At 42.1% G+C, this 62,086-nt stretch overlaps 2 protein-coding genes and 3 pseudogenes across 2 annotated transcripts; 3 read left to right on the top strand and 2 right to left on the bottom strand.

Moving 5' to 3' along the window:
• Positions 1 to 11,388: 11,388 nt before the first annotated feature.
• LOC123489214 lies at positions 11,389 to 13,922 on the bottom strand (annotated as a pseudogene).
• An 11,015-nt stretch (positions 13,923 to 24,937) lies between these two features.
• LOC123489213 (apolipoprotein D-like) lies at positions 24,938 to 27,562 on the top strand (the record flags this gene model as incomplete). Its single annotated transcript, XM_045219895.1, has 2 exons — positions 24,938 to 25,064; positions 27,143 to 27,562. Coding segments are annotated over 2 exons (363 nt in total), but the record flags the coding sequence as incomplete, so codon positions are not given.
• Positions 27,563 to 27,630: 68 nt separating this feature from the next.
• LOC123489212 lies at positions 27,631 to 38,031 on the top strand (annotated as a pseudogene).
• A 7,338-nt stretch (positions 38,032 to 45,369) lies between these two features.
• On the top strand, positions 45,370 to 54,050 carry LOC121580657 (annotated as a pseudogene).
• A 5,001-nt stretch (positions 54,051 to 59,051) lies between these two features.
• Positions 59,052 to 61,288, bottom strand: LOC121581667 (golgin subfamily A member 6-like protein 22). The gene is made up of 2 exons (XM_041897151.2): positions 60,882 to 61,288; positions 59,052 to 60,733 (listed from the first exon to the last, which is right to left on the bottom strand). The coding sequence occupies exons 1-2, from the start codon at positions 61,177 to 61,179 to the stop codon at positions 59,052 to 59,054; spliced, it is 1,980 nt and encodes a 659-aa protein (XP_041753085.2). The 5' UTR covers positions 61,180 to 61,288.
• Between the last annotated feature and the right edge of the window lie 798 nt (positions 61,289 to 62,086).

The raw sequence follows: 62,086 nt of genomic DNA, 5'->3' as shown, positions 1-62,086 counted from the left end.
ATATATATATATGCACACGTCAGGAAGAAGGGTACGAAGTCTGAATTCCGCCACAGTCATAGTGCCATCTAGTGTTTCGCAGGAAATCAGTATAGAAAAATATATACTGTACTGAGTATGGGAATTCACAGTAGGACACTAGCTGTAAATACCCGACTTCCTTGTGAGAGAGAATACAACTGGCATGGTATCAATATGGTCATATATAGACGGAGAATGTTTTTATGCCTTTGTTCCTCGCCGGACCGCCTTGCTTTTTTAATCGTACATTTGCTTCAGCATGTGATAAATGCTTCCTTTTTTAAAATCTTTTCCATTTTCCATTTTGTATACAGTTAGCTATCCCATTCCAGTCAGTATGAACAGTATGCGGGATTGGGAATCATTGATAAATACTAGGCCAGAAAAGTACAACATTTACACCAGACACATTTTCCTTCATAATTTTATTGCATTTGTAAGATAACATGTACAGCCCAAACATTGAAACAATCACGTGCAGTGGCATCCATGTGGATGCCATGTTATGAATGCAAATCATAATGTCTGTTGTGTGACTGAATCAGGAGCTCTTAGGCCCACAGAGGCATGTCAGCGCACAGCTCTTGGCTCTGGTCGGTGACGTCAATACGGCCAATGTTGATGCTGAAGGAAATACGTTGTGGCCAGCTCTCCAGTTTCTCCTCGAGAGGGTGGCCTCTGCCTGGGTGATCCAGCCAAAGTCTGCGTGGCTGCAAGCCCAGCAGGACGGTCCAGGCAGCCGCAGACCACGGAGTAACCTCGAGTCGGGTGGACAGCACCCAGTAGTTGCCGGGGGAGAGTCTGCAAGAGATGAGAACATATATTCAAGACATTTACAGCTCTTGTTAACGCAGAATAATTTAAAAAAAGATATACGGTCCATCCTCCCTTTCCTATAAACATTGTTACGAAACCCAGAACTAGCCTATGATAAAGTGTTGGCACCTTCTTTGTCTAGGGTCCTAGCTCAGTTAGCTGGTTCTGTAAATTCCGAATGAATGTGTGCATTTCCCATGTGTCAAGCAAAGAGGCACTGAGTTTGAAGGTAGGCCTTAGAAATACATCCACAGGTACACCTCCAATTGAGAAGCTTCAAAGCCATGACATCATTTTCTGGAATTTTACAAGCTATTTAAAGGCACAGTCAACTTAGTATGTAAACTTCTGACCCCCTGAAATTATGATACAGTGAATTATATGTGAAATAATCTGTCTGTAAACAATTGTTGGAAATTACTTGTGTCAAGCACAAAGTAGATGTCCTAACCGACTTGCCAAAACGATGGTTTGTTAACATGAATGTGGAGTGGTTGAAAACGAATTCTTAATGACTCCAACCTAGTGATTATAAACTTCCGACTTCAACTAACGTACATGTGCCCAGGGGAGACAGCAACCTTACCTTGGTTCAAGTGGGGCCAGCTCAGTCTTCTTGACGATCTTGGTCGTCCAAGCAGATTGTTGTTCTGTTCAGATGGTGACGAAACATGAATATGCTTACAAGAAAAATACCAAAGGCCCAAACTAAACAAACCCATCAGCCTCACAGCTCTATCTGCTTGCTTCTCCTGACTGACCATCACCTTCATTGGAAAGAACCTGACATGTGCTTATCAACCAAGGCTCAGCATTTGGACAAGGTTGCTGCTGCCCCCTGGGGGGATGGAGTGTGGGAGTGTATCCTGTCAATGTGTTTGCCTAACTGTGTGCTAACACTACACCACCTACTACAACACTACTACATATACATACACATACAGCCTCAGATCAGACATGAGTCAGAAACAGACAACATAAGAAGTCAAATGGACTTATATAGGTCTACCTCACAAGAATGTTGAGGACAAATATATTAGACTTGAGGTGTGTTTACCCTCGAAGAAGGTGACTTCCCAGCTTGGCAGGCTCAGAGGGGTCCTTGGCCTTCAGCATAGCCGAGTGATAGCACATGACCGTGTTATCAGCACTGAGGAGAAAAATGGAGAGAGAGGTTAGAGGGTAAACACATTCAACAATGGCGTTTTCTAAGGCCTACTAACTCGTTTTGGCCCCTTTACTCAATCAATGGCAGTTACAGGAAAACGCACTTGCGTTCACTGGGAATGTTTTACGCTATATCTGAGGTGATAACCTTGTTAACCGACTCACCCCCCACGTAAGCTGTGGGCATTTTCATTGGATAATGACATCACATCCCACCTGTCCTTCCGTTATCTCCATTCTGAGTAAACCCACAGTGCGGTTTTCCTTTAACTGTATTTGATTGAATAGAAGCTTCAGACTTGGGTTTTTATAAAGGATAGCCTGGTCTTATGGAATGAGATACGATTTTACATTTACATTTGAGTCATTTAGCAGACGCTCTTATCCAGGCGACTTACGTTAGTTAGTGCATACATTATTTTTTCCATACTGGCCCCCCGTGGGAATCGAACCCACAACCCTGGCGTTGCAAACGCCATGCTCTACCAACTGAGCTACATCCCTGCCGGCCATTCCTCCCCTACCCTGGCGACGGCTGGGCCATGTGCGCCGCCCCATGCGTCTCCTGGTCGCGGCGCAACGACAGAGCCTGGATGCAAACTTTTAATTTGAAAAGGTGAAGTCAGAGATGCATGAAGTAAACAGCAATATCGGCTCGATGTCCAACAATAACTAACACATTGAAGCACGAGCCAAAAACTTCTCTGTTGTTTCAGATCCGCAGCTATCACGTCGTAGCTATGGGCCTTCCCCTCATGTGGCAGTCATATCGCTGAAGTCTCAGTTTTAATGTACAAAAATGTACTTAAAAAAAAAACGTTTTAACCTGATCTCTTTTAATGTACATACAGCAGCTCCTGTTGAGCACACCAACGACTCCGGGGCTCTTCAGGGAGTAGGTAGCAGTGGTGCACTCGCTTCCCTTCTGGAAGACGGCACTTCTGGATCTCGTACCACTTGCCCAGATACTGTACCAAAGACAAAAGGTCAAAGGTTATATGACAATGTTATGTCTATGGTACGGCTTAGAGCTCCGGGTGTTCGGTTTCCCCTATGTACTGATCTAGGCTCAGCTTCCCCTCCCCCAATCATAACCTTAACCATGGGGAACTGACCCAAGATCAACATCTTTTTATTAAAAGTGGAAATAGGAACAATCTCTCTTCCACTTGTGTAATAACACAAATGCTGCTCAAACGCATTACTATGTAATGACAAAACAATTACTAAATGAATAGGTAACAATTGATGAATACAACACAGGAGGTTGGTGACACCTTTAATTGGGGAGGACGGGCTCGTGTTTAATTGGCTGGAGCTGAACAGGTGGAATGGTATCAAATACATCAAAACACATGGTTTCTATGTATTTGATGCCATTCCATTTGCTTCCGTTCCGGACATTATTATGAGCCTTTCTCCACTCAGTAGCCTCCTGTGGAATACAGTGTTACTCGAGTAATGACAACTGTTACTACAATGCTACTGCACATGCATAAGAGCAACTTCATATACAGTAATAAAAGTTGTGGTATAGTCACCTTGGCGGCATCGAAGTTAAGCTTTGGACGGGGGTTGGGGACATTTTCCAGGGCGTAAGGTCTGGGCGTTAGCTGCCAGAACCGACAGCGAAAAAGGTCAGAGAGAGAGTAACCTGTAGAGCCTGCATCTTAGATCCTGGGCAGGAACAGACACAAACACACACAGAAAAGCAGAGACATTTTTCTCAACTCCATTGGAGGACAATGCAAATTGACTTCGGAAATACAGTACTTTAATTAATATCAAAACCTTTTAGGGGAACAGAAAAACATGTTGTATAATTAATTATCCTAGACTCTTGGTAACAAGAAGTTACATTTTACATCAGAGTATGTTAGAATGTAATGCATTGTGGTTACACAACTACAGGCCTACAGAGTGCTTCATTCATAAGGCAATGTGAAATGGCAGATCTTAGAGCATCAGAGAGAGAGATGGGGAATGGGTCCTACTTACCTGTACTTCAACTCGTTTCCAGTGATGTTCGGTGGCTTATAGACGCCTATTTATACGTCAAACTGCATTCATTATACGCTGACCATCTCCCTCTTTGCTTTCATGTCGGGTTTTCTCAGAACTCAGAATTGAGAGTGTGTGTGTTAGTGTTTGTATTGGGGTGGCGGGGTGTGTGGGAGTGGTTGGGGAATATGGCACCTGTTCAAATTAGTTAGAAACAAACTACTGGCTGACTCTGCTAGGGACTGACATGTTAGTGGTTTCGGTTGTTACACAATTGGAACAACACGCCACCTTGCAGGGTCCATGCCCCCAACGAATTTAGACTGTTCTCGAGGGCAAAATGCAACTCAATATTAGGGGGGTGTTCCTAATGTTTTGCACTCAGTGTATGTCCTTATGGGAAACTTGTTGCTCGAGTTACACGCCCGCGTTAGAAATAGTGCATTTGCTCCATTCTCAACCTTGAGAGAATGACATGTATGTCCTCCATTTTGGAAGTGGAGTGGAAATGACGGAAAATGGCTGGTTCATGTATGGCTGTTTAACCAAGAGTAACAAGGCAACAGTAAACATGTCATCCCCCACAGATGCAGCACCCACACTCTTGGGCCAATTAGTCTTTGTTGGGTGAATTAATGAGAGAGAAAAAACCAGATCAAGTCTTCTTAATTGTCAACTGTATCTGTATGGAATTACAGCCTAGATAGTCTACACATCATTTCAAAATGTTCACCTTTTGTGGAATGGGCGGATTATAGATCCTTATGGAAAACCTGTTTCTCATGAGGAGATGCATATATGTACAAAATGTCATGACTGTAGCTCAAAGGGGCCAGGAGATATGCTTGGTCAAAAGTTTGGTTGGGGCCAAAAAGTCTAATTTGCGGAAAATGTAACTGGGCTGAGCTTATGGTCCTTATGGGAAACTTATTGGGGACAGGAGATATGCTTGTTCAAAGTTTGTAATTTCAGTTGATTACTATAGTGCCCCCTGGGGCCAATCAGTCAATTTTGTAAATGGCAGATCTATATGACAAGACGCATCATTCACCCAAGTTTCGTAAAATCGGGCCAGAGGCAGGGCGGTGTGTTCAATAGGCGATATGGGCGACGCACTGCCAAACGGGAAAAGGAAGGGATTTTTTTTCTAATCAATTATCACGGCAACAGTAGTTATCAGTGTTGTAATCTAGACGTCTGGTCTGATCTGCCACTAAATGTCCAATCAGGCTAAAGTCATGCTTCAAATGCCCCCCTTTTGGGGCGATTTCAGTCAGGTTGAAAATCGCCCAGAAGTCTGTCATAGACTCCCATGTAAAATCTATTTTCAAATATCTGAGCTTTCAATACAATCTCTATGGGTTTCTGAGGGCTTGCATTTACGCAAGCTTTCGTCATTATGTAACGTAACCATGAACGTAACTAAGAAGAGCGGGTAGCAGCGTCAATCAATTCACTACTACTATCAAAATGGCTAGGCTTCAGTCCAACTCGATTGTGTCTTTGAAAGAAGTTCCTTTTTGTCGAACGAACAAATGAAGATAAATTGGCAACGGAAACAATTAGGACCTCCCCGAACAAATTTGCAAAATTCAACAGGTTTTCTCACTGGGAAGTCCTACACCCGAGGATTTTCCAAAAATTGGTATGAACAGGAAAACCTGGCCTAGCAGCTGCGATGTAGCTAATGCAGTTTTCTGCTACCCCTGCTTACTGTTTCACCCTGAAGGCGGCACGGCAGACAGCACCAAGGCGTGGACAGCGACCTGGTGTAACTGACATGCACCATCTTTCAGAAAAGATTAAGAACAGTGAGCTGTCAAAGACCCACATGGATAGCTGTTTGAGACTGTCTGCTTTAGGAAGAGTGAATATTGCCACTCAACTGGATGAGGGATACAGGCTAGCTGTCCGCCACAACGATGAGGTTAGCAGAACCGCCATATCCTCAGCCGGGCTAATCCAGTGTGTTAAGTTTCGGAGTATTTGAGTTAACTAGCAGGCAAAGATGAAACTGAGGGCTCCCAACCCTGGTATTTTTCTTGGACTTGTCAACTTTGTGGCACAATTAGATGAGGTGTTTGATGACCATCTTAAAAATGCTAAAGTTTTCAAGGGCACATCAAAGACCATTCAAAACGAGCTACTGGAGTGTATGCTAACGGTCACGAGGAACATATTGTGGAGGAGGTGAAGTCTGCGAACTTCATAGCTATCCAAGCTGATGAAGACCACGGATGTTTCTACACAGACACAGCTGGTGCTTGTGCTGAGGTACATAGATCAATGCGCATAGTGAGGAGCGCTTTGAGTTCCTTCCCATCTCGGAATCAACCTCAGTCTCAATCAGTGTACTTTTGGAGACTGAACGGTCTTTTTGCCAGATGACGAAAGTCAAACTCATTGCGCAAGCTTACATGGAGCCAGTGTGATGAGGGGAGAGGAAGGCAGTGTGCAGCAGAATGTGCGTGAGCATTTCAAGAATGCCCATTACGTGCATTGCTATGCGTATCAACTGAATTTGATCATGCATCAAGCTACTTCTCGCATCAAAAAAGTGAACATTTTCTTTTCCGATCTGAGCGGGATTACAACTTTTTTTCCCGGTCACCCAAACGCACCAGCATTCTTGACCAGACTGTTGCCACGAAGACTGCCCAGACCTTCATCCACCCGGTGGAACTTCAACAAAGCAGAGTCGTGAACACTGTCTCTACGAGAATCGAGACGACCTCATAGAATTTTTGAAGCCATCCGGCGGTTCATTGGGTTCATTTGACCAGCTTACTGTGAGAGAGGCATCTGGTTACGTGAGGATGCTACATGATGAAGATTAAATTTTTTTCCTGCGGCTTTTTCACAAAATCATGCCCCACATCGACATTCTGTACCAGAAGCTACAGAAGAAGGACATCGATGCTGTCTTTATCAAACGTGCCCTCGACAGCTTCACAAGCAGTATCAAGGCCATAGGTGATTAAACAATATCGTTGATCTTTCTCAAAGCAGAGCTTTATTTGAAAATGTATGCATGAAAGGAGACTGCATTTGTGTTTTGAAATCACATTATTCTCATTATATATGGCCAGTGGTGTAATCTATCTTATTTTATATGTACTATGTGTACTGTGCAGTGGTGCTCATAAGCTTAAATGATCCCCATGCTAAGGTTGACTAAAAAGAGGAATACAAAAATAAAAAAATCAATCTTTTGGAAATTGATCTTAATGACTTAATTAAAAAAGTTGGAAAATCCAACCTTTAAGGACACCAATTTTCTTTTTTTTTATTCCTCTTTTTAGTCAACTTTAGCATGGGATCACGTATGAGCACCACTGTATCTGTGCTGAACATCCAGGCTATGTGAGACACAAGGCTAACTTAAACACTAAAGACTTTATGCAATCCCTGCCCATTTTAAGTGGAACTTAAGTATTTGTACTATACATGGATACATTGCATATACCTGTGCATCACATAGACAACAATACTGTACAAAGCCAACAAACACATTGGTCTGTTTTGCCTTCAGGGACTCCTCTCAACAGCAGCTGCAAGAAGCAACAGGAGCCAAAAGACCCAGAACAGCTTTGAGAGAAGAGGAGAAGCAGAGGCTGTCTGAAGAGGTCTGCAACACCATCCTGATCACACCAAAGAAAGGTTCTCTTTCTCCATGGCCACCCTTGAGTGCTACCTTACTGCAAGCAGACATGTTTGGGAAGGTACTGCCATTCATTTCCTGATGAGGCTCTGAATGCCACTGTGAATGCATACCCCATGCTGAGCAAGGCAAAAGCTCAAGACAGAACTATCTCTGATCTATGAGAATCCTGAATTCAGGAGGCTGTAGTGCACTGGCACTGTACCAGGTTCTCATGAGCTACAACCTCCAGGAGACGTTCTCTGAGACTGTGACTCTAAGTTTGAACATCCTCATAACTACTCCCACTGACAACAGCTGAAGCTGAGAGATGTTTCTCGACACACGAAGTTTAAGACATTCCCGCTGAAATTCAATGGGCCGGGAACGTCTGAATGCACTGGCCATGCTTTTTCCATGGAGAGGGAACTAGTCCTCAGCATGCCTGATTTCAATGAGAAAGTCATTGAACGCTTTGCTTGTATTGAAACAGAGAAGAGAACAGTTTCAGTACAAGTAATGTAGCCTCTCTCTCTTTGTCCCTCCCCTGTCTGTCTCTTTAACACACACGCCCAAATCAGTTCACAGTTGATGTTATTTAAAATAGTTTTTTTCATTTTAAAAAAAAAAAAAAAAAAATCTGTTCATGTTCATTTTACAATCTATACAATTGTGGCCAGAATATGGTTGTTCATATTTACAAATCTATACAATTGGCCAGAATATGGTTGTTCATTTTTACAAAGCCATACAGATAGCTGTGTTTACCTTTTCTAGAAATTACTTCAAATTCTGTTTTCATTCTTATTTCATTTGTTTATGGAAATGCATATTGTTTATGCAGTGTTGAGGAATGTGAAAGAACACCTTGATTATTTTACTGTGATAACTTATTTTGATTTTGTAAGCCAACACTTTTGGAGATCAGTCAATAAATGCTTCTGGTATTGACTTATATGCGCCCCTGTCTTCATGTTGTTGCTGGACATATCTTTTTAAAAATGTGTGTAGGTCACCTAAATCATCAGAAAAATTGCCCCCCTGAGAATTTTTTCAGGAGCCGCCACTGGCCAGAGGTGTCCTGAGATATCGTGTGTGACTACACGAACAGACGGAGACAGATCCATATTCCCCCTCTGATTTCATCGTGGGGGACAATGAGATCAGTGGAATGCTGAACGTGGGGGAAAGAACAAGGACGCTGGCATTGGCGCAAATTCAAAAATCTGATCTCACAAAGTGAGACAACCATATTAATGAGGGGAATGCTCACTTCATCCCCCCAAAAATAAGAGAGGAATTCACTAACAAAGGACTTGGAATTAAGTAAACAAAGTATTAAGATACTTAGCTAAACCGCTAATTTAAGAAGCCTCTATAACGCTTCAAAGGTAAACAATAATAAATTACAATTATTACATATTTTTTACTTTTACAACAGAATAAATACAGCACACACAATCTCTTATATATTTAGAAGCCTAATCCTGGAGTAACAGGTCACGGTTACGTAACCACTCATATTACTGTACTTGCCCCTAATATTACCATAAAATAAATATATCATTATATTACTGTAATAGAAAATCTGGATCAATTTGTGATAAATACATATACAGTGAGGGAAAATTTTTTTGGATCCCCTGCTGATTTTGTATGTTTGCCCACTGACAAAGAAATTATCAGTTTATAATTTTAATGGTAGTTTATTTGAACAGTGAGAGACAGAATAACAACAAAGAAATCCAGAAAAAGCATGTCAAAAAATGTTATAAATTGATTTGCAATTTAATGAGGGAAATAAGTATTTGACCTCTCTGCAAAATATGACTTAGTACTTGGTGGCAAAACCCTTGTTGGCAATCACAGAGGTCAGACGTTTCTTGTAGTTGTCCACCAGGTTTGCACACGTCTCAGGAGGATTTTGTCCCACTCTTCTTTGCAGATCTTCTCCAAGTCATTAAGGTTTCGAGGCTGACGTTTGGCAACTCGAACCTTCAGCTCCCTCCACAGATTTTCTATGGGATTAAGGTCTGGAGACTGGCTAGGCCACTCCAGGACCTTAATGTGCTTCTTCTTGAGCCACTTCTTTGTTGCCTTAGCCGTGTGTTTTGGGTCTGTCATGCTGGAATTACCCATCACAACCATTTTCAATGCCCTGGCTGAGGGAAGGAGGTTCTCACCCAAGATTTGGTACATGGCCCCGTCCATCGTCCCTTTGATGCGGTGAAGTTGTCCTGTCCCCCCCCACCCCAAAGCATAATGTTTCCCACCTCCATGTTTGACGGTGGGGATGGTGTTCTTGGGGTCATAGGTGAGAATTCCTCCTCCTCCAAACACTCTGAGTTGAGTTGATGCCAAAGAACTCGATTTTGGTCTCATCTGACCACAACTCTTTCACCCAGTTGTCCTCTGAATCATTCAGATGTTCATTGGCAAACTTCAGACGGGCATGTATATGTGCTTTCTTGAGCAGGGGAACTTGCAGGCGCTGCAGGATTTCAGTCCTTCACGGTAGTCTGTTACCAATTGTTTTCTTGGTGACTATGGTCCCAGCTGCCTTGAGATCATTGACAAGATCCTCCTGTGTAGTTCTGGGCTGATTCCTCACCATTCTCATGATCATTGCAACTCCACGAGGTGAGATCTTGCATGGAGCCCCAGGCCGAGGGAGATTGACAGTTATTTTGTGTTTCTTCCATTTGCGAATAATCGCACTAACTGTTGTCACCTTCTCACCAAGCTGCTTGGCGATGGTCTTGTAGCCAATTCCAACCTTGTGTAGGTCTACAACCTTGTCCCTGCCATCCTTGGAGAGCTCTTTGGTCTTGGCCATGGTGGAGGGGTTTGAATCTGATTGATTGATTGCTTCTATAGACAGGTGTCTTTTATACAGGTAACAAGCTGAGATTAGGAGCACTCCCTTTAAGAGTGTGATCCTAATTCCAGCTCGTTAACTGTATAAAAAGACACCTGGGAAACTCAGAAATCTTTCTGATCGAGAGGGGTCAAGACTTATTTCCCTCATTAAATGCAATTCAATTTATAACATTTTTGACATGCGTTTTTCTGGATTTTTGTTGTTATTCTGTCTCTCACTGTTCAAATAAACCTACCATTAAAATTATAGACTGATCATTTCTTTGTCAGTAGGCAACGTACAAAATCAGCAGGATCAAATACTTTTTTTTCCCCTCACTGTATATAAATATATATATATATATATATGTATATTTTGTGCCCGTCAGGTAGATCGAAGTCTGAATTCCGCCACAGTCATAGTGCCATCTAGTGTTTCACAGAAATCAGTTTAGAAAATATATATATACTGTACTGAGCATGTGAATTCACAGCAGACACTCAGCTGTAAACACCGACACCTTGTGAGAGAATATGGAATGTATATGGTATCAATATGGTCATATATGGTGACGGAGAATGTTTTTTTATGCCTTTGTTCCTTTATTGGACTGCTTTCTTGCTTTTTTAAATCGTCATTAGTTTGGTGCATGTGATAAAAGCTTCCTTTTAAAATCATTTCCATTTTACATTTTATACAGTTGGCTATCCCATTCTGAGCCAATGAACAGCAAGGTGATTGGGAATCATTATAAATACTAGTCAGAAAAAGTACACATTTACACCAGACACATTTTTCTTCTATAATTGTATTGCATTTCCTGTAAGATAACATGTACAGCCCAAACACAAACAACCATGCAGGCATCCATGGGATGCCATGTTATGAATGCAAATCATACGTCTGTTGTGGACTGAATCAGGGGAGTCTCTTAGGCCCACAGAGGCATGTCAGCGCACGCTCTTGGCTCTGGTCGGTGACGGTCATCACGTCGATGTTGATGCCGTTGGAGGTGAACACGTTGTAGCAGCTCCTCCAGTTTCTCCCTCAGAGAGGGTGGCTCTCTGCTCAAGATCCAGGCAAAGTCGGCGTGGAAGGTGCCCAGGATGTCCGTGCAGCCGTAGACAACGAGTAACCCTCGTAGTCGGTGGACAGCACCCAGTAGTTGCCGGGGGGAGAGTCTGCAAGAGATGAGAACATATATTCAAATACATTTAGTAGTTTGTTAACGAGAACTAATTTAAAAAAATATATATGGTCCATCCTCCCTTTCCTATAAATATTGTTACTGAAACCCAGAACTAGCCTAAGGATAGTGTTGCACTCTCTTTGTCTAGGGGTCCTAGGCCTAGTTAGCTGGTCTGTAACCTGAATGAATGTGTGCATTTATGTGAAAGATCTGCAGACCCTTTTAATCATTGAAGTCGGAAGTTTACATACACCTTAGCCAAATACATTTAAACTCAGTTTTCACAATTCCTGACATTTAATCCTAGTAAAGATTCCCTGTTTTAGGTCAGTTAGGATCACCACTTTATTTTAAGAATGTGAAATGTCAGAATAATAGTAGAGAGAATGATTTATTTCAGCTTTTATTTATTTCCATTCCCAGTGGGTCAGAAGTTTACATACACTCAATTAGTATTTGGTAGCATTGCCTTTAAATTGTTTAACTGATCCGTTTCTACCTTCCACAAGCTTCCCACATTAAGTTGGGTGAATTTTGGCCCATTCCTCCTGACAAGCTGGAGTAACTGAGTCAGGTTTGTAGGCCTCCTTGCTCCACACCTTCAGTTCTGCCCACAAATTCTCTATGGATTGAGGTCAGGGCTTTGTGATCCACTCCAATATTCTTTGTTGTCCTTAGCCATTTGCGACAACTTTTTTCCCATTTAAACCCATTTACCAATTTAACTTCCTGACTATGTCTTGAGATTTTCTTCAATATATCCACATCATTTTCCTTCCTCATGATCTACTCTATTTTGTGAGTCTCCCTCCTGCACCAAGCACCCCCACAGCATGGTGCTGCCCCCCGTGCTTCCGGTTGGGATGGTGTTCTTCGCTTGCAAGCAACCCCCTTTTTCCTCCAAACATTTATTATGCCCAAAGTTCTATTTTTGTTTCATCCATTTCTCCAAAAATTACAATCTTTGTCCCATTTTGCAAACGTAGTCTCTTTTTTTGGCTTTTGGAGCGTGGCTTCTTCCTTGCTGACTGTCCTTTCAGGTTATTATTCTTTTCTGCCATTTTTGTTTTCCTGTTTCCTCCACATCTTCACAATCCTTTGCTGTTTTCTGGGATTGATTTCACTTTTAAGCACCAAAATATGTTCATCTCTAGGAGACAGAACCGTATCCTTCCTGTATGATGCTCGTGGTCCCATGTGTTTATACTTCGTACTATTGTTTGTACAGATGAACATTACCTTCAGGCGTTTGGAAATTGCTCCCAAGGATAACCAGACTTGTGGGTCTAAATTTTTTCCTGGGGTCTTGGCTGATTTCTGTTGATTTTCCCATGATGTCAAGCAAAGAGGCACTGAGTTTGAGGGTAGGCCTTGAAATCCATCCACAGTACACCTCCAATTAGACTTCTAGCCATACATCATTTTCTGGGATTTTACAAGCTGTTTAAAAGGCACAGTCAACTTAGTGTATATACACTTCTTACCCACTGATTGTATACAGTAATTATTGTGAAATAATCTGTTGTAAATTGTTGGAAAATTACTTGTGTCAACCACAAGTAGATGTCTCACTTCCGCGATGGTTTGTTAACAAAAAATGTGTGGAGTGGTTGAAAAGCATTTTAATGACTCCACCTAGTGTGTGTAACTTCCCTTCCTTCTGTCCCAAACCAACTTTGTCCGCTCAGTCTTTCTTGGCGTCTTGTCGTCCAAGCAGATTGTTATTTGTTCAGATGGTGACGATCATTTTACAAAAGGAAAAATAAAAGCCCAAACTAAACAAACCCATCAGCCTCACAGCTCTATCTGCTGCTTCTCTACTCCATCCCCTTCATTGGCAAACCTGATGTGTTATCACCAAGCTCAGCATTTGACCAGGTTGCTGCTGCCCCCCTGGGGGATGGAGTGTGGAAGTGTATCCTGTCAATGTGTTTGCCTAACTGTGTGCTAACTCCTACACCACCTACTACATAACACTATACATATCCATACACATACAGGCCTCAGATCAACATAGTCAAAACAGACAACATAAAGTCAAATGACTTTATAGTCTACCTCACAAGAATGTTAGACAAATATATTAGACTTGAGGTGTGTTTACCCTCGAAGAAGGTGACTTCCAGCTTGGCAGGCTCAGAGGGGTCCTTGGCCTTAGCATAGCCAGTGATAGCACTGACCGTGTTATCAGCACTGAGAGAAAAATGGAGGGGGGGTTGGTAACACATTCACAATGGCGTTTTCTAAGCCCTACTAACTCATGCCCCTACTCAATCAATGGCTTACAGAAACCATTCCTTCACTGGGGATGTTTTACGCTATATCTGAGGTATAACCTTGTTAACCACTCACCCCCACTAAGCTGTGGGCATTTTCGTTGGATAATACATCACGTCCCACCTTCCTTCTTACCATTCTTACCCCGTGCGGTTTTCCTTTAACTGTATTTGATTAATAACTTCAGACTTGGGTTTATAAAGATGCCTGGTCTTATGGAATAGATACATTTTACATTTACATTTGATCATTTTTTCAGCTTACAGTTATTAGTGCATACATTATTTTTTTCATACTGGCCCCCGTGGGAATCGAACCCACAACCCTGGCGTTGCCACGCGCTCATCCTCTACCAACTGGGCTACATCCCTCCGGCCATTCCCTCCCCTACCCTGGCGCTGGCCAATTGTGCGCCCCCCCATGCGTCTCCTGGTCGCGGCCCTCGCAGAGCCTGGATGCAAACATTTTAATTTAAGGTGAAGTCAAGATGCATGAAGTAAACAGCAATATCGTTTCGATTTCCAACAATAACTAACAGCATTGAGGCACGACAAAACTTCTCTGTTGTTTCCAGATCCGCCTATCACGTCTCTATGCTTCGTCTCACTCTATTGTCTCGTTTAATGTACAAAAATGTGCTTAAAAAAAAATTTTAGTCTCTTTAATGTACCTCCACTCCCTGTGCCCCCAACGCTCCGGGGCTTTCGGGTAGGTCAGTGGTGCACTCGCCCTTCTGGAAGGCGGCAGGAAGCTTCTGGATCTCGTGCCACTTGCCCAGATACTGTACCAAAGACAAAAGGTCAAAGGTTATATACATGTTATGCTATGGTACCTTTCGTTGTTTCCCCCTATTCATCTACTCAGCTTCCCCTCCCCCAATCATCTTCTTTTGTTCAATACCCATCATGTCTTTTTATTAAAGTGAAATAGGAACAATCTCTCTTCCACTTTGTAATAACCCAATGCTGCTCAAGCCATTACTATGTAATGACAAAACAATTACTACAATGAATTACAATTATAATACAACACAGGAGGTTGTTGACACCTTTGGTTGGGGAGGCGGGCTGCGTGTTTAATGGCTGGACTAACAGGTGGAATGGTATCAAATACATCAAACACATGGTTTCTATTATTTATCATTCCATTTGTCCGTTCCCTTATTATAACCTTTCTCCACTCAGTAGCCTCCTGTGGAGGACAGTGTTATCAAGTAATCACACTGTTACTACAATGTACTGACATGCATAACAACTTCCTATACATAATAAAAGTTAGGTATATCACCTTGTCGGCATCGAATTAGCTTGACGGGGGTTGGACATTTTCCGCGTAAGGTCTGCGTTAGCTGCCAGACCACAAGGGTCAGAGAGAGAACCAGTAGAGCCTGCATCCTAGATCCTGGGCAGGAACAGACACAAACACACACAGAAAAGCAGAGACATTTTCACCAACTCCATTAAATCAAATTACTTCAAATCAGTCTTTAATTATATCCTTTTAGGAACGAAAAAACATGTTGTATAAGTAATTCTCCTGACTCTGGTAAAGCACCTTACATTTTACATCAGAAGTATTTAGGAATGTAATGCATTGTAGTTAACAACTACAGCCTACAGTGCTTCATTCATAGGCAATGTGAAATGGTAGAGCTTAGAGCATCAGAGAGAGATGGGGGGAATGGGTCCTATTCCTTCTTCAACTCGTTTCAGTGATTTCGGTGGCTTATAGGCCTGTTTATACGTCAAACTCATTATCTCCCGACCATCTCCCTCTTTGCTTTCATGTCGGGTTTTCTCAAACTCAGAATTGAGAGTGTGTGTGTTAGTGTTTTATTGGGGTGGCGGGTGTGTGGGGTGGTTGGGAATATGCCTGTTCAAATTAGTTAAACACTACTGTCTCTGGATTTATTTTCTTGTTACTCAAGTGAACCACGCCATTACAGATACTTTTATTCAAACCGACTTACAGTTGTGAGTGCATACATTTTGTGTTGGTACCCTAGCGGGAATCAAACCCACGATCCTGCCGTTGCAAGCGCCATGCTCCTACCAAAGTACTAAGTAATAACATGTTAATACATGTCGTTACTAGTGTAATCACGTGTGTTTCTACACGCAAGTGTAACTTATTCTACTACTTTCTTAGATGTTGTACCATTTCAAAACATTGCCAGCATTCAAGCTATACTTGCGAAAAATATGCAGCGAATTCTAGATTATCCCCTCTCAATTTGACTACCCTTTTTTAAAAACTTTTTCTGTTCGATGGACTTATATTGGGTTGATTTTGAGACCATTTTACGATACCTTTATTGTTTTTATACATCCCTAAGGCGGCAGTAGCCTAGTGTTAAGAGTGCTGGGCCAGTTTAAGGTTGCTGATCATCCACTAGATACTCTATAACGACTTCTAATTAACTGTAGTGGATATTCCATGGATTTATTGTACATTTTGAGTTGTTTTCAACATCAAGCAAAGAAAGACATGGAGAGAAATAAACAAAGGTCTACATACTCAACAGCACTCTTTAGGGTAGCACCATGGTGTGCCGAGGACATCTAGCTTCCGTCCTCCTCTTGGATGATCTTGACTCTTTAAAGATCTTATAGAATATTGATTAATGTCTTGTCAGAGTTCCTGAAAGATCTTGAAAGATCTCCGTTAGATCATTATAAATCTTGAACTGTTACAGATCCTCAGATATCTTGTCATCCATTTAAGCACTTTGTTTTAATCTTCCTCTCAAAGATCTTGTCAATTCCCTGTGTCTTATTTTATCTGTTTGTTTATCTCATTTTGCTTATCATACATGGAGTTGTGGCTTATATTCATTTTTTTGATGTACCACCTTTACAAACCCTACAAATCTTATTTATCATAAAACAACACATTGGTCACTACTTGCCTTCAAATTCCAATAGTCCTCTTTCAATAATCCAAAAAGTCATGTTTATTGTGTAATTACTATTTTATCATGCAATATCATATCTTTTATTTATCAGTATACAAACTAATTGCAGTTAATAGCATCTTATATTTAGAAATTGCATGGAATATGTAAACAATTATAAACCATTCATTCTTTATTTCTTTATTGCCTCTAAGCACAATGTCAAATATGCGGAGGAATAGCGGTTTGTCAGGTTGTTCATGTTAAAGATTTGTTCTCAATTCTTTGTTAAACAGTGGGTGAAACCATTATTTCTATTCATTAAGCGGTAAGTATGTACCCCCGAGCCTCAACAGGAGGTAGCGTCCCGGGAGGGGGTGTACCTTCACCCCTTCATCAAACACGTTCACCCGGGCCCCCCACCCCTCCTCCTTGCTCTGTGTTTTCTAATCATACTTATCAGTTCTCATGTAACTGACATCTGTTTAACTTCTTGGCTTCTTCGTTGGCATCATTTATGTTTTTTTGGTACAATTATTGGTCAGATTAGTCATTTTATCATAACTTGTCTGAATACTTGTATATTTTATTTTATGTCTCAACAAATTCTTTATTTAAATTTTTTTAGTTAGCTCATAAAAATTAATGATTATGACAAATCTTAAACCACATCCTGCATTATAATGCATTATACATATCTATGTCTATTTTTATCCTACATTTATACCCTTTTTACATCAACATTTCGTAAAGTGTCATCAATACCTTTATACTATTATACAGTGCATTCAGAAATATTCAGACCCTTGCCTTTTTCCACATTTTGTTATGCTTACACCTTATTCTAAAATTGATTAAATTATTTTTTTCCTCATCAATCTACATAGACCCCATAATACAAAGCAAAAACAGTTTTTAGACCTTTTAAAATAAATAACAATTTACATTTACATTGTATTCCCCTTTGCTCAGTCCTTTGTTAGCACCTTTGCTATTACAGCCTCTAGTCTTCTTGAGTATATCTACAACGCTTGCCACACCTTAAGTGCCTTGCTAAATATTCTCTTTCTTTTTTGTTGCATTACAACATGTCATTTAAATTATTTTTATTTGGATTTCAATAATGACATCAATGAAATTACTTTTTCAAAAATTCAAAATAAATAAATATCGGAAAAGTGGTTGTGTGCATATTATTCCCTCCCCTTTGCTCTAAAGCCCCTAAAAGATCTGGTCAACCAATTACCTTCAGAAGTCACATAATTAGTTAAATGAGTCCACCTTGTGCAATCTTTCATTCTCTTTTTTCGTATCAACACCACTACCACCACCAACCAAGCTGCACCATGAAGACCAGGGAGCTCTCCAAACAGGTCAGGGACAAGTTGTGCAGAAGTACAGATCGGGTTGGGTTATAAAAAATATCAAACTTTCAACATCCCACGGACACCATTATTCATTATTAAAAAATGGAAAAATGTGGCACCACAACAACCTGCCAAGAGAGGCCTCCCACCAAAACTCACCGACCAGGCAAGGAGCGCATTAATCAGAGAGGCACAAAAACCAAATATAATCCCTGAAGGAGCTGCAAGCTCCACAGTGGAGATCGGGTATCTGTCCATAGGCCCTTTAATACACTCCACACTCTTTCTGAGAGTGCCAAAAAAAACCTTTAAAGACAAAAATACAAACACGTTTTGTTTCCAAAAGCATGTGGGAGACTCCCCAAACATATGGAAGGTCTCTTGTCAGATGAGACAAAAATTTGCTTTTTGGCCTTCAAAACACTATGTCTGGCGCAAACCCACACCTCTCATCACCCCGGATCACCATCCCTACGTGGCATGTGGTGGCAGCATCATGCTGTGGGGATGTTTTTCATCGGCAGGGACTGGGAAACTGGTCAGGGTTGAAGGAACTGATCATGCGTAACTACAAAATTCTTGTCGTTAACCTGTTTCATCTTCCGGATTTTGGGACAGAGGTTCCCTTCCAGCGGACATCTAAGCATACTACTAAAAGCAACCCTCGAGTGGTTGAGGGAAACATTTAAATGTCTTGGAATGGCCTTCAAGCCCAGACTCATCCTTGAGAATCTGTTTATACTTATTGCTTACACCAGCGATACCCATCCTAAATGAGCATTTTCTTTAATGGTCTCTTTTGAATTTATGCACCTCAAGTTCTGTTTTTGTCTTATTTCTTGTTTGTTTCACAATTTTTTTATTTTGCATCTTCAAAGTGGTAGGCATGTTGACCTGTAAATCAAATGATCCAACCCCCACAAATCCATTTTAATTCCAGGTTGTAGGCAACAATGGGAAGGGGGTTAATCTTTTCTCAACCCTGTATTTGGGTTTCTCTCATTCCTCTCTGCAGATCCTCTCGCTCTGTCAGGTTGATGCATTTCTCCACTATTTTTCTCTCTTATGTTCTCGGATCAGTCCCGGCTCTGGCTCCACTCAAGGACATTCAGAGACTTGTCCCCAAGTCACTCCTCCGTTGTCTTGTCTGTGTGCTTGGTCGTTACCCTTCCCCTTGCTTGAGCGGTTTTAATCACGGATCTCTCTTATTTCTCCGTTCATCTTTCCCTCATCCTGCTCTCCCCCTCCTAAAACCTCCCCACAGATATGCTGCACCACCATCTTCACATATTTCGTTTCCCTCGTGGCTTGGCATTCAGGTCAGAGAGTTATCTTGTTTCATCACCAGAGAATTTGTTTCTCATGGTCTGAGTCTTTCCTTTTGGCACTCCAAGCTTATTTTTTTATTTCTTCCTCTCCACTTTCCATACTTGATTTAGTGCTCAATTTTGTCCTTCAGGAAGGTTCTCCCATCTCCACAGAGGACTCTGATCTGTCAATACCGGGTTCTTGGTCACCTCCTGTCCACCCTTCTCCCCCAAAGTCTCAGTTTGGCCGGGCAGCCAGCTCTAGGAAGAGTCTTGGTGGTTCCAAACTTCTTCCATTTAAGAATGATGGGAGGCCACTGTGTTCTTGAGACCTTTAATGCTGCAAATGTTTTGGTACATTTCCCGGATCTGTGCTCGACACAATCCTGTCTCGTGGTCTTTGTTCCTTCACCTATCTTTTTTTTCTCTGACATTACTATCAATGTGACTTCTTCGAGGTGTGTGCCTTTCGAAATTCCAATGAATTATTTCCCAGTGACTCCAATCAAGTTGTAAAACATCTCCAGGATGATCAATGACAGGATGCACCTAGCTCAATTTCAGAGTCTCTTAGCAAAGGTCTATACTATTTTGTTTTTTTATTTTTTAATATATTTGAAATCTTCAAAAACCACTGTTTTTGCTTGTCATTATGTTATTGTGTGTAGAGTTGCTAATAATTTTTATATTCACATTTTAATTTATAACAAAATGTGGAAAAAAGTGTCTATCTTTCCCAAGGCACTGAATCCCCTTCAAGTTAAGTGTTACTGAATCCCCCTTCAGTTAGTTTTACTAAATGCCCTTCGTTAAGTTTACTGAATACCCCCTTCGAGTTAAGTGTTACTAATACCCCCCTTCATTAAGTTTACTATCTTCTTAGTGTTATGTTCATTTTTTTCTAATACCCCCTTCATTATTTCTATCCCCTTCAGTTAAGTGTTACTGAATCCCCCTTCCGTACAGTTTACTATTCCCTTTTAATGTTCCACTGAATTTTCCTCTGAGTGGCTGTTAATATTTCTTTTGTTGCTTTTCCTTCTGCGGTGGTTCAAACACCACCATCACTATTACAATTCTTGGCAGCACCTTTGGAAAATTGTGTTTGATCAAATATTATTTACAAAACAATTCCTTTTTATAGGCACTATTTCTTTATTACTCTCCTCTCAAAGTTGAGGGAGTTCGCTACATCACTACTGTTCTTTGTACGGGTGTTATGTGTTATTGTCTGTTCAAGCAGTTGGCACACAATTGTACACTCATCGGTACAACTAACATCAACCTCTCTTTACTCCCTCCGGTTATATTTTTAAAGCCATCATTTCTCTTCTGCCACCCCATAACTCACTAGCAATAAAACCAGTTTTAAAAAAACTGATAAAACAACACCTCCCACTAAAACCATTTTTTATTTTATTTAATTTGTACTTACTATGTTATTAGACTTATATTGTTTTATGTACTGCGTAATGTCTATTTTTTAAATGTATTATTTCATCCTTGTGAGCTATTAACGTTCTGTACTATGTCTATGTCATGTTTCATGTGGACCCCAAAGTAGCTGATGCTTTTACAGCGGCTAATGAGATCCTAATTCCATATAGTAATTAGTATATGTGTTTATTAGTAGTGGTTATATATAGTGGTTAGTTTTATGTATGGTTTAGTATAGTTATTATGTTTGTGTTTTTTTGTTTAGTGTAGTTATATTTGTTATTTTTTTGTTTTTTTAGTTTATATGTTTTATGTGTAGTTAGTTTATATTGTTGTTTTTATTTATTATTATTTTTTTTTGTATTTTTTTTTTATTTGTTTGTTTTTTTTTTGTTATTTTTTTTGTTTATGTTTTTTTGTTTATTTTTATTTTTTTTTTATGTATAGTTAGTAGTTTTAGTGTGTTATGTGTGTAGTAGTAGTTATAGTATATTTATTTTTTTTTATTTTTTTTTATTTTTTTTTGTTTTTATTATTTTTTTTTTTTTTATGTTATTTTTTTGGTTTTATTATATAGTTTTTAGTAGTTGTAGTAGTTGTTAGGTAGTAGTAGCTATCGTATTTTATTATTTGTCTATATAATTACTAATGTGACAATAATTTATCAGAATAATCAAACATCATTGTTTTTTAGAGGGATCCTCTCTTCTCTCTTCGTTCTCACCCTATCTACTGTCTCCCTTCCTTTCTCCTGCACTAACTTTGCCCTTTCCATTGACTTTCTTGGATCCTGAGCAGCGTTCCGTCCCAGACACTGCTCCAGCCATCTCACCTCCGCATCAATCAAGATACCATCATCGACCCCCCCTGCTGTCATTCCTGAGTACAACTATATTTACTACTAATTGGCATCCATGTTGGATCCCTATTTCGCAAACTTTTGTCAGTCACTTTGGTCCAAAAAAAAGTTTTTTCTTTCAAATATTTTGGAGCTATTGATTGAGCCTGTCTGAGCCAAATTGTTTATCTTTTAGGACAATTCCATTGGTTAATTAGAGCCAGGCAAGAAGCTCAATCAAGGCTTAAAACATACATATTATTTTCTCTCAACGATTTTATTCTTCACGGGGTGTGTGTGGTTGTCATTCATAATTCGTGGAGGAGTTGGAATGATGCTTTAAGTCATTTAACCTCTTATTATCTGCATGCAAAAACTTGTATGTTTGTTACTGAAAATCATATACGTCTTATATTCAAGTTTACATCCTCCAAACTGTTGTTTAAATTACAAAATATACTGTGTGGAATACCTTTTACAACAAATTGTTTAGTAAATATATAGGTCTGCACTGCAAAATAGAGTGCTACTCAAAAATGTCCCATACTTACTAAAAAAACAGACAATACAATGTCTGTGGAGTAAACAATGAATACCGGCGCCGTTAAGTCATGAAATCCCCCAAGTGTGACATGAACATTTCCGACAATGTCCCCAGGGCTGTCCGTCTCAGTCCTCCTATTCCATCCCTCCATTGGTTAATACATTTATCCTGTATTCCCCCCATACTCCAATTTGCTAATTGTTTACTTTCTGTCAGAAATAAGCCTCGGGATGCTACAAAGACATTCATTCATGACAGAGACTTCCAGTGTGGCATGACCCAGGAGAGAGAAGGGTTATCTTATAAATACACATCCTGAGTTGACCAGATATCCTACCAAGAACAGGTAAATTCTTTTCGCTGTTGTATGGATTTCTTATAAAGATAAATGTTTCGAATAATGATCCTATCAATGTCCAAATAAAAACTTGTTTGGGGAGTTCAATGATGAATTTGGTTTGTCGATGAAACAAAATTAGTTCGCTGAATATCTTTCTCATGTAGACGAAGAGACTAACACCAGGGACTGGGAAATGAAACAAATATGATCTCTATATAGCTGTATATTTACAAATAGCATAAACTTAAAATTATATTGATTTTTACATGTTGATGCTAAACACATTTTATTGATTTTCTTTTTGTTGTTGTTGTTGATAATCTTTTTTTTCTGTCTTGAAAATGTACTAATTAGGGGAAAGTGTAGTACATTTTCCATTTTAAAGATATCAATCTGTATGTTTTGCGTTTATGACAGATAGAGATATTTATGTTTATATTTTGCATTAAATTATAAATATGCCTATGGTCATCTGTCCTCCATTTCTCCATTTCCCATTTTATTCATAAAATTGTCTTTCCTGTGGTTTCTCTCTTTTACCATCTTTCTATTTGTAAGGGTGGATCACAAAGCCTACAACAACTAAGCCCAGTTTCCCAGACCCCAATTATACCTATTCCTACTAACCTCCCCAATTTTTATATTACAAGATAGTCAAGTGGCCGCCCTAACAATGGAAATACATGTCCTCAAAGATGGAAGGCAGGCGGGGGCGAGATCAGGTGACCATTCTAGCCAATGAGAGGGCAGATACACGTGTGAACAACAGGCCCTAGAATATGTGGATGAGGATTCATCTTTGTCCTGTGTCGTTATATCTGTGACGCATGGCCCATTAACATCTCATTTAAGTAGTCCATTTTCTTCTTCTTCTTTGACTGATTCTCCAAACTCATGTATCCCCAGTTACTACTTTAAAATGAGTGAAGCCCTCAGCTAAATTTCCATGCTAAAAATATCTCTATAAAACAGGCACAATCCATAGTTGCCACAACCAATCGTCCCTTATATCAGTGCATTTGTACCACAGGAGACTGCTGAGAACGGCTCATTGTAATTTGGATTTGCCACCTCTTGATTTTAACAACGCAACCATTACCAAACTTATATTCATCAAATAAGCCTCCTATAGCAAATTTGCAATTAGCATTATTTTGTGAACAGATTTTGGGTGATAAAATCTGTTGTCCCTCAGATTTTTATTTTTTGTAAGCTTTGTTTTCTCTGTTGATTGATTGTCATTATTTCCAGGTGCCTGCCCTGTAACCCTACCCATTGTTTCCCTCATCTTGCCTCTCCTCCTCCTCCTCCCCCTCGTCGTACCCCGGTACCCCACTGGGACCTTTCCCACCAGCCGTCCAGCCCCCTTCAGCATAAAAATACCAACCCCCTGCCTACCAATCGGCCAATATTACCTGCAATCATATGCCAGCCAATCATATAAATGATTATTATCATCATAACATATCACAGTAATTCCATACTAATCTTGTCCTACCAGTAACTAAACACTACACTATTCATTCTCTTAATTTTCTCGGCTTGTCTATCACTTTTCATTACAAAGAAAATCCTCAACGTGTAAAAGCAAAACAAACACGCACAACAACATGTTAAGATGGGAGATTGAATGTTTTAGTGCTGTATGTGTTTATTTCTGTGGTTCTTTCATTATTTAAATCCAAATCAGTTTGAAGGGAGGTGCATCGGCCCACTTCTCCTCTGATCAGACCTTAGGTGGTCAGCTCTGAATGTTGTGATAAATTACGTACACCTAGGATTGCAAAATTCCGGTAATTTACATTTCCCAGTTTTCCAAAAATCCTGAAATTCCGTTTCCTTCTTATTTCCTCCTAATTCTGGAAAACTTCCACCAGAATTTCTGGAAAAAACAGGCAATATTGGGGAAGTTACTGGCATTTTTCAACCCTAGATACACCTCGTTACCTTTTATCCTGAACAATGTTGTTGTTTGAAAATTCATAGTAGTGGGCCCATACATTGGGCGGCAGGTAGCTTAGTGGTTAAGAGCGTTGTGCCCAGTAACCGAAAGGTCACTGGTTCTAATCCCCGAGCCGACTAGGTGAAAAATCTGTCGATGTGCCCTTGAGCAAGGCACTTAACCCTAATTGCTCTGGATAAGAGCGTCTGCTAAATGACTAAAATGTAATGCAGTTTATTTCAGTTGAAAATCAGCTCATTTCAGTTGCCATACAGTTCTTTCTGTTTAAATCCTTTGATATGAATCTAATGCTTTTGACCTTTTGGTGACCTTTGACAGAAAGGGAGAGCTAAGGACTATCGAGGGGACAGGAGTCACGGAGGACTTGAAGAACCCAGCCAAGTTAGGCATCAGCTACTCTTATGGTGAGCATTATGATAAGCTGTTACGACGTAACTACAGTAGAGTAGGGCAACCAGGGTTGTGTTCAGTAGGGAGAAACTGTATTAAATAGGGAGGTGCTGCATTAAACAGGGAGAAGCTGTATTAAATAGGGAGGTACTGCATTAAACAGGGAGAAACTCCATTAAATAGGGAGGTACTGCATTAAACAGGGAGAAACTGTATTGGGTAGGGAGGTACTGCATTAAACAGGGAGAAACTCCATTAAATAGGAAGGTACTGCATTAAACAGGGAGAAACTCCATTAAATAGGAAGTTACTGCAATAAACAGGGAGAAACTGTATTAAATAGGAGGTGCTGCATTAAACAGGGAGAAACTCCATTAAATAGGAAGGTGCTGCATTAAACAGGGAGAAACTGTATTAAATAGAGGTGCTGCATTAAACAGGGAGAAACTGTATTAAATAGGGAGGTACTGCATTAAACAGGGAGAAACTGTATTAAATAGGGAGGTACTGCATTAAACAGGGAGAAACTATATTAAATAGGGATGTACTGCCTGCACTTGTCCTACACCTCATTACATTTACATTCACGTCATTTAGCAGACGCTCTTATCCAGAGCGACTTACAGATAGTGAATACATATTTTTTTATACTGGCCCCCCGTGGGAATCGAACCCACAACCCTGGCGTTGCAAACGCCATGCTCTATCAACTGAGCTACATCCCTGCCGGCCATTCCCTCCCCTACCCTGGACGACGCTGGGCCAATTGTGCGCCGCCAATGAGTCTCCCGGTCACGGCCGGCTGCGACAGAGCCTGGATTCGAACCAGGATCTCTAGTGGCACACTGCGATGCAGTGCCTTAGACCACTGCGCCACTCAGGAGTAGGAGTATAACCTCATCTAGGGCAGGAGTGTCACTGCCCAGCTCCAGTCCTCAAGGGAAACATAATATAATTAAAAAATATGCGTTAAGGTGTCTGTAATAGAATAATGTGACTAAAACAAATGTAGACATTAATAAATGCATTTCTATAGCTTCCTAAATATTTTGACAATGGTGGGGGAGTGCCAAGGGTGGAGGGGCGCTTTGCTTCAGAAAAAGCAGCCCCTGTCCGTCATCTAGTGTACATGTAAATCATTGAATAAAACAGGGAGGTGGCTACTACCTGAACTTGTCCTATGAGATTTTGTTTTCTTTTCGGTTGCAAAATCTTTGCTAGTGTGCCCTACTGAACATGTGTGTGGACTTCCCAGCTAACAAATGACATTCATTGGTCAACATCGTACCAGAATAATAAACAAAAACTAGAAAAGATGGCAGCCTTTAAGAACAAACTGAGCAGTAGAGATCACTCACCACAGAGTTCTAATGAGAGGGGTTGTTTTTGAAAATCAGGAGATGTCATGAGTCGGACCCGTTAGCCCATATAAACAGAACAATATCAAATAACAACCAAAGGCCATCTCATCCCACTTTGTTGATCTTGAGCATCATTTGAGAGAGGTAATTCAATTTTCTGCAGTTTGAAGGAGTCATCACGACTGTAATCACGTTATAATCTGTGGAATAAAGGTAATCAAATCAAATCAAATCAAATTTTATTGGTCACATGCGCCGAATACAACAGGTGCAGACATTACAGTGAAATGCTTACTTACAGCCCTTAACCAACAGTGCATTTATTTTTTAACAAAAAAAGTAAAAATAAAACAACAACAAAAAAGTGTTGAGAAAAAAAGAGCAGAAGTAAAATAAAGTAACAGTAGGGGAGGCTATATATACAGGGGGTACCGTTGCAGAGTCAATGTGCGGGGCACCGCTAGTTGAGGTAGTTGAGGTAATATGTACATGTGGGTAGAGTTAAAGTGACTATGCATAATGTGATCCTGTGGTTGTTTCCCATCTCTGTCCGATCCTGTGGTTGTTTCCCCATCTCTGTCGATCCTGTGGTTGTTTCCCATCTCTGTCGATCCTGTGGTTGTTTCCCATCTCTGTCGATCCTGTGGTTGTTTCCCATCTCTGTCGATCCTGTGGTTGTTTCCCATCTCTGTCGATCCTGTGGTTGTTTCCCATCTCTGTCTCTCTAACAGTCCTCCCCTACTCGCCTTACTGGGTCATCTCCACCGACTATGAGAACTCAGCTCTAGTCTATTCCTGCACCGATGTCCTGCGTCTGTTCCACATGGACTTTGCCTGGATCCTGGGGCGCACACGCACCCTCCCTGCCGCCACCGTCGACAAAGCCAGGGAGATCTTCACAAGCAGCAACATTGACGTTAGCCGGATGGTCGCCAGCAGGCAGCAGGGCTGTGATAAGACCCTCTGAGAGATTGAATACAATTGGATAGAGTAGAACTTCATAGAATTTTCCCACAGGGACATTTGGTTTGCAACAACATAGTATGCAAAAGAGATGTTGATGGAAAAAAGTAATATAGTTTCCCTCATCTGTATAATAACATGTTAGCTCGGCAAACTTCAGTGACATTCCATTCATTATTCAGAGGAATTGTTAGAGGAAAATAATGTACAGTAATATTTTTGTCCGAGTTTTTTAATGCTTTTTTCTTTTTATCATAACAAAAAAAAATGAGATATATATTCCAGCTACATTACGTTATTTTAAATCATATGACTGGAAATTAATTGTTGTGACCTAATTTTAAATGTTTGTCACAAACTGAAAACATGAGTATTCTCATTAGAGGCAATAAAAGTATAAGGAAATCAATATCATGTGAGTTTGATTGATCTTGGACAGATGTCTACTGCCACCTTGTGGCTCCTGTAAAAAGAGAACGCCTGATAAATGCACGAGTCTTAATATGTTCCTAACATATTAACATTGTTTTAATCCATCATATGGTCTCATTCAACATAGTCTTAAACTAAGCTAAATACAAAGTCAGTGTAAATGTGCCTTAGAAGGCAGTTCTATAGCTCCTATGCACTGTAAGGTCTCCGGCCCCTTTATTATTTTGCATGCGCGTTCCTTGTCTCCCCATCGGATATATTTTTATTTGACACTGCATCAACCCGGCGACGGCAGCTAGCTAGCAGCTAATTTGCTAAACATTCAAGCGTTCAATTATTTAATTCATTTATGACAATTAAAGGCCTATCAAACTCAGCCGTGATGAAGCCAGCAGTCGACGAGATGTTCCCTGAAGGAGCTGGGCCATACGTGGATCTTGATGAGGTTTGCAAACATTTATGCTTCAGAATTGCTAGTTAGCTTGCTATGATAGCTAACGTTAACGTTACGTATTAGCGAGCTACTGTAACTAGTTACATTTACTCTGAATGAACTCACACGAGAAGTAACCAAGCTCTATTTGGTGGTTGTAGGACGTTTAAGTTAGCTGGAGATTCGATTAATAATCACTTTTATTGAATTTAGCCAGCACAGCCTGGTAGCTAAATAGCTAGCGCACCGTTGTCGTCTTTATCGGCGGTTGGCATCCAACGTTATGGTGCATTATCGCCACCTACCGTACTGGAGTGTGGGCCAGAGACAGGGAGAAACTAAATCCTACCTGCCAGCCCCGTTGTTCTTCAAAAAGATAACAAAATATTGTAGACTATATCTAATGACGTTCTACTAAATATACTCTTTAAACTAATTTCCTGTATCACCTTCACCCTCATACTAGATCTCAGCCTCTCTCTTTCCCTCTGATACTGCCCACCACACTGTAGCAATACATGCTCCACAGTCTCTGTTTCCTGGCAATAATCACACGTTGCTGTTGGATGCTTTCCTATGACATTTAAGGTCTTATTCAACTGGCTGTGTCCCACCCTTAATCTTGTAAAAATAGCCTCCTCCTTTCTGTCCCTTCCTGCCGTCCTCCCCTCCCGACTTTCCTCTGTACTTAAAATAAATGCCTGCCCTTTAGTATCTCTATTCCACTGCTCCAGCCATCTCTGCACCATCACTGTCCATATCAGGCTTTCTGCCTTGCTCATTGAAACTACAATATCAACATCCCCACTACTAAGTGCTTGTTTAGCCAGTACATCCAACTGCCTCGTTCCACTCCACCCCCACATGGGCTTGGACCCAAGTAAATCGTATCTGTATACCCATCTGTCTAATCCTGCCATGGGTTTGTAGCACCTCATAAAACAGGTCTTGTCTTCTACGTGAGCTATAGGACTGGAGACTCATCAACACTGCACATTAATCAGGAGCAAATAACTACTCTGTCTGGCTTGACTTCCTCCACCCACTGCAAGGCCAACAGTATGGCCATGGTGGATTTACAGGAATAGCTACCGTTGGACTAAACTCCCCTTCCATACAGTCCCATCTCCTTTGCCTAGGTATTACCCACCCACCCAAAGCTCGTGTTCTGTCTTCGCTCATGTTCCCAGCATGCCTGTAAAATCACTTTCGCAGGATGAGACACCCCATGTCCCTGTAGGTTGACCCAATAAATCAATGCCAGCTGCTGTCGCCTAATCTGCAATGGCATATCCCCCATCTCCACCTGTAATGCAGCCACTGGGGATGTCCGAAACACCTCACTACATCAGTCTAGTGTCAAAGTATACCCCAAGGAACCTGAAGGCCCCCCACCCTCTCCAAGTTTCTCCCCCTATAACCTCAAGCGTACCTCATCTCCCACCTTCCTCCAGGTAAAGAACACTGAGTTTTCTCTACAGAGAACCTGAATCCCCACATTAATGTCCACTACTCTACCTCATCAATTGCTTCCTGTACCTTCCTGACTATGAATGGCATATTTCTTCCCCTCTTCCATAAGGCCCCATCATCTGCAAATTACGACCTCCCTATATCCGCCATAACTGAAAGTAAACATCATTGATCATGATTGAGAACAACAGAGGACTAATCACGCTCCCCTGCGGTGTACCGTTATCCACCAGGTAGCTGCCTGATAAAGACTTCCCCACCCTCACCTGGATAGACCTTCCAAACAGGAAATCCTTTATCCAGTTGTACGTTCTTCCTCCTACCCCCATAATATCAAACTTGATTAACAACCCCTCCTTCCACATCATATACCTTCACATCAAAAAGACAGCTACGACAGTCTCCTTCTCATAAAAACCATACGTTCCATAATCTTACATACATGTGATGTTAAAGCTATTGGCGATAGCTTGTTGGCCTCGTTGGGTCCTTCCTGGCTTCCGATTGGTACCATTACTGCCTCCATCCAGCTGCCTTGTAGTTTCCTCCCCCACACAAAACCTTATCCAGTGCCTCATCACTAAGATGGGCCAACATAACATAGCACACCTCATCTTTCGCAGGTGAAGGTAAATGGTGTATTCAACGCATCATTTACATCCTCCTTCCTATCCAGCACTCCAGGATTCTCCTCTCTTATTCTCTCTCTGCCCCTGCTCTGACAGATTTGCAGAGCTATGCACTTGGACAAATACTTTGGCCATCATCTCTGCCTTCTCCTCATCTGTTACTGCCACATCCTCCCACTTTCGTCAACACTGGATAATCCCACTCCCTTCTTTCTGATCCCACTCATCCTCTTAATCATCCCCCACACTTCTCCCACAGGTGTCGCCCTTCCAATGGTGTCACAGAACCGATGCCAACATGACCTCTTTGCCTGATGGATAGTTCTCCTCACCATGGCCTGGGCCTGTTTATACTGAATCAGATGTTGGAAGTTATGCGTCCTTTTCAGTACTCTAAATGCCCTTTTCCTACTCCTCACCATTGCCCCACATTCCTCCGTCCACCATGGGACTGCTTTCCTCCTCCTCCTCCCTGAACTCTTAGGTATAGCCTCAGTAGCTGCCCCCACTAACGCTGTTCTCACCCAGTTATTCATACTATCCACATCCCCTCTCATATCCACCCGAACCATCACCTGCTCACTCAGCTCCTGAAACTGATCCCACTATGCCCTTCCAAACACCCACCTGCCTGCTCCATCCACTAACACCTCCTCCTCCCTCCGGCCTACTGTGCATACAATGGGGTAATGATCACTCCCTACTGTACATACAATGGGGTAATGATCACTCCCTACTGTACATACAATGGGGTAATGATCACTCCCTACTGTACATACAATGGGGTAATGATCACTCCCTACTGTACATACAATGGGGTAATGATCACTCCCTACTGTACATACAATGGGGTAATGATCACTCCCTACTGTACATACAATGGGGTAATGATCACTCCCTACTGTACATACAATGGGGTAATGATCACTCCCTACTGTCGACTCCTCCCATACCTCCCACTCACAGACAGATTCCTGCCATCGCACTAGATACTAGAGTGAGGTCCAAGGCAGACCCTTTCCCCGTGGCTACATCAATCCTGGTCCCTCTGCCATCATTCAAACACACTAGATCTTTCATTTCTATCAGATTTTCCATCACATGGCCATTTCCATCCATCCGTTTCCCCCCCAGAGCGTGTTGTGGGAATTAATATCCCCACACCACATGACCTTATTTCTATCCTGGCCCTCCACCCTCTCCAGCACTTCCAGGTCCAATATCTGACAAGGATTATAGTAGTTCACTCCCACTATCACCCCTCCTCTCAACCACACCTCCACTACCACGTACTCCTGTTCAATACCTTTGCCTAGCAACCTGTAAGGAAGTTCTTGCTTTATGAAGGTGGCACCCTTTTTTTTTTCTATGTATACCATATCGCGGCCCACCTGCCCCATAATCCCTGGTCTAGATGCTCCTACCCATCTCTCCCTTGAACTTGTAGCTCCCTGGACCTGGACCACCCCCACTGCCTCAGCACATGGCAACCTTCTCTCCTGGACCACCCTCACTGCCTCAGCATATGACACCCTTCTCTCCTGGACCACCCTCACTGCCTCAGCATATGACACCCTTCTCTCCTGGACCACCCTCACTGCCTCAGCATATGGCAACCTTCTCTCCACTCTCACTTGTTGCACCTCCACTGCCTTCTTCATAACCTCACACCCACTATATGCCACACTATGAGCACCCCCACAGTTGCAGCACTTTGGTTGTACACCATCTCCACACTTCCCATACTCATGCTCTCCTCCACACCTGGCACACCTCTTTTTCTCTTTACAGACTGTTGCCACATGCCCAAACCTCTGGCATTTATAACATCTTAAAGGCTTCGGCACATAAGCCCTCACATAATAACTCATATATCCTATGGTTACTTTATTTGGCAGTACCCGGTCCTTGAAGTGTAACAGAATAGACAGGCTATCTACCCTAACTCCACCCCTTGTTGCCTACAATCTTTGAACATTCACAAGAACGCCTCCTCTCAAATTGTCGTTTACCTCTTTTAGTGCGAACGCTCACAGGCACTCCTGTTATCACCCCCTTTATTCCACTGCTTCCCTGCTTGATCTGTCCAGCTGCTCGACACTGGAGAACTGCTGATGGAACTGGCCGCAATGATGAGGCAGTTCATGTAGACATTTTCAATGGTAAGATTAAGAACGCCTGTTAGGGTGAAATGATAACTCTAAATCTCCCATAGTAAATATGGAACTATCTATCCTGTCAGAGACCGAGGTGCTGCTACATTCTTGGGCTTTGGTGGTCAGGTATTGGATCAGGGCCATGTCCACTTGGCATCCTAAAGACCAGGGTTTCTCAAACTCGGTTTCTCAAACTTTGTTTTTTTGCCCTGGCACTACACAGCTGATTCAAATAACCAACTCATCATCAAGCTTAGATGAAACAGCTGTGTAGTGCTTGTACAAAAAAACAAACCGTGCACCCAAGGGAGAGGGGGTGGGGCCCAGGACTGAGTTTGGGAAACCCTGCTATAGGCTGCAACTCTTTTGAAGACACTCATTATTCATAAAGGTACACTCCATACCCAGTACACAAAGCTGGTTGCCATGACGTCATTCTGACATCTGTTGTGACGCGTTGGTCAGGTTGTGTACTGATTTATATAAAAGTAAAAAAGTTTGTTTTCTAGACGTATTTTTTAGTGATCAGGAAAAGGTGTCTTTTAACTGACAAGATAACAAACAAAATATGAAGTTCGAGAAAGGCATCAAGGCTAACTGGCCAGATTTCCAAGACATCTTGATGTTGTCCTTCAAAAAAACATGTTTTTACCTGGTTGTAATCTGGTAATATGATGTCTCTACAAGCAGGAAATGACATTATGACGTACCATGCCAAATTCTGCATCCGTGGATAGACATGGCTGACCAGAATAGTCCAATTAAACTTTGTAATGTTGTAGTGTGGTTAACTGCAACGTTACTGACTCCAAATATATAATAGCAATGATCTTTATTTGGTTTTCAAACATTTAAGAGTCAAACTGCTAAAATTACTAAAACATCACTGAACAGTATCAAATATATGCATAGTTTTGATATTGTGCGATCTGTTTGGGAACATAACAGTGTAAGGCCCTTTGCGAGTCTGAAACCGGGTCTCCCAGCCTGTAGGCAGACTAGCTAACCACTGCTTCAATAAGGGTTCATCCTTTCATAGTTTACCTACAGATCGTTTGTTACAATATCAATCCTGAGACTCCTATCATGTTAACACTCATAGCATCAATTAAACTGTAATTCAAGCACATTGACTTGGTAGGGCATTGGAATTTTGAATGGGTTGAGGTTGTTGCCTTTAACCAGCGCAGCTGATCTGTATTCCATATGAGCCAAGTGGTCAGGGCAGATTGAATCCATTAGTGCATGCCTTTCTCCAGCTGCTCACCTCCATTCTGTTGCTTCGAGAACTCTGTTGGCTTCTGGAGCAGCAGGAAGCGTCTTTACTGGCCTCAAACCAGCACTCCTGTTTTTCTTTTACAAAGTTCGTTTTATAATGTAGTGTGATCCTTGTCCTGAGGCAAAATAACATCAAACATGACTTTTAGAACTAACGATGAAGGAAATGATCACTAAGAGCCATTTGCCTTTTAGAACAGAACTGTCAGATTCTTACGAGAGCCTCCTACAGGGTTTGAGTAAAAGAGTATTAGACTTACTATATGTCTTTTAAAATCTGCAATGCCGAGAACGCGCACAGAATCACGGAATCCAGACATTAAAAACGGAATTCAACAATATTCAACAATGTATTGAAATTGGTAGGGAATCAACTAAAATATATTGAAAATAAATACATTTGGCCAAGTTTGTCATAATGAACAGAATGCAAAAGTATTTTCGTATTTCCTGCTACTCTCTGAAGAGGCAACGATAATGCCCCAGTCTGTGTGTGTGGTGCGGGCGTCTACCACTTTGTGTAGCCGTAGCGATGATGTTTTGAAAACAGCCTTCAGGGCCCAGTTTTCAAAAGTTATCTATCTGGATTTCGCCTATCAGGTAGGATTAAATGCATAGAAATATAATAAATAAAAAAGATAAATCATTGACTTGAATGGGGACTCTCAATCTATTTCAATGCATTTAATCCTATTCCGATAGCTGAAATCCAGATAACTTTGGAAAGACTGGGCCCTGGTAGATGGAAAGGCTTTCACAAAAACCTTCTCAATTAAATACTACAGTACCTTCCTGGCAGAATGATATCATTATTATTTTCATCAATCCAGTGGGTATTTGTTTGCAAACTCTACCATTAAATGTGTGCTACAAAAAACACAGCTAAACAACAGCCTCTTGTTAGGTACACACTTGAATTAAAGGGTAACTACACCCCAAAAATCCAAATTTCTCACATTTTTTCCAGACCCCAAAAATTGTATCCTGGATGTGGTTCTAAGCATTAGGACTTAGAACATCCACATTTGTTTTCTATAAAATGTTTTTCATTTTGATAGTGAAAACCAGATAATATTTTTTTTTTTTATACGGAAACCTGGAAAAACAAAACAGCGAAAACTGAATGAAATAAATAATGGAGTCAGGCAAAAATCGGATTCACTTAGCCTACCTAGAGCTCCTCTTCTGGAACATTCAGGGTTGTTATGCAAGACGTTTGTTTTTGGAGACAGAATGTATGTATTTATTTCCTCTTTGTTGCAATAGCTAGCTATGTGACTGTGTCTAGTTGAAGAGGCTTCCTCCAAACCTGAAGTGGATTGTTTGGATCGATCAAGTAGCTCACAAATTATTTGTGATTTTTTGTATTTTGATTAATCAAAGTCTTTCCTGAGTACGTCCAGCCAGTCCACATCTTTGATGTATTCCATAACTAGCAGTAGCTGATTTATTTTTATTTTATTTTATTTTATTTAACCTTTATTTAACTAGGCAAGTCAATTAAGAACAAATTCTTATTTACAATGACGGCCTACCCAACCAAACCCTTTCCTAACTCGGACGATGATGGACCAATTGTGCGCGCGCCTATGGGACTCCCGATCAGGCGGTTGTGATACAGCCCGGGGATCGAACCTGGGTCTGTAGTGACCGCCTCTAGCAGTGCGATGCAGCCACTCAGGATTATAAATTGACCATTTGAATCAGCTGGCTGGGGGTGCTCCAGGAGAGCTCTGTGAATCACTGGGTTAGAGGTTGATTTAGAAGACCATTCTTACATTTGTTTACAGACAGTACTGTAGAACACAACATTTGTGTACACAGTAGGCTGCATATCAGACCTGGGTTCAAATAGTATTTTTAGTTTCTCTACAGTCTTAATCTGTGCTTGATCTTGCATGGCACAATGGAACCAAGTGCAAACCCCACCCATCTGGCACACCAGGCAGGCTCAATCAAATGGCCAAAGTTTCTTAAAGATTTAAAATACTAGGATAATTGAACCCAGGTCTGGTACACTAAGTAAGTGGCTACACATTTCCCAATTGAGTTCAAAGGAGATGCACAAAGAGAGATCCACAGTGTCTTGAAATGTGGCTCCTAAAAGAAAAAGATATGTCCCTGGAACATGCCTCCCTATAAACATGTAACACCAAATAGATACTTGATTAAGATATGTCCCTGGAACATGCCTCCCTATAAACATGTAACACCAAATAGATACTTGATTAAGATATGTCCCTGGAACATTCCTCCCTATAAACATGTAACACCAGATAGATAATATGATTAAGATATGTCCCTGAAACATTCCTCCCTATAAACATGTAACACCAGATAGATACTTGATTAAGATATGTCCCTGGAACATTCCTCCCTATAAACATGTAACACCAGATAGATACTTGATTAAGATATGTCCCTGGAACATTCCTCCCTATAAACATGTAACACCAGATAGATAATTGATTAAGATATGTCCCTGAAACATTCCTCCCTATAAACATGTAACACCAGATAGATACTTGATTAAGATATGTCCCTGGAACATTCCTCCCTATAAACATGTAACACCAGATAGATACTTGATTAAGATATGTCCCTGAAACATTCCTCACTATAAACATGTAACACCAGATAGATACTTGATTAAGATATGTCCCTGGAACATTCCTCCCTATAAACATGTAACACCAGATAGATACTTGATTAAGATATGCTTTTCCCTGGAACATTCCTCCCTATAAACATGTAACACCAGATAGATAATTGATTAAGATATGTCCCTGAAACATTCCTCCCTATAAACATGTAACACCAGATAGATACTTGATTAAGATATGTCCCTGAACATTCCTCCCTATAAACATGTAACACCAGATAGATAATTGATTAAGATATGTCCCTGGAACATGCCTCCCTATAAACATGTAACACCAGATAGATACTTGATAAAGATATGTCCCTGGAACATTCCTCCCTATAAACATGTAACACCAGATAGATACTTGATTAAGATATGTCTCTGAAACATTCCTCCCTATAAACATGTAACACCAGATAGATACTTGATAAAGATATGTCCCTGAAACATTCCTCCCTATAAACATGTAACACCAGATAGATAATTGTGTCTATTTTAACTGCCCGTCTTAGAGTGCAGGTAATGTACAAGTGGTTGGTTTGGTAAAGTCTTTCATTTGGCTTAAAGTATTGTTTTCCTGTTTGTGTCTTTTCCTTTTCCTTCCACAGACAATGACTTGTGAAGATCACAGGTTGGGACATCAGTATGCCCATACAGTCTGCATACTGTAGACATGACTGCATGCACAGACGTCAGTTCATCATCTAGTTTGAATTAATATATTTGTATTCCATTGTCAACTACCTTTTATTCAAAGTGAGATCTACAATAGTCAAGTGAAATTTTACTTGAAATTTGAGTGAAAATAAAAAGACAATCCCTCAAAAATGTGTGTACATTGATGAATTTGTGCAAATCTAATTGATTTTCCACATTGTTTCAACGGCGTTGTTCCCTGTTGAAACAACGTTGATACAACCTGTTGTTGTTTGCTCCAAATGGGAATATACACAATCTATGTCTCGAGACTTAAAAATCCTTCTTTAACCTGTCTCCTCCCCCTTCATCTGCACTGATTTGAAGACGATTTAACAAGTGACATCAATAAGGGATCATAGGGATATTGTCAGTCTATATCATGGAAAGAGGTGTTCTTAATATTTTGTATACTCAGTGTATTTGCATACAAGGAGATTTGCATTGGCGAAAAAAGGCTTCTCGAGACACTTGTAGCGGCAGAAAATGTTTTATGGATTGATACTCTGTATGTTTGTACAGAGCTCTACGATCAAACATCTGACCTCAAAGACCGCCCACAGACGCACAGGAAGGGCATGCAGACATCCCAGAATGGCCCTCACTTCTACCAGGGTGCATCTCTCTGACCCACTACTCTCACACCGGGGTTTATGAGAGATACGGCCGTCCTTGTCTGCTTGTGTTAAAACTGATAATATGAGTCAAAACAACCGACAACGGATTATTCTAAATTCATGCATCTTTTTTTCTTCACAGATTTTGAAGACCTTTTTGATGACGATGATATCCGGTGAGGAAGATTGAGTTTCTTTTTTTTTTTTACTTTTGAAAAGGAATTGATTGAATGAACGAGTGGATGAGCTAATATACGTATCATGTACATCTTTTTTCTTCTTCATTTTTTCAGGACTACACGGCAAACTAACTATTTAAACTCTAATGACATACCATTTACATTCAGGCAAATATGCGTTCTAGTTCTAGGTTTAAAAATACATTCTTACTAAATCGCCACTGCTGCCACCAGATGTTGCAAGGTTCCGAACAAATCCCAGGCATTCCACCATATGTTGGGATGTTCCAATTATGAGTTGCTATCATACTCATGTACCTTCAACAGACTTCCAAGTTGGATTGTAGGTTTGTGTGTGTCTGAGAACACCTGTTAGTTAGGCATTTGGAGCATAATTATATATGGATGATCCCAGAGCCTCCGATGCAGTCGGACTGCAGATGGCAGATGATGAATGGGGCTCCACAAGAATCACTTACATTAGTTGTAATGACAAATTAAAGCCTGATAATAATGATAATTCATGGGTTTTATATATGGGCACAGTGAGGCTTGATGAATATAGAGTTTTAGATTAATATCCTGTTTTATTTGGTCTCTATTGGTTACATAAACGTTAAGGAGTAAGATGAGAAAATATATATACGCTTGTCCATGCATTTGGTTACCTTGAGACACTTGAGCAGGACACAGTACATTATAAAGCGGCAATCAAAGACTATATACAGTACCAGTCAAAAGTCTGGACACACCTACTCATTCCAGGGTTTTTCTTTATTTTTACTATTTTCTACATTGTAGAATAATAGTGAATACATCAAACTATGAAATAACACATATGGAATCATGTAGTAACCAAAAAAGTGTTAAACAAATAAAACTATATTTTATATTTGAGATTCTTCAAAGTAGCCACGCTTTGCCTGTCACGGTTCAGACAGACGACAAGAGGACCACAATTGCGTCACACCAGAAAGTTTATTTAAACTTAAGGGGAAAGGGATGTAGGGAGTGAGTGAAGGCTCCAGGGGTTATCCCGTCCGATGTGCTGGGTCTGTGCCTCCCCCAGTGGCAGCGATGCGTCCGATGACGCCGGTGGTTGGTGGTCCAGAAGTCCTGGGGGAGGAAACACAGACACAACGGGGCGGATGAAAACAGGCAGAAGTACAGTTCAAGGGAAATCCAAATACGTTGTAGCAAGGCAGAAGGCTGGTCAGAGTTACCGGGGTCGAAGAGTAGTCAGGAGTCGTAATGTGCAGAAAGCAGGTCTGGTTCTCCTGGGGCAGAAGAGTATCCAGGAATCAGGCAGGTCCGGGGTCACAAAACAGGGGTGAACCAGAAGCGCGAGCACACAGGTTCCGGGGGTGAGCTTTGCAGACGATCTGACAAAGGAGAGCTGAAAGACAGGGCTATAAATACTGGGAGAGGTTAGTGGGTAATGCAGCGCAGCTGGCAGAGTAATTAGAGCCGAGCAGAGCAGGGACAGGTGGAGCTAGTTAGGCTGAGTAGAGAGAGTGGTGAGCAGAGTGAAACAACTTAAGGTGGTAACCCAGTGGGAGTGAGAGGGCTCATGACAGAACCCCCAAGGGACGGCCCCAGAAGTCCCAAGAGCAACACCACGCCGGGCGGGAGGAGGAGCCGAGGAGGGCTAGAACTCCTCCGAACGGTCCGAACGTAACGTCCTCATCCTCGGAGGAAGCCGGAGGGCCGTGGGTCGGGAGATGGGACAGGTCCCGAGACAGGATCAGGCACAGGACAGGAAGCCGAGCGGGCAGGACGGTTAGGGATCCCTCTGGGGCGGCCCCCTACGGATTGCAGGTTGATCAGGATGCCGTTGGTGAAAAGCGGTGATGAGAGTCCTATCCACAATCCGACTAGCTGGCACCCAGGTCCTTTCCTCAGGTCCATAGCCCTCCCAGTCAATGAGGTACTGGAGACCCCCTACCCCTCCGTCTGGACCGAAGCAGGCGGCGGACGGTGTAAACCAGACCACCATCGACGAGCCGTGGAGGAGGAGGACCAGGCGCAGCAGGGACCAGCGGACTCTCATGGATGGGCTTAATCTTAGACACATGGAACGTGGAGTGCACCCTCAGGGAATCAGGCAGTTGGAGCCGGACAGCAGTTGGGCTAATCACTCTTATGATAGGAATGGGCCAATGAACCGAGGTGCCAGCTTCTGCGACTCCACCCTGAGTGGCAGGTTCTTCGATGACAACCACACCCTTTGACCAACATGGTAGGTGGGAGCAGGAATTCTCCGACGGTTGGCCCCGGTAGTGTAGCTGGCAACGGATCTGAGGAGTGTGGCTCTAGCTTTGTTAAACACCTCTCTGAGGCCATGGTAGCATTCTGGGACATTGGAGAGGTCAGGAGCGGAGTTAGTAGGTACTGGCCGAGGGGGCAGTGCGGCAGCAAAGCAGGCAGGTTCGGTGGCAGTCCTCTCCCCACTCCCCTGATCACCCCGGTCACCCAGTCGAGCTGAGGGTTGTGCCGGGCGGAGCCATGGGTAACCCAGGATGAGGGGTTGGCCTGGAGAGAGGGGAGCAGGTGAAACTGGATAGTTTCTTGATGGTTTCCGACAGACCCATCGAGACCGGGGCCGTACATGAGTGACCGATCCAAGTAAGTGTCCGTCCAGTGCCCGGGCAGGAATAGGAGGTGTCAAACGGAGGTTCTCCAGTCCCAGTTGGCGTGCCAGCTTGATGTCCATTATGTTGGCTTCGGCGCCAGAATCCACCAGAGCAGCCAGGGTGTGAGTTGAGTCAGAGAGGCGGAGGTGAACTTGCAGCAGGGGTTTGCGGTCGGAGGACTGGATGGTCATGGAACTCAACCGGACTCCCCTATGCCCGGTGAGCTTCGCCCTTTAAAGGGCAGGTTACCACACGATGTCCATCACCTCCACAATAGAGGCAGAGGTTTGAGGTGAAGCGTCGCTGGCGCTCTGCAGGAGTGAGAGAGGCTCGCCCAATCTCCATAGGCTCAGACTGATCAAGCTGACCTGGGTGAGTGGCAGTAGATGACAGGAACCCAGTCGGATCTCTCCGAATGCCGGTAGTAGGTGGACCTTGGCGCCCCCTCACGACGACCGGGTCGTATCCTTCTGTCGATCCTGACAGTCAGTGCGATGGCTTCATCAAGAGTGGAAGGCAGTTCCTGGGAGACCAACTCGTCCTTGATATAGTCAGCCAAACTATGGAAGAACGCGTCCACCAACGATGGTGTGTTCCAAGAACTTCGCCTAGCCAGGGTTCGGAAGTCGATGGAATGGTCTGCGACTGTACGTCTGCCTTGTCGAATACTGAACAGTTCACGAGACGCCTCTGCGGTTGGTGAATCCAGGTCAAACACCTTCAGCATCTCCTCAGCAAACCGGTCGAAGGTTGCACATGGGGTTTGACGTTCGAACTCTGCTGTTCCCCAGAGTCGAGCCTCGGCCCGTCAGGTGAGTGATGGCATACCCAACTTTAGCCCCCTCCCGTGGCGAAGGTCCTTGGCTGCAAGGAGAACTGAAGTCGGCAGCTAGTCAGGAATGGCCGGACCTGGGTTGAATCGCCGTTGAACCGGCTCGGGGTTTCCAATCTTGGGTTCCGAGCAGCGGCTGCAATGACCGGGGCAGGTAACCGGGGGCAGGCTGGTGGGCAGACTGGCTGGGGTCAGGTTGGTGAGGAGCTGAATGATCATGGCGAAGTTGTTGTTGCTGCTGCTGGGACTGCTGCTGGTGCTGCTGGAACTGCTGATGCTGTTGGTGGCCGACCTGAAGCAGAGAGAGGTGATGTCGCCGCTCATGCGGCCTAGCTCTCTCTCAGTGTGTTCCAGGCGTAGCATGGCGGTGGGTTGCTCAGGTTCTTCGGTTTCCATGTCGGGGGAAGTGTGCGCTGAGTCCATGATGGTCAGATCGTACTGTCACGGTTCAGACAGACGACAAGAGGACCACAATTGCGTCACACCAGAAAGTTTATTTAAACTTAAGGGGAAAGGGATGTAGGGGAGTGAGTGAAGGCTCCAGGGGTTATCCCGTCCGATGTGCTGGGTCTGTGCCTCCCCAGTGGCAGCGATGCGTCCGATGACGCCGGTGGTTGGTGGTCCAGAAGTCCTGGGGGAGGAAACACAGACACAACGGGGCGGATGAAAACAGGCAGAAGTACAGTTCAAGGGAAATCCAAATACGTTGTAGCAAGGCAGAAGGCTGGTCAGAGTTACCGGGGTCGAAGAGTAGTCAGGAGTCGTAATGGCAGAAAGCAGGTCTGGTTCTCCTGGGGCAGAAGAGTATCCAGGAATCAGGCAGGTCCGGGGGTCACAAAACAGGGGTGAACCAGAAGCGCGAGCACACAGGTTCCGGGGTGAGAGCTTTGCAGACGATCTGACAAAGGAGAGCTGAAAGACAGGGCTATAAATACTGGGAGAGGTTAGTGGGTAATGCAGCGCAGCTGGCAGAGTAATTAGAGCCGAGCAGAGCAGGGACAGGTGGAGCTAGTTAGGCTGAGTAGAGAGAGAGTGGTGAGCAGAGTGGAAACAACTTAAGGTGGTAACCCAGTGGAGTGAGAGGGCTCATGACATTGCCTTGGTTAAGTGTACCTTTGCACACTCTTGGCATTCTCTCAACCTGGAATGTATTTCAATTAACAAGTTCATTTGTGGAATTTCTTTCCTTCTTAATGCGTTTGAGCCAATCAGTTGTGTTGTGTCAAGGTATGGGGTGGTATACAGAAGATAGCCCTATTTGGTAAAAGACCAAGTCCATATTATGGCAAGAACAGCTCAAATAAGCAAAGAGAAACGACAGTCCATCATTACTTTAAGGCATTGAGGTAAGTCAATCCAGAAAATCTCAAGAACTTTGAAAGTTTCTTCATGTGCAGTGGCAAAAACCATCAAGCGCTATGATGAAACTGGCTCTCATGAGGACCGCCACAGGAAAGGAAGACCCAGAGTTACCTCTGCTGCAGAGGATATGTTCATTAGAGTTAACTGCTCCTCAGATTGCAGCCCAAATAAATGCTTCAGAGTTCAAGTAACAGACACATCTCAACATCAGCTGTTCAGAGGAGACTGTGTGAATCAGGCCTTCATGGTAAAATTGCTGCAAAGAAACCACTACTAAAGGACACCAATAAGAAGAAGAGACTTGCTTGGGCCAAGAAACATGAGCAATGGACATTAGACCTGTGGAAATCTGTCCTTTTGGTCTGATGAGTCCAAATTTGAGATTTTTGGTTCCAACCACCGTGTCTTTGTGAGACGCAGAGTAAGTGAACGGATGATCTCCATGTGTTGTTCCCACCGTGAAGCATGGAGGAGGAGGTGTGATGGTGTGGGGGTGCTTTGCTGGTGGCACTGTCTGTGATTTTTTTTTAAATCAAGGCACACTTAACCAACATGGTGACCACAGCATTCTGCAGCGATACGCCATCCCATCTGGTTTGCTCTTAGTGGGACTATCATTTGTTTTTCAACAGGACAGTGACCCAAAACACACCTCCAGGCTGTGTAAGGGCTATTTGACCAAGAAGGAGGGTGATGGAGTGCTGCATCAGATGACCTGGCCTCCACAGTCACCCGACCGCAACCCAATTGAGATGGTGCTCAGCATATGTGGGAACTCCTTCAAGACTGTTGGAAAAGCATTCTCATGAAGCTGGTTGAGAGAATGCCAAGAGTGTGCAAAGCTGTCATCAAGGCAAAGGGGTGGCTACTTTGAAGAATCTCAAATCTAAAATATAGTTTGATTTGTTTAACACTTTTTTGGTTACTACATGATTTCATATGTGTTATTTCATAGTTTTGATGTCTTCACTATTATTCTACAATGTAGAAAATAGTAAAAATAAAGAAAATCCCTTGAATGAGTAAGTGTGTCCAAACCTTTTATAAACTGGGTGGACATTTTTCTCAAATTAGTGCACTGGGCCTTTATTACTTCTGTATGAGCGGACCAAAACCGTCTCAGCACCCCCACCACTAAACATCTTCCCGCTGCCATGTTTCTTACGTTTCAGAATGTTTCACCTCGTTGACTGACTACACCACAGTACGTGTTCTCTTCCCCTCTTGGTGGCGTGTAGTTCGCCAAACGAACATGCAAGAGAACAGAGATGGAAAAACTGCTTACATGAAAGTGGTGGTAGGGCCTCATCATTTTTACAGCAAGGGTCTGTTTTTTTTTAACACGTTTTTTTTACTCCTCAAGTGTTAAGAAACCGCTTTATGGGCTTTTCACACAAATTTCCCTTGCCATAATGTTTCCATGAGTATAACAACTTTGACATTAACAATATGGTTACTATTAACTTAGAGTTGTTTTCAAGGCAACTGGTTCATTGACCTGTAGAATGCATCCATGTATGGAAGACTGAGGAGGTAATGTCTTCACTTTGCACAAGCGTGGTCCATTTGATGATACATACATTCTATACTACATACTATTCAAATGTGGCATAGTCCTTTTCCCACCCTCCATGTAGCATGACGCTTGCTTATGAATGGTTTATGAAGCATCTATGAAGACCTTATGAAGGGTCATTGAAGGCTTCATAAAGCTATTCAAGTTGATTCCAACAGAACCAGTTCAGTGCCACTGGGCCCATTTTTCCAGGCATCAGTCAGAACTGAGTTGGTAGTGTGCTCATAAAGACCTCCGCCTGGACAGCAGTCGCTCTCTTCAGTGGTGTTTCCAGGAAAGATGGTGTAAGAGTTAAGATAGTGTAACGGTCAGTGTTATCCAGCATTCTTGGGACGTCCCTAACCTTAACCATTTTTAAATTTCAACTTCAATGGGGTAGGGATGTCCCAAGGTTTCTGGATAGTACGAACCATAGTGTAACTGTCTGTAGGAACTGTGTATATCTGTTCCTGTCTATTAATGTTCTGTATTATGTCATGTTTTGTGTGGACCCCAGGAAGAGTCGCTGCTGCTATAGCAACAGCTGATGGGGATTCTAATAAAATACACACACAAAGATACAAGAGGAATGTGTTATGGGTATATGACTAGATAATGACTAAGGCTGTCTCTAGGAACCTGCTGAAGACACAGTACATAGAGATACTGTAAATAGTAGTAGAAGGAAGGCTAGATCTATGGCTGAGTGAGGGATCTTTACATTCTATTATTCTACACTAGGTGTTCTATGAGAAACAACACAGTCAGAGAGAGTTGACTGTTTTTAGGGTTTTACTGAGTGAATCATGCTGCCTGAATCAGCTCCAGGATCCATAATAATGGCCATTCTATCCAAAGACATTGACTGTTGTCTTGATTGATATTTGTAGCCATCTTAAACCCAAATTCCAAATCGGGTGTACAAAAAAAAAGATAAGGTACATCAAAATGATATCCCGTTAATCTGTTATTTGTTTACCCAGGGGTCTTGCTGTTCGGTTGGGGTAATTACAGGCCCCCTATTGGTCCATCAGCCGGTTGTGCAGGAGCCAATCCCGGAGCGTGTAACAGCATGCTCCAGAAATACGACATGCCTTTTGGTTTTTCATTATCAAGAAGCTCCTTAAAAATGCTGCCCAGCGCTCCTCTCCCATACAAGGGAGCAGAAAGGTAGGGTGTACACACTGTTCTTTTCGCTACACCCCCCCGAAACCAATCAACCCAGAGAGCCACTGGCTCCTTCAGGGTCCCAGGAGGGCAGAGCTTCACTTGAACAACAGGTAAGTCATGGATTACAATGCTTGTAAATAATCAGAATAATGTATTACATTTGTAAAGCGCTTTTCATTATACAATAATGAGTTCAAAGTGCATAAATGTGTAATGTTTGCTAGATGTATAATGTATGCTAATGTGACTTTTATATACAGTTAATGTAAATTGTTTACATAACCATGGCTAAAGATGGGCTTATTTAGTACCAAGCTCTTTGTGTGGTAGGTATTCTAGTGTCAGTCAGTAACTACATGCAGAGTTTATTTCAGAATCTACAATGATTCAGTCGTTGGTTTGGGAGCAAAGCTGGAGATGGATTTTCATTATAACAGATGGAGTTCTATTCTGTCAAGTCAATTGCTCCATCAGTGGTAAAGTCAATAGAAGAATAGCAGGAATACATAGGATGCCAGTGAATTACATTTGAATGCCTTTCAAGATATTGCCTTAGGAAAAACTGTATGGTCTAGTCTGAGCAAGACAAGCTGGCTACATTATATTGTTTTGCAGAAAGTTAAATTATTTTTTTGTTGAAGTTACTAGCCTTTGGTGCTCTCTGATTAGTGCAACGCTCCAAGGTCAGCTGTTGTCAACATTCAACCTTGATAGAATAAACAAATTAGGATGATTAACCCTTTACAGGACAATGACTTGGGCCTGTATAAACAATTGTTTACTGCAAAGTTTATGAATTTACATGACCATACACAAGCAGACATTTTGTGAGCTAGAGGAGCCGTTCAGTACTGGAGACTATTGTGAAATGGTACAGGTGCTAAAAGGAGCGCGCCATTAGATGGGTTAAAAATATCATTACACTTCATAATACGTTTTATGAGTAAGCCATTATAAATGCTTAGAAACCTTTATATAAATGTTTCATAAACATGTCATATAATGTTATGTTATAAATGTTTATGAATTGTATTACTTAGAAATGCTTATAGGCTACATGTTTATAAATGTTTACAAATTAGGAAATATTCATTTATTATTGGTATGAGAACTACTTATTCATAGGTATTTAATACATTAACATTTGTATAAAGTCTCACCCATTTTAGCATGTTCAGGAATAAATCTCACCCTCTCTCACCTGTTCCTAAAAAAGACTCAATATTCCCAACTTTGCCGTCAGGAGACAGACAAAGCTGAAAATGGCACGGGCAGGAAGACTAACGTTTTCCCTGATCTACACTGGAATCCTCCTAGTGTTATCACCAGGTGAGTGAGACTGCCGTGTTTCAGCACTTTCTGACTGATTGACTGACTACAAGCTAAAATAGATCACTTTATATCAGTCGCTTTACTGTAGCCCAGTGCTTATTTTGTCAATCGGGATGTGCCGGTAGAAAAAGTGAGCGCTAGAGGGGGTGGACCTGGGGAGCTCTGATGTACCGGAAGCATAAAAAAACCTTTATAATAAAGCATTGAATGCATATCATCATACTTGCTTAGTGGCATAGAGCAGTAGTGTAGAGGCACTTGCAGAAGTTGCACACATGGGAAACATTTTTTGTGGTCTAGGGTCTGGGAAGTTTTTTGACTTTTATAAACGCATTACATTTTACATAACTGAAGACTCTGAGCTAACTGGGAACTCTGAGCTGGGATATCTCCGACTTCCGACTTCAGTACGTTCAAGACAACTGGGAATTCAGGAAAAAACGAGCTCAGACTGGGAAAATTAGTTTTGAACAGTCATCGAACTCTGAATTCCAAGTGGGGAACTCTGGCCTCTTTCTATCACTCAGACTTTCCGACCTAGATCACTGATGTCATGATTCGACCACATTTTTTCCGAGTTCCCAGTTGTCTTGAAAGCACCATAATACCACACAAACGATCGAAATGACAGGCTACTTTGACACTGAGATTCTGATTTGAATGAAAACGACCTTGTCTTGAATCCATCAATAGCCTAGGCCTAGAGTGTGGAGACATATTATATGCTTCAATATGAGGAGGGAATTACAGTCCTTAAAATGCTTTCCAGTTTCACTGACTCACCCAATGATGTGCAGCTCACTCGCTGGTTTTGGCATAATGCACTCGTGCCAAAAGCCTCTCTCTCTCTCTTGTTTTACTTTGTAAAGTTGATCAAATATTTTTGTAGCCTACAGCTGACAGATTAGCCTTCACTTTTCAGCAGGCGCCATTTGCTTTCCAACCTGTGTTTTCCCGCAATTGTAGAAGTATTGTGAAAGGCCAGTTTTGTCTACATGCTGTTAGTTCACAGATTTACAGCGCGTTCCCGACTGCATGCTAGGCCTTGTTCTTGGGCTACACTCCACAGCTAGGCTATTTTTAATAAGGTATTGATCCTCTGTGGCTACATTTGAGGCTTTCTCATGGTGTAGTCGGCTATTCTGAATGATTTCATTTCTTTCTGAACAGACAGCAGTAACTCTATAACTTTGGCACATTTTATTTCAATTTATCAGGCTTGCTGAAGCTCCCCCAGAACCCTTAACGCGGCTCTATTTAAGCAATAAGGCATGAGGGGGTGTGGTATATAGCCAATATACCACGGCTAACGGATGTTCTTACTGTGTGCCTGGATACAGCCCTTAGCCCTGGTATATTGGCCATATACTACGAACATCCGAGGTGCCTTATTGCTATTAGAAACTGGTTACCAATGTAATTAGAGCAGTACAAATACATGTTTTGTCATACCCATGGTATACGGTCTGATATACCACTGCTGTCAGCCAATCAGCATTCAGGGCTCGAACCACCCAGTTTATAAAAGGTTTTACATTATGAAGTGCAACGCTGGAGAGATGAGTTGCAGACTCATGTCTATCAGAGCATAGAGGGAGAGAGATCATAGAAAGTGAATCTCATTCTAGTTCTGTGAGAGATACAGGGGAGGGGGGGCGGCAGGAGAATTAACAAAAAGGCAACTCGAATTAACTTTGATGGCTTTTATAATAATTTTTACATTGCAAAAACTGCAAGTTATTTTTCATGCCAATAGAGGTACCGGATCCGGCCAAATAGATTCTGGAAAGAAAAAGTCAAAAACGTAGAGGTGACAGGATCTGGCTCAAATTAAGCACTACTGTAGACCAGTAGATCCCTATATAATCAGTCACTTTACTGTAGGCCAGTAGATCCCTATATAATCAGTCACTTTACTGTAGACCAGTAGATCCCTATATAATCAGTCACTTTACTGTAGACCAGTAGATCCCTATATAATCAGTCACTTTACTGTAGACCAGTAGATCCCTATATAATCAGTCACTTTACTGTAGACCAGTAGATCCCTATATAATCAGTCACTTTACTGTAGACCAGTAGATCCCTATATAATCAGTAACTTTACTGTAGACCAGTAGATCCCTATATAATCAGTAACTTTACTGTAGCCCAGTAGATCCCTATATAATCAGTCACTTTACTGTAGGCCAGTAGATCCCTATATAATCAGTCACTTTACTGTAGACCAGTAGATCCCTATATAATCAGTCACTTTACTGTAGACCAGTAGATCCCTATATAATCAGTCACTTTACTGTAGACCAGTAGATCCCGATATAATCAGTCACTTTACTGTAGACCAGTAGATCCCTATATAATCAGTCACTTTACTGTAGACCAGTAGATCCCTATATAATCAGTCACTTTACTGTAGATCAGTAGATCCCTATATAATCAGTCACTTTACTGTAGACCAGTAGATCCCTATATAATCAGTCACTTTACTGTAGATCAGTAGATCCCTATATAATCAGTCACTTTACTGTAGACCAGTAGATCCCTATATAATCAGTCACTTTACTGTAGACCAGTAGATCCCTATATAATCAGTCACTTTACTGTAGACCAGTAGATCCCTATATAATCAGTCACTTTACTGTAGATCAGTAGATCCCTATATAATCAGTCACTTTACTGTAGATCAGTAGATCCCTGTATAATCAGTCACTTTACTGTAGACCAGTAGATCCCTATATAACCAGTAGATCCCGATATAATCAGTCACTTTACTGTAGCCCAAAAGCATTCTACATAAAGCATCATTCATACCACTAATGGATGTTAGTACACGATAATTTATATATACAATGTCACTAAAATAATGGGCTGTTACTTCCTACGCTCTACATCAAACCAGTGCATGTACGGTAGATGATCACTTGTCAGACATAGGGAAACACATTCAAGTGTAGCATAACTCTTTCACGACACCACCATATAAAAATACATTAATCTCTGATGCCTCGGAGCTGAATCTCTGATGCCTCGGAGCTGAATCTCTGATGCCTCGGAGCTGAATCTCTGATGCCTCTGAGCTGAATCTCTGATGCCTCGGAGCTGAATCTCTGATGCCTCGTAGCTGAATCTCTGATGCCTCGGAACTGAATCTCTGATGCCTCGTAGCTGAATCTCTGATGCCTCGGAGCTGAATCTCTGATGCCTCGGAGCTGAACTCTAGTCTCATTAGTCAAGGTGAGGCACCGCAGACGTCTCACCATAACAGAACCAGCTGACGAGGCGTTTTCCCTTCAGCCATAAACCTCTGAAGGGAACCCCTGGTGCTTTTTAACGTACAGAGACTCAATGTACAGAACATCAGAATCCCCCCTCCCCGAAACATCTTACTTTATAGTGGGGGTTTAATTGGGTGGAGTGCCTTTTTGGGCTCTCTTTGTAGTTTTACGGTTTCCACTGACTTCCAGTTCGGCCCCATGCAGTAGTAAACAAACCCAGCCCCCACATTGAAGGATGTGTTTAGGGGTGTGTGTGTGTGTGTGTGTGAATACATGCAGGTGTGTATGTTGGGATGTGTCTGCGTCTGTGCGCATGCATGCATTTGTGTGTGTGTGTGTGTGTGTGTGTGTGTGTGTTAATCGCCAGGATGCTGCCTGAGCTGTTCCTCTAAGCGCCGGCTCCTGCCGTGTGCTCCCAGGGACCTATTAGCAGGGCCAGCATTTTCCCTCGTTTAGGGAACACAACATCTGGTTCTGGTTCTGGTTTCGACTCATGTCCCTACCGTTGTTTTACAGAGTTTCTAGGAGCCAGCCCGGTGAGGCAGAATGTGGAGGAGGAGGGTGAGTGAGGGGGACTGGTTTGAATGAGACAACAAAGGGAACATGGATATTAGCATGTTCCATCCCAGTCAAAAGTTTGGACACACCTACTCATTCAAGGGTTTTTCTTTATTTTTACTATTTTCACGTTGTAGAATAATAGTGAAGACATCAAAACTATGAAATAACACATATGGAATCATTTAGTAACCAAAAAAGTGTTAAACAAATCAAAATATATTTTAGATTCTTCAAAGTAGCCACCCTTTGCTTTGATGACAGCTTTGCACACTCTTGGCATTCTCTGAACCAGCTTCATGAGGTAGTCACCTGGAATGCATTTCAATTAACAGGTGTCCCTTGTTAAAAGTTAATTTGTGGAATTTATTTCCTTCTTAATGCATTTGAGCCAATCAGTTGTGTTGTGACAAGGTAGGTGTGGTATACAGAAGATAGCCCTATTTGGTAAAAGACCAAGTCCATATTATGGCAAGAACAGCTCAAATAAGCAAAGAGAAATGACAGTACATCATTACTTTAAGACATGAAGGTCAGTCAATCCGTAACGTTTCAAGAACTTTGAAAGTTTCTTGAAGTGCAGTCGCAAAAACCATCAAGCGCTATGATGAAACTGGCTCTCATGAGGACCGCCACAGGAGTGGAAGACCCAGAGTTACCTCTGCTGCAGAGGATAAGTTCATTAGAGTTAACTGCTCCTCAGATTGCAGCCCAAATAAATGCTTCAGAGTTCAAGTAACAGACACATCTCAACATCAACTGTTCAGAGGAGACTGTGTGAATCAGGCCTTCATGGTCGAATTGCTGCAAAGAAACCACTACCAAAGCACAGCAGTAAGAAGAAGAGACTTGCTTGCGCCAAGAAACACGAGCAATGGACATTAGACCGGTGGAAATCTGTCCTTTGGTCTGATGAGTCCAAATTTGAGTCTTTGTGAGACGCAGAGTAGGTGAACGGATGATCTCTGCATGTGTAGTTCCCACCGTGAAGCATGGAGGAGGAGGAGGTGTGAAGGTGTGGGGGTACTGCATCAGATGACCTGGCCTCCACAATTACCCAACCTCAACCCAACTGTTTGGGATGAGTTGGACTGTGGAGTGAATGAAAAGCAGCCAACAAGTGCTCAGCATATGTGGGAACTCCTTCAAGACTGTTGGAAAAGCATTCCTCATGAAGCTGGTTGAGAGAACGCCAAGAGTGTGCAAAGCTGTCATCAAGGCAAAGGGTGGCTACTTTGAAAAATCTAAAATATATTTTTGGTTACTACATGATATGTGTTATTTCATAGTTTTGATTATTCTACAATGTAGAAAATAGTAAAAATAAAGAAAGACCCTTGAATGAGTAGGTATGTTCAAACTTTTGACTGGTAATGTGTACTGGACCGTATGTCATACCAAAAGATTTTCAGACATAAACAGCTAACTCACTTACTGTGATACCATTATATACAAGTACACACACCCTTACAGTACACACATCCTTACAGTACATACACAAATGTCCATGTAGTGGTGTACTCAAACATACTTATGTACTGGTGTTGATGTCTTTATTTAATCTAATATGGCACTTTTTGAGTCCACATTCTCTTCTTAATATATGCTGTACTTCTCTCTATTGTTCCAGCATCTGCAGTATCCAGGGATGTCCGCAGCAAGAGGAGTCTTCCTGTTCCCATGCCTGTCCTCCAGCGTCTCCCTGACTTCTGGGGATGGTACAGATTCTTCATGGATACTGGTAACCAGGAAGGAGTGAGTGGTGAACAATCCACAGACATTTTTGTTTGGAGTGAATGTACTTTTGGTTTGATACCTACCAGTTTATCTTAATACATATACTTCAGTCTAGATTGAGCCTGGCAAAATGGAACCAATGGAATAGTCAAAAAAGCAATCTGGCTTTTCAGGCAGGCTCAATCAAACGCACAAAGTATTTGAAAGAAAACATTCCATTTGAACCGAGGTCTGGACCTGATGGGAGTCTGTCTCTTCCCTCTCTTACAGATAGAGCACCTGGACAAGATGTACATGACCTACCTGCAGAACAAGCACCGCTCCGAGGAGGGTCCCACCTTCAACCACTACCTCACCCACCTCAGTGCTATCTACAAGACCTGCGCCGACTCCGACAACCCAGAATGCATCGCCGAGTCCACCAGCAAGCCCAAGGCCAAGGTGGTGATGCCCGCGCCCATCAACACCGCCACAGTCGGAATGTGCAACCCATATATCGACCCCTACTGCCTCTTCCCCATGATCCCTAAGATGGCTGCCCCAAATCCTCCTCTGACTCCAGCCCCGGCTCCGGTCAAAGCCGCCCCAGTGCCTGTCCTGACCCCCTTCCTGCCGTACCCTCTGAAGACCCCCACAGGGTTCTACTACGGCCCAGTCCTGGAGCCCTTCCTCACTGCTGAGCAGAAGACAGAGCTGCTGCGTATCTGCAACCCCGACGACACCGAGTGTCTGCAGTACCACCTGCGCGCCGCCTACGGCTACAGGCCCGCTCTTGGACCCGCCCCGTCCTATGCCTCCCTGGGCTGCGATCCCACCAAGGACCCCTACTGCCGGCCCCAGCTGGTGAAGAAGGCCCCCTCCGGCTTCTTCCACCTGTACCCCACCTGCGACCCGGCCACCGACCCGCTGTGCATGGCTAGCGTAGCAGCCCCTCCTCCTGCCCCCTGGAGACCCCCAAGGAGCAGCACTGCAACCCCCCTCTTCGACAAGGGCTGCAATCCCCTCACCGCCACCAAGCTGGCGGGCCTCACTCAAGCCCCGTCTGGAGTACACGCCCAAAAACGTACCGGCGCCAGCCCCCCGCCCCTCTGGCGTGTGACCCGCCTACGACCCATACTGCCTGCTCGGTGCCGCCGCCGCCTCCGTAAGGCCCCCAGGGCTGCCACAGTTCCAGATCCGCTCCCGCCTGGGCGTCCTCGGGAAGACCAAGGAGGGCCATAACTGCTACGTGCACTACGACAAGGACTGCACTCCTGTGGAGGCTAACGACGAACCCAAGGCCCCCGCCGCACCCCTGTGCCATCCTTACGACTTCACCTGTAACGGCATGTCCGCCCCCGCTCCGCTCACCGCAGAGGCCGACAAGCCCAAGAGCGGCGTGATCCTGCCCGATCCCGACTGCGACCCCGAATACGACTACAACTGCCGCCTTCGTCGTGCAGAGGACTCCCCCGCTGCGACGGAACCGGCGGCCAAGGAGCCCAAGGAGGAGCCGGTGCAGCAGAAGGCCGTGCCTGAGTACGCCATCCCACAGTTCGAAGACTTCCTCAGGAGCTACATGGCCATGGGTCAGTACAGGAAGAAGTAAATTAAAAAACACACAACGTCACACAAATGTCAACTAGACGCTAGATCTAGATCACTAGGAAGAAAATGAGACAAGTTAATATGTTACACACTCACAGTCCTCCCAAGTTGCTAACATATCTCCCATGGTCCATTACTGCTAAAGCAGGACGACTAGTGTCTTATCAACAGGAAGATCCAGACCTGCAATAGTGAATCAGATTTGCTCAGTTACAGTGCCTGAAGGTGTATCATTTTACTGTCAGTGATATACTGTCAGTGATATACTGTCTGTGATATACTGGCTGTGATATACTGGCAGTGATATACTGGCTGTGATATACTGGCTGAGATATACTGGCTGTGATATACTGCCTGTGATATACTGCCTGTGATATACTGTCTGCGGGGAACCCAACATGAGTCCCTCTAGGTTTTATGGTCCCATAGAAGTCTGTGTGAAAGGTGCGCATTAAAAACTATGTTTATCTGTAGAAGAAATCCTCTGTAATGTGTTTGTAGAATAGGGGTAGCTAGCATACTTGAAGACTGTCAGTATGTTGGTATGTTTTCTGTGGTTGTACATTGTCAATTTCCAGTGTTTTGTGAACATAGTCTATCTTGAGTGTATTTAATGTTGTTTTCATAGCTTTTCTAAAACCTGTCAACCTCAAACCCTTCCCTGGTTAGATATTTTTTAAAGTTCCAAATAAAACGTTTTGAAACAAGCTGCTATTTTTCTTATGGAAACATGCATTAATACCCACAGTACACAATGACGTAACCAATATATCACAGTTTCTCTGATAACGTGTGAAAACTCACATGAAAACACAGTAAAAAGCCATTGCTGTCTGAAATGTATGTCATATTAGCAAACGTTCAGCATTTTAGAGATAATAATTCAGCGCTGGTCATCCCTGAATTCACCAGTGGTGTCAGCAGTGGGAGCCAGCGGTGTGGGAAGTCCATTGTAGGCGTATCCAGGAAGTCAGAAGAAGTATCAATATCACGACATGGCTTTTCTTACGACTGAAAGCTGACTGAAACATTATATAGACTCAGATGTAGAAGACATAACACGATTTTCCACTCAGCCATGGACTCATATTATTTACACATATTTCATGGTTTTCTTGTACAGTGCCCTCCGTAATTAATGGGACAGTGAAGCATTTAAAAAATGTTGTCTCCATACTCCAAAAGTTAGGATTTGAAATCAAAAAATGGCTATGTGTTAAAGCCAGCTTTAATTTGAGGGTATTTTCATCCATTAGAGGTTGACAGTTTAGAAATTACAGCACTTTTTGAACATCGTTTTTCCATTTCAGGGTACCAAAAGTATTGGGACAAATTCACTTATATGTGTATTAAAGTAGTAAAAAGTATTTGGTCCCATGCTTATACCACTCAATGTCAACATCAAGCTTTTGACTCTACAAATGTGTTGGATGCATTTGCTGTTTGTTTTGGTTGTGTTTCAGATTATTTTGTGCCCAATACAAATGAATGGTAAATAATGTCGAGTCACCCCCCAATGTCTTGTCTGTGCGTCTAACTTTCTCACTCAAATTTGTCCCAATACTTTTGGTCTCCTAAAATGGGGGGACTATGTACAACACGTGCTGTCATTGCTTAACGGTTCACCTGATATGGATGAAAATACCCTCAAATTAAAGCTGACAGTCTGCACTTTAACCTCATAGCCAATATAATAACAAAATGCTTCATTTTTTTAGTGATCCAATTGACATTTTTAGTAATTTAGCAGACACTCTTATCCAGAGCAACTTAGAGTTAGTGAGTGCATACATTTTTCATACTGGCCCCCCGTGGGAAACGAACCCACAACCCTTGCGTTGCAAGCGCCATGCTCTACCAACTGAGCAACAGGAGGGGCAATGTCCCATTAATTACGAAAGGCACTGTGTCTTGGACTGGACATTGAATTGCCAGAGCTCCATCCAGCCCTCATTAAAGTGCTGAAACCAAATGAACGTACAGTTCAGTATATTACAAACCTTCTGACTGAGAAGCATAGAAGGAAAATACAACTGTATTTCACAGGTGTCAGTTTGCTTTAGCTGCCGCCGTTGGTGATGGAGCCCTCTTGTTTTTCAACTGTCACCAGACGGAGCACACACACTGGGTTCAGGTAGTCATTACATTCTCCCCTGCTTGCTACCTGCTTTTAAAACTGTCAGCAGCAGTTGGCTACACCTTGAGGGAAATATCCCCTGAATTGCAGATGTCGTCTTGTAAATATTTGGTTTCTGGTGTTTCTGCTGGTTGAAGAGAGTTAAGACCTTCTCGGCTAGGGAATGGACTACCGATGCTACTTTAGATTAACTGCTCACTGAAATCAATTTTCTCAAAAAGGTTTTAAAACAGCTTTGGGTAAAACAGCAATGCAGTTTTATCTTAGTTTTCACATGTAGGGCCGTGTTCCCACACATTCATTAACCCTAGTCCTGGACTACAATACATTTTCAATGGATAATCTCTATTGGGGACCTCCTCCAAGTTTAAAAGAACTCAGCTGTGTTTTAAACAAGGCTATGGGAACAGCTATGAAGTGAAAGGAAGAAATAAACACAAAACACATTTGTTGATTTGTCTTTTATTCTCTGGTTTGAACAACACAAAGACAGAAATAGCATCAGAATATATAAAGCACAGTCACAGATATAAAAGTTAAACATATGAAATCAACAAATAAAAGCAAGGCAGTGGCTGCCAGTACAGGTCTGGAAGGCAATGGGTGTGTACGAAATCTGTCATCATACTAAATACTATTTAGAACGTACTGTTAAGTAAAAAATAAATGCAGTAAACAACAAATATAAACGTATTAGGATCATACATACTAGGATCATACATACTAGGATCATACATACTAGGATCATACATACTAGGAACATACATACTAGGATCATACATACTAGGATCTAGGATCATACATATTAGGATCATACATACTAGGATCATACATACTAGGATCATACATACTAGGATCTAGGATCATACATACTAGGATCATACATACTAGGATCATACATACTAGGAACATACATACTAGGATCATACATACTAGGATCTAGGATCATACATACTAGGATCATACATACTAGGATCATACATACTAGGCTCATACATACTAGGATCATACATACTAGGCTCATACATACTAGGCTCATACATACTAGGCTCATACATACTAGGCTCATACATACTAGGATCATACATACTAGGCTCATACATACTAGGCTCATACATACTAGGATCATACATACTAGGATCTAGGATCATACATACTAGGATCATACATACTAGGATCATACATACTAGAAACATGAAACATATGAACTCAACAAAACTGAGCATTATCTCGGCTTTTACACCACCATCATACTCCTCTTCATCATTATCCAGTTTGTATTCAAGTTTGATGTACAAACCCTATTTTAAGGAAAATATGCATATTCATTTCTATTAGTTATGTTTTGTTATTAATTTCCATGTCTCCTCTTGGCCATGATTCAATGACAAGTGGAGTATTTTATAAATGGTGTATTTGTATCAACACCATCATGTACTGCACACCATTTATTTATTTGACTTTAGTAGGCCTTCAATATACTTTGCTAACGCTTCATGTAAAGATGACATTGTTTTCTGTAGATGTGCTGGTCTATCATTTTGTAATAAAAAAATGAAGCACTTTTCTGTCCCGGACTGCTTCTTTATGACGTGTATATTGTGGGTATTAGTATTTAGTGTAATTGACAGTGTCCTTGAATGGAGACTGTTAACTAATTTCAGACTTTTGGAAAATGACACCCTGGCACGTTGATAAAGAAATGACATCAACAATCCAGCAACATCTTTACTTTCATGAGTCATGACCTGTCTGATCTGTCCAAGGAAAGGAAAGGGCTTTGAACAAGGGTAATAAACAGTTCCAACAAATAGGTTCAGAAACCATAAATGGAGTTTTGGACAATTCCCCTTTATGTACTGATGTACATGTAGTTCTAGGACAGAGAACATCTATTCAAAATAGTATCTGAAGTTCTGTAGATCAGGTAGCTATCACATCACAGGAGAGTGAAGTGAAGCATCATGGACAAGCACGCAGCCGCAGATGCTCTGTGTGGGAGTCTAGCCTCTTGCATCACGCTTACTCCGCAATATCTTTGGTTCAAACTGCTGCTCCTTTCGCTGCAGTTTAAAAATATATTTACATTTCAGGTATTAAGTTACAATGATCATTAGTTATAAGAAACTGGGTGGTTTAAGCCCTGAATGCTGATTGACTGGAAGCCGTGGTATATCAGACCATATACCACGGGTATGACCCCAAAAATATTTTACTGCTCTAATTACGATGGTAACCAGTTTTTGATTTTTTTGCTCCTCCTCCATTTTTCTATTTTCATCCTCTAGAAATCTTCTTTCCTGTTCCTCTCTATGTTCTCTCTCCCACTGATCTTTCTGCATTGTCATTTTGTTTGTTAACTGTTATGACGAGTTTCTCTGGTATCGAGTACTTCAGGATGTGAGAGAATATGGGACACAGATGGAGAGTTGATTTATCATTATTTAATTCAGTACTGGATTCATGTGACAGGCGGTACGTGCCTCTTGTCATCCGAATGACTTCCATAGAAAATCTCTCAGTTTATATAATGCTCTCCGAGCTACTTCTGTCCATCAGCTGCCAACCATTATTGAGTGTCACTCATCTACCACAATAGCATCCCCATACATGGTATCGTGTGGCACCCTAGCCAGGCCATTGGACTCTCACAGTATTTCACATGATTTGTATGGATTTAACAACTTTTTCATCTCTACTTTGTGCTTTTCCTCCAATTTCTTGATTTTATCAGTCAGTATTGTTTCATCATGACCATATAGAGCATTTATTTCATCACACTCCTCTTTGTGCTTTTTTATTAATTGTTTCTTCTTTTCTTTAAATTGTTCAAACTTTTTTATTTGGTAATTTTTACATAGCTCTCTAAGGTAGTTTAATTCCTCTGCTTGTGTTCTGGCCTCTTCTTCATATTTACCCATACTTTCTTTTGTTTTCCTTTCATACTCTTCCTCCATTTCCTTCATTTTCTTCTCTTCTTTTTCTTTCCTGGCTTCATCTTCCTTCTCTTTCTTTCTTTTCTCTTCTTGTTGCATTTTCTTGATTTTTGCTCCTCCTCCATTTTTCTATTTTCATCCTGTTTAAATCTTCTTTCCTGTTCCTCTCTATGTTCTCTCTCCCACTGATCTTTCTGCATTGTAATTTTGTCTGTCAACTCTCTCCTCTTTTCTTCAAAATCTTTTTCTATTTTTTCTCTTTCTTTCTGCTCTTTTTCTCTCTGATCTTCTAATTCCTTCATCTTTATTCTCTCTTGTTCCCTCTCTCTTTCAAACTCCTCTCTCAATCTCCTCTGTTTTTTATCTTGTTCTCCAAGAGTTTCTACCTCCTTCTGTCTCCTCAGCCTGTCTTCTTCCTGCTGTCTATCTCTTTCTTTCTTCAACTGTTCCTCCCATTCATCTTTTTCTCTACGCATGACCGCTTGGAGTTCTGTTTGACCTTTCTCTGCTTCCTCTATTTTGCTTTGCCACTCTTGTCTTTCTTTCTCTTCATGTTTCCTCCTCTCATCCTCTTCTTTCTCTCTCTTTTCCATTTCTTCATCCTGTTTCCTTTTCAGTTCAGCAAACTGCCTTTCTTGATTTTTAACCAATTCTTCTTTGTCTTTCTCTTCCTTTCTCTGTTGTTTCATTCTAATTTTATATTCTCTCTCCTTTTCTCTTTGTTGGTTTTCCAACCTTTTTTTCTGAGATTGTATCTCTTTTTCCATCTTGTCTTTTTCTGTGTCCCATATTTCTTTTTTCAACTTTTCATCTTCTTTCTTTTTCTTGTCCTTCAACTTTCTTTTTTCCTTCTCTGCTTTCTCCTTTTCTTCATGCTCTTTTCTAATAGCTTCCTCTCTCTCTCTCAACATGTTTTCTCTCTGCTTTCTTTCCTCCTGAACTTTCAATCTCTCTTCTTCCAACTTTGACTTAATCTTTTCCATGGCTGTTTCATGGCTGACCTTCAGTTTCTCCATGTCAGCCTTAATCTCCATCTCTCTCTCCTTCAGTATTTCTTCCTGTTTCTGTTTAATGGCTGCCTCTGCCTCCTGGAACATCTCATTGGTGTAGAAACAGCCCTTGTTCGTGGACACCATTTCGTTAATCTTCTTAAGAAGCTCAGTGACCTGTGTGCGGTCATCTTTACCTCTGTTGTTGAAGACATGGAGTCTGTCTCCACAATCTCTGATCAGTTTTTTCAGTTTGGCATTCGTGCTTTTCCCAATGTAATCTTGAATTGATTTATTTTCCAAGTCATCTCCTCTAGTAAACAGAACTAAGCAGAACATTCCTGCCCGTGGACCAAAGGTTGTCTCTATGAGGTCCAAAGTGTCCAGCTCCTCTTGCGTGATTCTCCCGATACTCAATACTATGATAAATACATGGGGTCCAGGAGCTGACAGGGAAACACATTTCACTATCTCTTGCTGAACATCTTTATTAGACAATGTTGTGTCAAAAAGGCCAGGGGTGTCCACCACAGCAACTGTTCTTCCATCAACTTTTCCGACTGCCTTCTTGCAAACCGTTGTCACAGAGTCAGTGCTGGATTCAGACTCAAATGCAACTCTACCCAGGATAGTGTTTGCGGAGGCGCTCTTCCCATTTCTAGTTTTCCCAATCAGCACCACCCTCACGCACTCTGTGCTGGAGCGCTCCATTTCAGCACCTACAAATTAAACAATAAATGATCATAAAATAATGTTAATTACTGCATGAACTGATATTGAAATCAACATAGAAGATTCATACTGTGAAATGCTTGCTTTCCCAATCACTGCCCAATATTTGTTCATCCCTGTGTTCAACAAACTCACCTTGTGACATGTTGCTGATTTTCTGCTCTAAATCCTTGATTCTTCTGTTCTTTTCGTCCAGTTCTGATTGATGCTTAGCCTCCATGTACATGTACAGAGTGTAGCATGTCTTGTTTTGATCCATCATTTGGACTATTTCTGCTACAAGCGTCTGCTTGGCGTTCTCAATCTTCAAAGCGTCAAAGATTTTATACCGCCCTCCGCATTTCTTGATCAGTTGCTTTGTGTCTGCATTTTGTTCCACAAAGTCAACTGCAGTTTCATCAAATGGAATGCAATCATGTCTAAACAGGACCATGACAAAGTCATTGACTCGTGAGCTGAAAACCTTCTGGATGGTCTTTAACTCTCCTTTGTCTTCATCAGTGAGTGGACCAAAAGGTACGACCAGGAGGAAAGCATGGACTCCGGAGTCACAGAGAGAACACAGCGGAAAGTCTCACGCATCACTTCCTCCTGAGTGAGATGTGTTCCATACAGAGCAGGCAGCTCGATGAGGGTGACCGCCGACCACACACCTCTCCTCCTCTCTTCACACACTGAGGAAGAGCTGACTTTGGACTGGACTGTCTCTGACCCAGTAAGGCATTGGCTATAGAAGTCTTCCCATCTCCTCTTCTGCCACACAGCACCACGTTCAGTCTCTGAGCCTTTGGTGTCATGGTATCATGTGTCGTCTCTTCATTGGAGGTGAGGTATCTCCATTCATTCTCCTCTACCATCTTGTCGATCTTTTCAGTTAACTCTTTGTGGTGACTTCCTTGTTTGATAATTTCGTGATGCCTTCCTCCACATTCTCTGACCATTTGTCTCAGATGAGGATTTCTGCAACTTCCTTGTGAGTAATGATCACCATTGAGTGCTTGAAGGCCTCTTTACCAAATGTGCTCAGGATGAACTTCAATGTTTTTCTGTTCTCCTCTTTGAACTTCTCAGGCTTCAACACCAGCAGGATCCCATGAGGCCCAGGGGCAGAGAGGGACTTACATTTCTCCATCTCCTGCATCAGGGACTCCACAGTCAGAGAAAATAAGTCTGGAGTCTTTACAACAGTAACAGACTTGCCCTTCACCTTCCCCCTGGCTGACTCACATTGCTTTTTAGACTTAAAAGCCTGTTTCTGTAGGATCATGTTACCCACTACATTCTTCTTGTCATCACTCTTCCCCAGAAGCACAATCCTGAGTGAAGACACTGTAAAACAC

This window comes from Coregonus clupeaformis, unplaced genomic scaffold (assembly GCF_020615455.1).
Source record: "Coregonus clupeaformis isolate EN_2021a unplaced genomic scaffold, ASM2061545v1 scaf2874, whole genome shotgun sequence".
In the NCBI taxonomy this organism is placed as follows: Eukaryota; Metazoa; Chordata; class Actinopteri; order Salmoniformes; family Salmonidae; genus Coregonus; species Coregonus clupeaformis.
Note: the sequence above shows the minus strand (reverse complement) of the source record. Positions and strands in the feature narration are given on the sequence as shown.

What these genes read in the sequence shown, in the direction of transcription:
- LOC121581667 (XM_041897151.2), bottom strand. Translation starts at nt 61,179, where the DNA reads ATGGTCCTGTTTAGACATGATTGCATTCCATTTGATGAAACTGCAGTT. An exon ending in AATCAGCAACATGTCACAAG is followed by an intron (nt 60,734 to 60,881) that starts GTGAGTTTGTTG and finishes TTTAATTTGTAG; the next exon opens with GTGCTGAAATGGAGCGCTCC.